Source organism: Eumetopias jubatus, unplaced genomic scaffold (genome assembly GCF_037043125.1).
Source record: "Eumetopias jubatus isolate StellerSeaLion01/CBP00866 unplaced genomic scaffold, mEumJub1_p1.0 scaffold_11, whole genome shotgun sequence".
Taxonomy (NCBI): Eukaryota; Metazoa; Chordata; class Mammalia; order Carnivora; family Otariidae; genus Eumetopias; species Eumetopias jubatus.
Window position 1 is genome coordinate 845,410 of NW_028274817.1, and position 71,928 is coordinate 917,337.

The 71,928-nt window shown below is 43.8% G+C and overlaps 2 protein-coding genes across 3 annotated transcripts; one reads left to right on the forward strand and one right to left on the reverse strand.

The window, feature by feature from the left end:
• Positions 1–10,544: 10,544 nt before the first annotated feature.
• On the reverse strand, positions 10,545–41,338 carry NSDHL (NAD(P) dependent 3-beta-hydroxysteroid dehydrogenase NSDHL). Of its 2 annotated transcripts, none has more exons than XM_028091983.2 (9): positions 41,236–41,338; positions 33,847–33,887; positions 31,645–31,756; positions 28,153–28,311; positions 20,086–20,232; positions 16,372–16,500; positions 14,448–14,590; positions 13,316–13,418; positions 10,545–12,251 (listed from the first exon to the last, which is right to left on the reverse strand). In XM_028091983.2, exons 3-9 carry the CDS (start codon positions 31,714–31,716, stop codon positions 11,919–11,921), a joined length of 1,086 nt encoding a protein of 361 aa, XP_027947784.1. In that variant the 5' UTR covers positions 31,717–31,756; positions 33,847–33,887; positions 41,236–41,338; the 3' UTR covers positions 10,545–11,918. The 2 variants fall into 2 exon arrangements, with proteins under 2 accessions (XP_027947784.1, XP_027947785.1); XM_028091984.2 differs by lacking the exon at positions 41,236–41,338 and adding an exon at positions 40,899–41,213.
• Positions 41,339–41,547: 209 nt separating this feature from the next.
• Positions 41,548–45,657, forward strand: CETN2 (centrin 2). Its single transcript, XM_028091957.2, has 5 exons — positions 41,548–41,646; positions 42,557–42,715; positions 43,042–43,170; positions 44,505–44,642; positions 45,097–45,657. Exons 1-5 carry the CDS (start codon positions 41,548–41,550, stop codon positions 45,184–45,186), a joined length of 615 nt encoding a protein of 204 aa, XP_027947758.1. The 3' UTR covers positions 45,187–45,657.
• The last annotated feature ends 26,271 nt before the right edge of the window (positions 45,658–71,928 follow it).

Sequence of the window (71,928 nt, forward strand, 5' to 3'; positions counted from 1 at the left end):
TATATTTAAATAAAAGGCAAAGTTTATATTGCTATTGCAAATAGAAAACTAGTCATTTGTCATAAATCGAAGGTAGCCATAAAAAGACACATTACAATAAAAAGAGAATAATATGACACATTACCTAAAATATTGTAGTTCTATGAATGCTTCAGGGCTGAGACCTGCTCTCTTATTGTGAAAGTAGAAGATTTATCAAGTGTTGGAGAACCTAATGGGCCCAGCACGCTACCGCTGCGCGACTCTGCTGTTGGAGAACCTAATGAAATGCTAGCACCACTTTTCTTGTCATTTTGCAATCATGTTATAGATAATGTTTATTGGAAAGTCCATCCTCTTCTTGTATCCTGCTCTCTTATTGTGAAAATAGAAGATTTATCAAGTTGTTAAAAACACTTTTCTTGTCATTTTGCAATCATCACGGCAAAAATCATCAATGGATGCTGAATCTAAGGGGAGGGGGCAAGTTTTGTGAAAATTATTTGCATGGAGGGGAAATGTAACTACGCAGGGGAGAACTTGACTATCACTTTGACTGGATGATCAAAATTAACATCATCTAGATGATACCTTTTTTTTTTAAGATTTTATTTATTTACTTGACAGAGAGAGAGAGACAGCGAGAGAGGGAACACCAGCAGGGGGAGTGGGAGAGGGAGGAGCAGGCTTCCCGCTGAGCGGGGAGCCCGAGGCGGGGCTCGATCCCAGGACCCTGGGACCAGGACCTGAGCCGAAGGCAGACGCCCAACGACTGAGCCACCCAGGCGCCCCTAGATGATACCTTTACAAGGACACAACATCACTTCACTGGGTACTCATATGGAAAAAAAATGTCCATGGATCCTGCCATATATCATACAAAAAATCAGTTGCAGGCAGATTGCAGATCTGAATGTGAAAGGCAAAACCACAAAGCTTTTATTTTGTTTGTTTGTTTGTTTATTTACTTAAATGGGCTCCATGCCCAGTGTGGAGCCCAGTGTGGGGCTTGAACCTGAGATGAGATCAAGAGTTGGACGTTCAACTTCAACCGACTGAGCCACCCAGGTGCTCCAAACAACAAAGCTTTTAAAAGATAAACGGTAGGTTGGTGGGGAGATGGGGTAAGTGCGTGATGGGCATTAAGGAGGGCGCTTTAAGTGAAGAATACTGGGTGTTGTATGCAACTGATGAATCACTAAATTCTACCTCTGAAACTAAAAATTAAAATAAAATAAAGATGTTAGTAGAAAGATGCTTTCTAAAAAAGAAAGAAAGAAAGAAAGAAAAACAGGAGAATATCTTTGTGAACTTAGAGTGGTCAAAGATTTCTTAACCATGACCCAAAAAGTGATAAATATAAAATAAAAATTTGATAAACTGACCTACATGAAAACGAAGAACTTCTGTTCTTGAAAACACACTGTTGAAATGCAAGGCCACCCCAAATATGAGAGGAAATCTTCACAATACAGAAATCCAACAGAATGCTCATCCAGAATACATCAAACAGACAAACAAAATAAACAACCACTATAAATCAACACAAAGGATAGGCAAGCCAATAGGAAAGCAGGCAAAAGATCTGAACAGGTGCTCAGTATTAGTAGTTCTCAGGAAAATGCACATTACAGGCATAAGATCTAACATTTAAAAGACAGAGAATATCAAGTGCTGGAAAGGCTAGGGGGCAACTAGAACACTCACACATTGCCAGGGAGAGGGTAAGTTGGTACAACCGCTTTGGAAGAGTGTTCTTATCTATTAAAGCTAAATATACGTGTTCTCTGACCTAGCAATCCCACTTACAGGTATTATTATGAGTTGAATTGTGTCCCTCCAGAATTCATATACTGAAGTCTCCACCCCTGCCCTGTATCTCACAATGTGACTGTACTTGGAGCTAGGGTCTTTACAAAGGTAATCAAGTAAAAATGCAGTCATTAGAGTGGGCCTTAGGACAGTATGACTTTTTGTAAGGAGAGGAGATTAGGGCACAGACACCCATGGAGGGAAGACCATGTGAGTCCACAGAAGAAACGGAACCTGCTGACATCTTGATCTTGGACTTCTAGTCTCCAGAACTGTGAGAAGCTAAATTTCTGTTGTTTAAGCCGCCCGGTCGATGGCACTTTGTCATGGGAGCCCGAGCAAACTAAAACAGGTATATACTCAATACAATTGCATTTATATGTTCAACAAAAGGCATACACAAGGAATATCCATAGCAGCACTATTTTTAATAGCCAAAAGCAACCCCAGCGCCCATGATAGTAGAAAGAACAAGTCATGGTATCGCCAGTCTGGAGGAAGAGAAGCCAGACATGTAAGAGCAGATAATGTGTGGTTACATTTACGTAAAATATAAATCTACATTTCTTGATCTGGGTGCTTTTACACAGACATGTTCTCTTTGTGAGCTGTGTTCAAGCTGTACACTTTTGTATGACATGCATATTCTTTTTCGTGTCTATTTTGCTTCACCAAAGTTTAAAAACATACGAGCACCAGACCTGGAGGGTCCCACCCCCCAATAATCTGCAGTATTCAAAGAGAATTAAACAGGAATGGCCTGCCTTTATTTGTTGTTAAGTACCATCGATAATGTTCCAGACTACTTGCTGGGACACAGAAGGTGAGGGCAATGGGCAACCTTTGAGAGATGGCAAGAGCAGACTGTCTGGCTCATGGAGCCCCTGGATGCTGGGTAGAGGACAAAGGGGAGCCCGAGTAGAGTCAGGGAGACCTGGGACGAGGCTGTTAATATCATCCAGGTTAATCAGTGGCACAGCTAAAGGCAGGCTCCAACCCGTTCCCCTGATTCTGTATATCACAGCATACCCGCTGTCTATCCATGGGGGACCCTGGTGTGGTGGGGACAGCCCCAGCCCTGCCCCTCCGCACCATGCCTTGCAGGCCTTGGTCCGAAACTCTCTCCACTCTGACTTGGAACGGGCTCCTGTCTCCAGGCCTTGCAAGCAGCTACTTGCCCAGCTCAAGTACGGCTCATCTCCTGCGGTCCTGAACATAAAGGGTAAGGGGATTCTTCTCCTTGGTTCTAGAAGGAAGGGGGTACACAGGCCCCATAGGGTTATTTTGTGGAATATCTGCAGATACATCTGAGTTTTTGTAGGCTTTTGTTTAGAACTTCCATTAAGAGCACTTCGGTTACGTGGGACAGTGCCGGGGTGTGTAGTTCAGACACAGACACCCACACCCACACACACAATCACAGAAGCCATTTGTGTCACATGGTCATTTTCTGACGCCCATGGAGCTGAGGAGGGTAGAGGGCCCTCCCTGATCAGTGTTCTGTGGGACAGCTGTAAAAGGCATAACATGTTACCACAAGATGAGGCTCACAGCCCAGCAGTCACCAGACTGCCTGTGGCTAGATCTGGGCACAGAATGGAAATGATGTCACTAGAGCTCCACATTATTTCATCCAATTAACTGAGAGTTAATTAGTATGTCCAAAGCGCTTTGAAGCTGAGGAGTACTGTTTCTTCACGATTGGGGTGAGAGCGGCAAGCTCAGAAGCAGCACAAGGAGTACTGACATTGGAATGGGAAGATGGGCAAGGCTTCTGCTTCTGTCTTGCTGTGAGGAGGTAGGAGACATTTGTGCCAGTGTCTGTAGGAGTGTCCGGGGCTGTCACAATCAAGTGCCACACACTGGTGGTGGTGGAGGGACTAAGACAACAGACATTTATCCTCTCATGGCTCTGGAGGCCAGGAGTCTGAAATCAAGGGGCCGGCAGGGCCATGCTCCCTCCAGGGGGCGATCCTTCCTACCTCTTCCAGCTTCCAGCCTCCAGTGTTGCCCCAGGCATTCATTCCTTGGCTCATGGTCACATCATTCCAGTCTCTGCCTCTGTAGTCCACATAGCTGTCCATTCCCTGTGTCTGCGTCCCTATTTCCTCTTCCCATAAGGGCACCATCATATTGCTTTAGGGCCCACCTGAATGACCCCATATTAATGTAAATGATAAAATTCAATTTGAGAATAGTCGCACACCTAGAATCTTCTGTCCAGCTCCTTCTGGAAGCTTTTGGCTCTCTCAGTCACCCCTAGGTTCCTGTGCTGAGGAAAAAGTTTAGAGGGAAACTCACAGGCATGAAGCACTCATTGGCCACTAGAGATCAGATGGGCACTGTTATGGGTTGCATTATGTCCCCCCAAAAGATATGTTGATGTCCTAATTCCCAGTGCCTGTGAATGTGACCTGATTTGAAAATGGGTCATTACTGTTTTCTCACTGTTGCAGGGTTCTCTCTGGTTCTGTGGAGCACTTCTGCTGGGGTGGGGACAGGTCGGCTCCAGGGTGCCAATGCCTGTGCTGGCTCTGCAGGGGTCACAGGGAGGTCCCAAGCAGGCACTGCCTTGGAGGACTCCTTAGTGTGGAGGGAGGCAGGTACGAGAACCAGGAACCTTGTGCTACTGTCATCGGTGGAAGAAGCCCCGGGCGGGTACCAGCAGGAGCTTCACCTGGCCTGGCTGCCCGCCCAGTAGAGACTTGTAGTAGACAGCCAGGCAAAGAGGGCAGGAGGCATTCCAAGGAGAGGCCCTCACGCGCTGCTATTAGCAATGGGCTTCTCAGTCCCATGCGAGTCCCTTTAAAGCTCCTGAGCTGACTGCCTGTGAGGCCCCTGGCCCAGAGGGGCCATAGGTGTCAAAGGTTATCTTGGGCCCCTCCACACTGAAAGCAGCTTCTTAGCATTCAGTGGTCTGGCCAGAACTGACTTCGGAGAGGAGAGCAATCAGACAATCAACTGTTAACAGGACAAGGACCTCAGGACCCTTGGTTCTGCAGTAGCATGGTATGCCCACTCCTGTACAGCCTACAGTGACTTGGGGCCTTGCACCTAGTCTCTGCCTCTCTTGCAGAGCCTAATCTCTGCAGGCTTGGTCTCAGCACCACCTGGGCCCATGTTGGGAGCCCCTTTGATTGGCTATGGCTAGATGATCTTTGTGTGGCCTTAGCTTAGTTTCTGAGCTTCACTTCCCTAAACACTAATCCCAGCCCCAAATACAGCACAAAGAGGCATGTCTAAATCCTACTTCCTCTCCTACCAGGAAATGAGACCCAGTCCCAGGCCTGGAGGCAGTGCTGGGACTTAACACTTGCTCACCTGGGCCACTGGATTCTCAGGCCTTTTTAAACCTGCCCTGCAGATCCACCCACATTTCTCAGCACCTTCTAAGCCAGCACCATCCTATTAGTGACCTCTGTAGAGGTTTTGCAATCGTCAGTTGGTGCCAAACTAGCCCAGTGAATTATCTGAATAGTATTTGGCAGACAGGGCTGCAGGGATCCAGCAGTCGGCTTGAAGCCCTGGGCCTGTCAGAGATAGGTTGGAGCACTGGCACTTTACCCAGGGGCCTGCCTCTGCCTGCCAGCTTGGTGAGGGGATGCCCCTCCCTAGATTCATGACTGTTGAGCCTGTTGGGACTTGCCTGTCCTCTGGCCCCCTTCCAGCTGGAGGCCTGCCTTATACCCAGGCCCTAATACCTTCCATGCAGACTTCAGAACAGAACTGTATCTGGCCAATGCCTTGGCTAGTCATCTCACTACCCTGTACTTGGGTTTGGATAGAACCTCATACCTCACTGGTTTTGCTAGGCAAACCTTAGAAGACCAGGAAACTCCTGCCCTGCTGAAAAGCCCAGAGCGGGGCTTTTCTAGACCTCATGTACCTTATTAGCCACTGTGGTAGACTGAGTAATTTTTCCCCAAAATGTCCACTTCTGGAGGAGATGTGTTGATGGAAGTGGAGACTGGAGTGATGCACCCTGAAGATGGAGGAAGGGGCCACAAGCCACGGTTTAATAGTGGTGCCTGCCTCTGGTCCTTCTCCTTGAACTCTTTCCACCATCCAAACACAAATGCCACCATGTCACTCTTCAGAGGGAAGAGGGCCATCAAGTCCAAGCTCCCTGACCCCTGCAACCTCATTTCCTACCATTTCCAGTCACAGGCCATGGTGGTTCCCTTGGCCTGGAAGCTGGAATGCCATTCCTTAACTTCTCAAGCTGGCCAAATTGGACTTACCCTGTTTTATTTATTCATTTGTTTTTTGAAAGTAGCCATCCTCATGGGTGTGAGGTAGTATATGATTTTGATGTCTATTTCCCTGATGGTGAGCGATGTTGAGCATCTTTTCATGTGCCTGCTGGCCTTTTTTTCTTTTCCAAGTTTTTTTTTTTTTTAAAGATTTCATTTATTTATTTGACAGAGAGAGACACAGCGAGAGAGGGAACACAAGCAGGGGGAGGGGGAGAGGGAGAAGCGGGCTTCCCGCCGAGCAGGGAGCCCGACGCCGCGGGGCTCGATCATCAGGACCTGAGCCGAAGGCAGACGCTTAACGACTGAGCCACCCAGGCGCCCCCTATCGGTTACTCTTAAGCAGAGGTCAGCAAACTTTTTCTATAAGGGGGAAGGTAGTAACTATTTTAGGCTTTGTGGGTTACAAGATCTCTGTTCATAACTGGTCAACTCTGCCATTGTAGCATGGATGTAGCCATTGACAATACGTAAACCAATGGGTGTGGCTATATGCCAATAACATTTTATTGACCAAAGCACAGGCAAATAGGATTTGACCCCAAGTTCAGTCTGTGGACCTTTGCTCTTAAGGCAGAGCACTTGGGTTATTACTTTCTCTGTGGGACTCTCTGAGGGTAAGTGCTCTACCTTGGTGACTTCTGCATCCCTTTGGACTTAGCAGGTGCTCAGTTAATATTTTCTGAACTGATGGTCCCCCCCAGAGAATAAAGCCAATGGTGTGTGTGTCTCTCCGTAATTACTAGAGAAAGTGTCTTGAGTTGCAGTACAGGGAAAGGCTAAGAGGCCTTCACCCTCTTCTCCCCTTTTCTCTCCTACCCAGCTCACTCAAGAAAGTTTTCTGGGCTGAAGGAGCTAATGTGAACACACCTCCTGGGGGCCGAGTGGGTGAAAGACAGACCTGAGAAAGGGAAGGCTCTAATTTGGGTCCACTATCATTTGGAGTCTTCCATAATTGACAACTAGGCAGTGCTGGGGGAAAGAGGTGTATGCTGCTGATGGAAGGGTTCTAGTGTCTCTCCACATGCCTCTTTTCTGTCTCCATTCCTACCTCTTCTTTGTGCCCTTTCAGCCCTTCATGTTGCAAAGTCTCAGATTAGAGTCTGTGTCCCTTCCCAGATGAGCACCTTTGCTGTGTTAGCTGCATGAATCTAGATGGGTAATGTGGGATGCACTGGCTTGGGGATCAGGAGCTTGTGGTTTAGCCCGGGCTCTGCTAATTGCCTGAGTACCCTTGGTCATGACTTCTTCTCTCTGGGGTTCCCCCAGTTGTTCAATGTAGGTGTTAGTAGCTTTGTCCTCCTTTTTTTTTTTTAAGATTTTATTTATTTATTTGAGAGAGAGAATGAGCGAGAGAGAGAGAGAGAGAGAGAGAGAGCGCACATGAGGGGGGGAGGGTCAGAGGGAGAAGCGGACTCCCTGCTGAGCAGGGAGCCCGATGCGGGACTCGATCCTGGGACTCCGGGATCATGACCTGAGCTGAAGGCAGTCGCTTAACCGACTGAGCCACCCAGGCGCCCGCATAGCTTTGTCCTCTTAATGCCCTTTCAGTCTGGTCACACTTACTGAGCAGAGAAACAAATCAAAAGCCCCTGGCCCTTGAGGAATGTAGTGGCTTGTTGGAGATCTGGACAGCTAAGCCAATGACTGATGGCAATGCAGGGTGGGCTCTGTAGGAAGCCAGAAGAGAGACCACGGGGAGGAAGCTGTGAGGACTGAATGATGTTGGAGATGACGTTTGAAAGAAAAGGAGGCTGCAGGCCCAGCAGGACTAGATACCCTGAGGTGAGATGTGCAGAGAATGCCACTGAGGAGCCAGAGGAACTTATAGACTAGCCTGCTGGGGTTAGGTGGAGGGAGGGAGGAAGACAAAGACCTGCTCTGCCTGTACAGAACAGCTGGCCACAGCCACCCTGTGGTCCATGACCACATGCAGATGAAGATGCTAACGAAGCCTGGGATCCCTACTCTGGCCTCGTCACCCTCAGCTTGTCTCTCTTGGACCCTTCCCCAAAAGCAGGCTTCCCTACAGCGGCTGCCCTGCCCCCCCCCCCCCGGCTTGAATTTTGTAGCGGGCCGCAGTCATCTTTGAAAAGCTAATCCCAGCTCTGTGCCCTCTCCCGACAAAACACACTCAGATGCCCCCAAGGCTATGTCCAATTCCTGGGGTTCACAGACCTCCCAAGTCCACACACGAGTGCCAGGCCTGGAACCTCTGCTCCAACCAGTCCCACTGGCTCTTTCCTTTTGTTGCTGCTGTTACCCTAGGATTGCAAGCCAGGCACGTGGTTACCCACATTTCTTGAGCACCCACTCTATGGGGACACTGGTTGGCTCTGCCGGCAAGGAGCTCCTGGCCTGGTAGGGGTGGGAGAAAGTACACCGAGGGAACACACTAAATAAAGCAAAGACTGAGAGCTACAGCCTGGGAGCCCAGAACAAATAGATGATCTCCAATTGGGAAGATCAGAGTAGACTTTTGTGGGGAAAGGGATCTGGCCATTCTGTATTAGGGGACATAACGAGGAGAGGGCGTGGCAGGCAGCCAGGGCAACCTGAGTAAGGGGATGTCTGACGGGTCAGACCAGCAGTATGGCTGGCGCACAAGTGTGAAGCCCAGTGGAAGAAGCTGGAAAGGTGGGCTGAGAACAGGTTGTGATAAACTGGCCACAGAAGGTGTTCAAGAGAAAGTTGGGACCCACTGAAGTGTTTTTGACAGAGGAGGGACAGATCTAGGTCTCTTTTAGGAAGGACAACCTGGAGATACATAAAGGCCGGATCAGGGGAGGCAGACAGATCAGCTTGGCTGTTCCAGTACACCTGACCCGGGTGCAGACAGGGCCAGCTGCTGAACTAGGTCAGTATCAATGGGGAGGGAAGAGGGACTGAAATGAGAGACCTCCCCAATGAACATGCAGAACTGAACATGGACTTCCAGCTGTCCTTAAGCTGGCAGACAACTGCCTTCCCTCTAGCCTGATTCTACAGACGGATGTGCCATGGAGGAGGGTAGTGGAGGGAGGTGCAGGCCTAGGTCGGTTATCCAGGATGTCATTTTAGGGAAGTGTGCTGCAGAGTTATCAGCCTTCAGAAAAGGGATGGGTTGGAGTGGCCTGGGGATTTAGGCTGGTGAGTGGGACAAGTTCAGTCTTGCAATGGCTGAGGCAAGGTTCTAGCTGGACTTGGTGACCTGGTGGGAGTCCACTTTGGTGGTTCGGAACCATGGGTGGGGCCTGTAAACACAGCAGCAGGCCCACTGAGTCTCCACTCAGCAGGTCTGAGGCGGGGCCCCATCATTTCTAACGAGCTCCTAGGGGGTTGCAGAGGCTATGCTTCCTGGGCAGTCAGACTTTCTCCAAGCAGATGGGGGTGACATAGGTCTGAGTCAGGAATGCAGGGCAGAGCAAGGAGCAGCCATAAAAGCTGTCTGGGGTAGGGAGGGTGTTTCCACTGCAATATCAGCTCTAGGCTGTGCCTGTTTTATTCACCACTGAAGCCCAGGCAGTGCCCAACAAACATGTAGAAAGAATGGGTGAATAAAACAAGTGAGCAGACAAGCGCTTCTCTGAGGAAGTAGAAGATACGAATAGGTTGGACAGTCTGGAGTTCGATGAGGGACATCTTTTGTAGAGGCAGCTGCTAGCATTTTCCCAAGAGAGCTGGAAGGACAAAGCTGAGGGCACTTTGGTCTGCCAGCCTCACTCTTTAGGGCATGAGAGTCTCCTCCTAGCAGTTCTGAAAGCAGAGTCTATCAGTCCTACGCCCTGGCCTCCTCCTCCCTCCCACTTCTCATAGGAAATCAAGCTGCAAGCTCTGAGGTCTTTCCAGGTGCTTCAGCTAAAGCTTCATTTGTATTTCCATGGCTGCATCATTGCCCAGACCTTTGCCACTTCCTATCTGATCTCCCAGGCTCCGCCCAGCGTGGCGACATAAGTTTCTTGATTTTTGCCCTCCACTGCGTAAACTGTCAGTGGTTTCCCATGCCCATAGGAGAGAGTTTAGCTCTCTTGGCTTGGCATCCTCAGCCCTGCTTACCTCTTCAGCCAACCCAACTTCCCACTACTCCACGCCCCCAACCCCAAGCCATGCTGGTCACTCCTGTACTTCACTGAACCCAAGAAAGACAACACACTGCTAATGAGATTATAAAAAGCCACTGACTCTGAACCCGACCTTTCAGCCTGAAGTGGCACCTACGGGCCTGTACCTACTGACTATTCATTCTTCAAGTCCAATTCAGTGCTGTTACCTCCTCACTGGAAGCCTCTTTGATGGTCTTGCCTGGAAGCCATGTCTCCCCTCCTTGAACTTACACCACCTTGTCACCGGTGCATCATTTTTTGTCTGGTATTACAGGGGCTTGTGAACGTATCTTGAGCTCCTCTATTCTAAGTACCTTAAGGGCAAAGACCTTGTCTTCTGCTTGTGCTCCCTTGCCCCATCAACATAGCACAGTCTCCCCTCAGGTGGGTGTGGTGTTCCTATCACACAAACCTCATGGCATGTACAATATCTTCACTTTATTCCAGTGTCCCCGGCTGCCTCTCCACCCCTGGACAAAGGCAGAGAAGAAAACAGAAGTCTTTAACATTACATTTTGATTAGTCTGGGAAGAAATCAGGTTCTGTAAGCAGAACATCACCAGAAAACAGAGAACACTGAATCCTATGTGCTTTGCCTTTTGGAAACTGGCCTGTGGGGTTCTATGAGCGTGAGCTGCAGAGAAATAGTCCTTTCTGCATAATCTCACGGAGTTTCTGCCCAAACTCCAAGCAGATAAAGAATGCTCTTCTCTTTGACCTTTTCAATGGCTTACTGTCAACCAGCTCCATGTCCCATGTTAGAAGAGCTACACAGCTGAAATGGCAGGCCACTGGGGCACACTACCACCTTGTAACTAAAAAGGACAATGGGGCTCCGCTGATAAAGAGAGACATGTCAGGACACCTGGGTGGCTCAGTCGGTTAAGTGTCTGCCTTCGGCTCGGGTCATGGTCCCAGGGTCCCGGGATGGAGCCCTGCATCGGGCTCCCTGCTCAGCGGGGAGCCTGCTTCTCCCTCTGTCTGCCACTCTCCCTGCTTGTGCTCTCTCTCTCTCTCTCTCTCTCACACACACGCGTTCTCTGGCCAATACATGGATAAACTCTTAAAAAAAAAAAAGAGAGAGAGAGAGAGAGAGAGAGACATGTCCATGAAAGAATGTTTTATGAAAAAACAATGCAGGCAGGCACACCAGCTGTACCGGAGAGAGAACATGGAAGCATATATGGAGGTGACCAACCAGCAGTCTTTTCCCTCTAGAGACTGATGGGGAGAGGGGTAATAATTATTTAAGCTTTTAAAAAGTTTTTGCTTTAAATTCTGCATCTGTTTGAGATTTCACCATGTGTTTAAAACTTCTGCTTTTCTCCTAGGATATGTGTAATATGTGGCTCCTTGAACAGCCTGTGGCTTCTACTCTAGTACTGGTTTGCATGGAAGTAAATCTAGTTTCCCATCATCCATTAGCAAATGGATTGTTTTTTCCCTACAGCTTCCTTGATTATGTAGAAGGATGCTGGAATGATAAGTAACCCGGGAGAGAGGAGGGGTGGGGGTGGGAGGGGTAGGGGAGAGGGAGAGGAGAACACAAAACAGTAGAATATGAAGCTGCCTGCTTTAAGAAATTCAAATCCAATCCGACAAATGGGAGAAATGCCTCCCATTTCCTCCACCCTTGTGGTCATGGAACAGCTTGGTGTGCTCTCATCTAACTGGCAGGAGGAGACCTACCTAAGCTCAGAAGAAAGTCACTTGAAGGAGGTTAGTTTGTTGGTCCACAGGGGAGAGTTAGTAGCCGGGGAAGGCACTGTGAGGGCCCAGTCTCCGGGCTGCATCACTTGACTTTCCGCAGGTAATAAAAACTCCGCACGGTCCTTTCTATAGCGTCATCCATGGTGACCAGTGGCCGGTAGCCCAGGACCTTTTGGGCTCTCTCACAGCTGTAATAGTGGAATGTGCCAGCCAGGGCAACACGCATCGGTGTGAAAGTGGGTTGGAGCTGGATGACAGGACTGACCACCAGCACCAGGAGGGACAGCAGGAGGGCCAGGTAGTAGGCCACCCAGTAGGGGATGTGGTACTTGGGGGCCTCGTAGTTGAGGCCTGTCAGGATGCGGGACAGGAATGTCCAGAAGGGGATGGGTTCGTCATTGGTGATGTGAAATGCCTGGAGAGAGAACAAGAAGTTAGAAAATGCTCCCCAGCTGGCAGGCCACACTTGGAACTTGGAGCTCAGGCATAAGCTGTTGGCTCAGCCGGGGACCAATATTTTGGGAAGCCAGCGGCCTCTGCCGGCCTGCCCACCCAGCATCTCCAATCTGCAAATGTCAGCCAGTGGCAGAGATGCTTTTTTGATTTGGGCCGACTTAAGGTACAGACAGGGGAGGTAAGTTTTACCTATGGGCCAGGATTTTTAGGTGAAGCTTAGATTACACTCAGGAAGGTATGTTTGTTAATTTAATTTATGTTAATCATGGTAAAACTCCTTATCTTCATATGCAACAACAGGTCACATGCCATTTCTCAAATGTGCTGTATTTGGTCTAAAACAAAAGCCATACACCCACCCAACCTCCACCACCCTCAGTGTTACAGGAGTGGGAAAACAGCAGAGGTCCAGGAGAAAAACGAGATCCAAAGAGGGGGTTCCAAAGGGAGTAGTGAGAAACAAGGAAGAGGGGGGCCCTGTGAATGGGAGGAGAGGGTGAGGGGGGCCCTAATGTGCTCTCCCCTCTCTGCATGAGAGCTCACCTCCCTGACATGTCCATCCTGCCCACCAGGTGCCAGATGCCAAGAGACTGAGATACATCCACCCCTCCGGAGGGGTGAGAGGCACGAGCAAGGGTGGGCAATGGGAGAGAAATGAAGACACTTCCAGAATGACTGGGAGGGAAGATGAGTAGCAAGCACCCCACTGAATGTACATGGGACCCTGCTGGGAGCAGTCACGTCCACAATGGGTACCCAGGTCCCGTTACATGGAGAACCAGGTCCTGAATGCTCGGTCAATCCCAGCTCATTGGCTCTGGATTTGGGCGGTCCCGAGGGATGTGGCACTGCAATGTCACCACACTCCCTACCACAGGGGATCAACCTCGGACCAATGGGATCCGAAAACAGATCAGCCAGGACCCAGGATCATGAAGGCAATTTGCCAATGAATCCAATCACAGGGACATGCAGTTCAAAGACAGGCAAACGTGCATGGGGCAGGAGGAGGAGGTGCCTTACCTTCCCACTCACGGCCGCATCTTGGGAGAGGTGCTCTGCAGCCAGGATGTGTCCATGCACCACGTTCTCCACAAAGGTGAAGTCCACCAAGTTCTCCCCATTTCTGTGGGCGTACGGGGCATGGTTCCACTGTTAAAGATGTTAAGGGGCCAGGATACCTGGGGCCCTCAGAGGCAGTGGGACATGTAAGGGCCGAGCAAGGAGTCTGAAAGCCCAGTGCCCTGCCTGCCCCATCCTGGCATGGCCCACACTCAGGGCTAAGAGCTCGCTTTGGCCTCTACGCCTTTCTACCATCTCTTTCTAATCCCTCAAAGCAAGAAGACAGGGCAGCAGGGAGGCAAGGTGGCAATGGAAAAAAAAAAAAAGGAAGGAAGCAAAGGTGTACTGGGGAAACAGCCACATGCTGTCACCACCCACAAAGGCCTCGCCACCTGCACTTTCCTTGAGAAGGAATGTGAACACCTCTACCGGCCTTCCTAGATCCAAGTTGGCCTGGCCCTTGACCCTGTGCCAGTCTTCCCCCTCTCTCCGAGCCTGTTTCCTCAATTTTCAAAAAGGGACACAAATATTTTCCCAGGCTACGTGATGGTATCCTAAGTTGAACAGTGTCCTACCTAAATTCATGTCTCCCTGGAACTTTTGGATGTAACCTCATTTGGAAATAGGGTCTTTGAAGATGTAACCAAGCTAAGATGAGGTCATACTGGGGTAGAGTAGGCCCTAAATCCAATGGCTGGTATCTTTATAAGAGGGAAATTTGGATGCAGATACACAGAAAAGACGCTCACGTGAGGGTGGAGGCAGGGATTAGAGTGACTTGTCTACAAGCCAAGGAACACCAAAGACTGCTGGCCACCACCAGAAGCTGGGACAAAGGCCTGGAACAGATTCTCCCTCAGCTTCCAGAAGGAACCCCCGCTGGCAACACCTTGATTCCAGACTTCTCGCCTCCAGAACTGAGAAAGAATTAATCTCTGTTGTTTTAAGCCCCTCGGTTTGTGGTTATTTGTTGGGGCAGCCCCAGGAAACCAACACAGAGGGCAGCAGAGAAGGCGGCATTAGAAAAGAGCTAACCAAGCAAGACTGATCCTTGTCAGGGGTCAGGGAGAAGACCAACTGTGGGCCAACTTACCCAATCACGAACTTCATCTTGCCTTTCCTGGCTGCCTCAATGAGGATGGGGACCAACTGGGGGTCCCTTGGGCCGAAAATGCCATGAGGGCGAATGGCCATGGTTAAGAAATTCCCCTCAGGATCATTGGCACCCAGGACTGCCTGTAAAAGAGCAGAAGGGGCATGTCAGCAGCACCACTTATGGGGGACACAGAGTATCTGACTTCTGCTCTGGTATAATTTGGGGCTACTTCTCTAGCCCATCCACCCATACCACCCAAATTTGAAAACACAGGAGACACAGCTGGGTCAAAACCAGTATGATCAGGGGCTCCTGGCTGGCTCAGTCGGTGGAGCATGTGACTCTCCATCTCAAGGTTGTGAGTTCAAGCCCCACATTGGGCACGGAGCCTACTTAAAACAACAACAACAATATGATCAAAGAGAAAGGCCTGGGTTTGGGTTCCAAGACTGAACTGCACAAATGCAGCCAGGGGAAGATCTGAGGGTTCCAGGTAATGAGTCAGTCATGAGTCTCCTGCCTCTCCTGCCTTAAGTTCCACAGGCTTGTTTCCACCAGTCCTGAGCTGTTCTGCTCAGTTCTGAGTACCACCTCCTAGGAAGGGACTCTGATGAACCCAAGTGGGCCAGGAAGAAGGGACTGAGAAGGTAAAGGGTCTGGGAGAAATAGGTCAAGTCTTCAGATGTGTTCTGTGTCTGAGCCATGGCTGTCACCTGCAGCTCCTGAGCACAGGAGGTGGGAATGTCAGTGCCTTGGATGAGAGTACACAGGGCCCAGCAAAAGCCTCAGTGCTTCTTGGGTTAAGTCCTAGCAGGTGGCAGCTCTGTGAAGCTCTCTGTGCTCCAAGGAGCAGGGTGGCAGAACTTGGAGACAGGACTCCAGCTTACAAAAGGCCCGGCTTCCACCCCTGGATTGGGTAGGCCCTTGTGTCTTCTTGCAGACGAGTTCTCCTGGAACTTTCTGACCTGGAGTGATAGCAAATGGAGGGGAGGCAGCTGGCTCTCAGGCAGCTCAGTGGAATTCACGCCAATTCAGTCCTAAGCTCTAGTTTGATATGCGCTGGCTGCGAAATGCAACCTCAGTGGGTGTGACAAGCTGCAAACACCTGGGAGAGGTACTCACAGCTTCCCCAGCCAAGGCAAGCTATCTGTGGTCAACGAGCATCCATGGCCTTCAAGTGAGTATGTCCTTATGGTAATATTCTCCTTGGACGTTAGTCCTGGAGCTAGCTGCTGTCAGGGTCCCTGGAGCCCTGGAGTCCAAAGGCTTAGTGCTCGTTACTCAACGCAGACTGCTGTTAAAACCAGGTGCTACCTGGCAAAGTTGGCTTGCCAAGTGGAAACCAGTACCTTACCAAGTACTTTTCCTTGAAATAAAGCAAGATCCTTTCATCGTTTAATTTAAATCAGGGAGGGGGGGCAAGAGTGCCACTAGGAAGGCGTGTTCAAATGAAAACACTTGTGTGTTAAGCCCAAGTTCTGCCTGTGTGCTTGGGATCATCATCAATTGCCTCTGATTTCTACGGCAACTGAGTAACCTCGCGTGGCCTAGAGGTTGAGTGCAGGCTCTGGAGCTAAACTGTGTGGGTTCAGCCACCTACTACTTGCATGACCTCAGGACGAAACTGAATCTCTGTGCATCAACTGTCCTCATCTATAACCTGATGATGATAATAGTATCCACCTTATGGGGTCCTTGTGAAGTTTAAACGAGGTAGTTCCTGTACAATACTCTGAGCAGTGTATGGTCACATTAAGCTATTGTCATTATTTTTAAACTGAATTTCAGCCACAAATTTTACTTCCCAAGTTAGGTATGCAGGCCTGAGAACACTAACTTCATAAATATTTTTCTTAAAAATCTAAGCCATTCAGATGTTCATGGAACTTGCTTGTCACTCAACCAGTTCTCAGGTACATACTCTCTCCTGTAAGATTTTTGTCTCCGTGTAATAGTCAATGGGTTTCACAGCATAAGGGAGGTCTTCGGTTCCATTCTTGATGTTGACACCCTCAAAGATGACACTGGCACTGCTGGTTAAAATGAGTTTCTGGCAGAGGAGAAAGGAAGATTAAAAAAATACAAGTAAGAAATGATCATTACTTAAACAAGCTGATGGTCATACATGAAAGAAAATCAAATGGCACCTGTTCGCAACCCTCATGCAAGCCACCATATAAATGATGTATTGCAATGCTTTGCTTTTCAGGCCTTCTTAAAATAATTCAAAGATCACCATCTTCTTTAGCTACGTGGATTCGAGACACATTCTATTACATTCTAAGACAGTGGATTTCACCTTTTTTCTCTCCTATCACTACTGAGAGATGGAACAGACTTCCATTATTTGTGGTATCTAAGTATGGGAATGATTCCCCAAGGGAGAAGGACAGCCCACAAACTCTGAGGGAGGTATCTGTCTGAAAGAGATGCGTCGTGATTCTGAGACCAACCCTGGCATGTCAGCACATGTACACACGCCCACTTGAGAAATGCTATTTGAAAGGAAATGCTTTCTTACAAGGGTCCCAGCTTCCAGCCCTCTGGTTAAGGGCAGCACATCCAACACTGAACACCATTAGCTCGAATCACAGTTTACCACTTTTATTCAACATTGTACTGGAAGTCCTAGCAGGTGTGGTGGGTTAAGACAAACAAGGAATACTTTAAAAAGAAGAAACAAAACTGGGCGCCTGGGTGGCTCAGATGGTTAAGCGTCTGCCTTCGGCTCAGGTCATGATCCCAGGGTCCTGGGATCGAGTCCTGCATCGGGCTCCCTGCTCCTTGGGAGCCTGCTTCTCCCTCTGCTTCTCTCTCTCTCTCTCCCACTCTGAGTCTCACGAATAAATAAATAAAATCTTTAAAAAAAAAGAGTTAAAAAAAAGAAGAAGAAACAAAACTATCACCATTCACAGATGCTGGAAAAGTCTACATAGAAAACACTATGAACATACAGAAAATTTTACAGTTAGAGTTCAGTGGAACTGGTGAGTACAAAATCAATATACAAAAACCAACTGTGTTTCTATGCATTAGCAATTAAAAATGTAATATGAAAGATATTATTTCAATAACCAAAAACTAGGTACATAGGGATAAACAACAAGATGTGAAAAACCTTTCTAAAGTAAAGGGTAAAAGTACTGAAAGAGAGAGAAAGAGATTATGTGTCTATGGATACAAAGACTCAATATTGGCAAGGTATCCATGCTCTCCCTAATTGCCTTTAAATTTGATGCAATCACAGTAACAATTCCAACAGGAACTCGACAAGCTGATTCTAAGATTTAGATGGATAAGCAAAGGGCTAAGAATAGCCAAGCAGATTCTGAAGAACATGGTTGGGGGGGGTGACTTGTCCTAGCAGTTACTGAGATTCATTGTACGGCTTGCTTAGTGAAGGCAGAGCACAGTGGCATGGGCACAGGCCGAGGCCGCTGGAGCGGAAGAGAGAGCTGGCAACAGACCCGTGCAAGGCACCAACACCTGACATGTGCTGGATGGGGCACTGAACAGAGGGGAAAGGATGGATCACAGAATAAATGGTACTGAACAACAAAAATTCAATTGCTACCTCAGACCATATACAAACATAAAGTCCTGGTGGATTAAAGATTTAAATGTGCAAAGTAACACTTTGAACCTTTGGGGAAAAACCCCACATTAAACAATCTTTTGAGGTCACTGTTATGAAATGTTTCCTAAATACAACATGAAAAGCCATTTTCTTTTTTTTTTTATTCAAGAAAGAGAGGGAGGGATGGATAGAGGGAGCACGAGATGGATGAATCTCAAAAACATAACGTTAGGGGGAAAAAAAGCAAGTTGCAGGAAGATATATTGAATATATCATTTCTATAAAGTTTTTAACATGCAAACTGATAACTTATATTGGCTGTACGTGGAGCATATAGCAATGATAAACCCGAATTCAGAACACTGGTTCCCCATGGGGTGGTGGGGAAGGGCAGCAAAGGCATGGAGAATATGGATACACACAGAACTGTTACTTAAGTAACTGCTACTGTTACTTAAACAGTGTGATGATTACATGGGTGCTATGTCATTCTTGAATCTTTTCTGGATAACTAGGTTATTCCATTTAAAAAAGAGCAGCAGTGAAATTCACTGAGCTCTAGGTATACAAGCATGGTATAGACTAAGGAGTCTGGGATTTGGCATCAGAGTGTCTGATTTGAGTCCCACCTCTTTCATTTACTAGCAAAGAGACATCTCTTAGCCTTCCAAATCTGTTTCCTCACCGGTTAAGTGACATGAGTAGTTCCTGGTTACCTACTGAGGAGCAAATCGGGTGACAACTGCAGGGCAGAGTGTCTTGTCATTTGCAAGGCATAAAGGGGTGGTTTTGACCATGATCCATCCTTTCCAGGGCACTGAGCCCTGAAGAGCTCCTTCCCCACTTGTTCTTGCTGGGCCAGCTGATGATGCCGAGTGCCCCATAAGGGTGATCCTGAGAACCAGCATTTACAACAAAGCATATGTGGAAATTTATATCCCCTCAGGTCTGAGCTATAACAGGTTTCCATTGGTGAAAAGTAAATAGTCTGAAAATAGAGGCAAGGTCTAGAAAATAGTATGGCAGTTCCTTGAAAGGTTAAACATAGGATTACTGTATGATCCAGTAATTCCATTTCCGGGTATTTACCCAAAAGAACTGAAAGCAGAGACTGGAGCAGATATTTATGTGCCTATGTTCCTAACAGCATGATTCACAACACTTTTTCAGAAGTGGAAACAACCCAAGTGTCCATTGACGGATGAGTGGCTAAACAAAATATGGTCTGTCCACAGGATGAAATGTTATTCAGTGGTAAAAAAGGAAATTCAGACACATGCTACAACATGGATGAACCTAGAAGACATTATGCTGAGTGAAAGAAGTTAGACATAAAAGTACAGATACCATATAAGTCCACTTCTTTGATGTCTCTAGATTCATGGAAACAGAACGTAGGATGGTGGGTGCCAGGGGCTTGGAGAGGAGGGGGTGCGGAGCTGGTGCTTAATGGGGATAGAGTTTCAGTCTGGGAAGATGAAAGTTCAGGAGGTGGCTGGTGGGGATGTTTGCACAGCAACATGAATGTACTCGATGCCACTGAACTGTAAATTAAAAAACAGTTAAGGGGCGCCTGGGTGGCTCAGTCGTTAAGTGACTGCCTTCAGCTCAGGTCATGATCCCAGGGTCCTGGGATCGAGCCCCGCATTGGGCTCCCTGCTCGGCGGGGAGCCTTCATCTCCCTCTCCCTCTCCCACTCCCCCTGCCTGTGCTCTCCTGCTCTCTCTCTGTCATAAACAAATAAAATCTTTAAGAAAATGGTTAAAATGGTAAATTGTATGACATTTATTTAACCACAATAAAAAAATATAAGCAACATCGACATTTTATGGCTCTTTAACCAAAGACTAATAAGCCTTAGGGTCCTCAAATGGTCTATTGCGATGCAGCTCAAATTGGCCCAGCAGCAAATAGGACTCAGTTTCTAGGATCTTCACAACACTTTAAGAAGCAAGCCTGGCTAGGCCCAGGAAGAGAATGAGAAAAATCCTGGCTCCCACACACTTAGAAAGGGCCATGACATGCTCCCGAGAGCACTCACTCCAGCTTTCCCCTTACCTGAACTCCAGCCTCTTTGCAAGTTTCAATGACATTCTTGGTGCCAATGTAATTCACTCTATAAAAGAGTTCCTTGTTGTTACTGGATGGTGGGGGTGATGCACAGTGGAAAACTGTGCTTACACCTTTCAGAGCTGGGTACAGATCCTGGAAAAGCAAACAAAGACATAAAAAAAAAAAAATCACTCCCGCTTTAGACAAGTAAACAGCCTCCTCACATTCCCACACTCTAATCTGTGGTATGTAGGTGTCTTGGCCTTTTATAATTCTATAATTAACATGAAAATACATCTCACTGTAAAAGATTCAAACAATACAGATGCACCTAGGACGGAAACCAAGTTGTCCCTTCAACTGCCCCTCCGCATTGACGGGTCCCCAGGAAAAACTGGGTTAGGGCATGAGAAACCTGTGGGATCCAGACAAAAGCAATATCTGTACCACTGTACACCATGGGGGTGGGGGTGTGTGACAATACAGGTAAAACTCCTGGGAAAATGAGCTCACAGATACAAATTATGAATCATTTGAAAAAGTTCCACCCCATGAAAGACAGTGCAAATAGCCAATACACAGGAGTATTCCTTTCTGTGAAAATAGATATAGAACAGCAAACTGAAAGGGAATGAAAAACACGTGTTTAATTTACTGCTAAAAGGAACCAAAACTCCTGGGAGCAATGGCTGACTGCAGATCTGGGGCAGGAAATAGACAAGAAGAGCCAGGAACACCTTGTCAAATCAGAAAGTAAGGAAGCTAGCCAAGACTCCTGGGGTCCTGTTAAAAGGACTCAAGAGTCAACTTGAAGAGGCTCTCACTGTCCAAAGAAGGGACAATTTGATCACCAGGAAGAATAAGAATTTGTTCTGTAAACTAATGAGTACAGGGAAATGGCCAAGCAAAGAACTGAATTAAGAAACAAAGAGAGAATGACAGCATGTCACCATTTTCCGAAACGTTCATTAAGTAATAAGATCTAGGAATGATCATCAATAGATTAACTTAGGCAAAACAAAATAAAGGCAATCATGAATTATGTGCCTAGATTCACTGATTATTAATATTTTGCCATAATTTTCTTGGTGTAGATACACAGACATATGATTTTTTTTTTTCTGAAACCATTCGAGAGTAAGTCGCAGGCAATGCGCCACTTTGCCTCTAAACTCTTTACTACGTATCTTCTAACAACAAAGACATCCTCCTAAATACTGCTAAACAATGATCATACACAAGAAATGTAACAGGATAGGACACTCTTATCCAACAGTCTATATACAAATTTCCCCCACTGTCCCAATAATGTCCTTTAAAGGCATTTTTATATTTGGATCCAGGATCCAATCATAGATCATATTATATTTAGTCCTTATATCTCTTCTGGCTCTTTGAATCTGGAACACTCAGTGATGATTCTTGTCTGGAACCATTATTAACATACTGGTTGCAAAATGGTAAAATCCTAATTCCAGCATTCTTCTTACTTTTATTAGCTGGCATTCCTCTGTAATGTAGACGATCCCCTTTATACTAATTTACATGGATTCTTATTTTATTCAGTGCATTACAATCCACTACTATTGTCTTTTGTGAGGCTCAAAAAAATCCCAAATTTGGCCATGGGGGTTCTTGAGGTTGGTTCCTGTGTCCTTTTGACATGTTCCCATTAGTTTTTGAACCCTTTTTTTTTTTAAGTAGGCTCCATGCTCAGAATGGAGCCCAATGTGGGGCTTGAAATACCTGAGCTGAGATCAAGAGTCAGACGCTTAACGGACTGAGTCACCCAGGTGCCCCTGAGCACTTTTTTATTTTGTCCTAAGAAAATGTCTCAGGCTCACTTGGACTACTCCTGCTCAGAGTCCTGAATGGGAGCCCTGGTTCCTTTTATGGGCAATGGTGTCTAGAAATCAAAATCTGAGCATTAGATATGCTGATTGCTATTGGTGCCCCAGAGAAAACTACTGAACCAGAGTCAGATCCAGCTTTTAGTCCATTAGAAATATAGTAATACAAGGCACAGATATGACTTTAAATTTAGTAGAACCCACATCAAAAAAGTAAAAAGAAACAGATGAAAATAATTGTAATGTATTTTAATATAAGATTATCCAAAGTATTATCACTTCGACATGTAATCAATAGAAAAATCATTAATGAGTTATCTATATTCCCTTTTTCTATTCTAAGTCTGCTTTACTGGACAGTGCAGCCCTAGGTCCTCCAGCTTACAGGAAACACTAGAGAGAGGGACATAGCAAACAAAACCATGGGGACGCAATCTGCAAAATCCAGTCCATGGGAGATGCTATGGGACAATGAATACAGTTTAAAATAAACATCAGTTATTCAACAAACAAAATGTGAAGGGGAACTTATAGAAGAGACTTAACTAGTTCAATCAACTTCAACGTCTTAACCTTTTTGGTTCCTTATTTGGAAAGAAATCTACATAAAAATACTTATTAGACATTCAGGGATATTTGAACACAGGCTGGAAATTAAGGACTTGTCAGTATGTTTTAGGTGTAGTCATGGAATTGTGTTTTTAAAACGGCTCCTTTAAGTCTTACCAAAAAAGGTGGGGGGGGGGCACCTGGGTGGCGCAGTCGGTTAAGCGTCAGGCTCTTGGGTTTGGCTCAGGTCTAATCTCGGGGTCATAAGATCAAGCTCCACGCTGGGCTCCGTGCTCAGCGTGGAGTCTGCTTGAGATTCTCTCCCTCTCCCTCTGCCTCTCCCCCTGCTCATGCTCTCTTTCTCTCAAATTAATAAATAAATCTTTAAAAAGGCTCCTTATCTTTTAGAGACAAATACTGAAATATTTACAGAAAAAATGAAAATGGTGCTAGGATTGGCTTCAAAATAATCTGAGGGTGGGGTGAGGGTATAGGTGAGACTAGACTGTCCGTGAGTGGATATAAAACAGGAAATCTATAAAATATTACAAAGACAGAAAGTGAAAGAACACACAAAGGAGAAACTAACAGACATGTAGATTATAATGAAAGACTCTATTGTATGTCCAATAAGGCTTCCAGAAAGAGAATGGAGGTAGAGTCAATATTTGAAGAATTTTCCAGAAATGAGGAAAGGCATGAGTGCTCAGATTTTAAAGGTCCACTAGGTGTTGAGTAGGTTTTAAATATAAAACTAAAACACAGACCTAGACATACTCTCTACAAAACACACAGGATAAAAAAGAAAATCCTAAAAGGCATGAGAGGGAAACCCAGCTGACCCTCAAAGGAATGATGATCAGACTGAGTGTCAGGAAGAATAATTATGGGCCGAAAATTCCGCCCCCCTCCCAACAAATCAGCATTTATGAGAGACGGTGAAATAAAGACATCCTCAGGCATACAAGGACTCAGAAAGTTTAGTGCCCAGATATTCAGTGAGGGATGCTAAAGGAAATGCTTCAGGAAGAAGAGGAAGGAACCTGGAAGAAAGAAATGGGGAACAAGAAGTACTGATGAATGAATTCAGGAATATGGCACAAAAACTAAGTTGTGACTTACAAACCCATTTCTAAACGTCCTTTGCCCTCTTCATGTCCTCCTTAGCCTGGACTTCATGATCCATCATTGCAATCTTGGCCTCGCCCATGTCTGTCTTTATCAAGTTGGTCTGGCAAACTCCGGCCCTGGTTAAGTGCAACTCTCTCCTTCTCCCTGCCGGTGCCTGAGAACAACACACCATGGTGGCAGGTCTTGCTTTAAGTTTGTGTTTAAAAAATATCTGTAAATTGGGGCACCTGGGTGGCTCAGTCGGTTAAGCGTCTGCCTTTGGCTCAGGTCATGATCCCGGAGTCCCGCGATCCAGCCCCGCATCAGGTTCCCTGCTCAGAGGAGAGTCTGCTTCTCCCTCCCCCCTCACCCAGCTCGCACTTTCTCTCGCTCGCTCTCTCTCAAATAAATAAATAAAATCTAAAAAAAAAATTAAAAATCTCTAAATATATACTAGCAACAATATCTTGGGAGTTAATCGAGAGCTGGGGGCGCAGTCTGGAGAGAAGCTGAAGTTTTCTAAGGAGCCTCATCTCCTTTGAGGGGGACATAGCAGTGATCAAAAGAGACAATATCCCTGCCTTCATGGAGGTTACCTTCTATGGGGGCGGTGGGCAGAGAAACCAGTAGATACAGAGTACATCAGTCAGTAAAGTGTTATACAGAAACCCAGGTAGAATAAAGGCGATCTGGAGGCTTGTTGCTTAGCATAAGTTGGTCAGAGACTTAAACAAATTTAGGGAGCAAGCTCTGTGGTTCACAAAGAGCATTCCTGGCAGAAAGAGCAGTGAGGACAAAGGTCCTGAGGCAGAAACTCAGTTGGTGGGTTTGAGGAGTAGTAAAGAGAGGCCAGCGTGCCTGGAGCAGCGCAATGAGGGAGTACAGGAGAGGGTGAGGCCAGAGAGGTAGTGAGGGCAGGTCATGCAGGGCCTCAGAGGTGATGATAAGGGCCTATACGTTTGCTCTAAACAGAACTGGACCACTGGAGGCTTCTGAACAGAGGGGTATCATGATTCGATTCATGCATTAATAGGGTGGTGGCTTGGACCAGCACAGTAACAAATGAAGGAGTGAGAAGTTGCTGGATTGGGGATCTATTCTGAGAGTGCAGTCAACAAAATCTGCTGATGAATGGGATGGAGGGTACAAGAGAAAGGAATCAAGGGTGAATCTAATGTTTCTGGCCAAAGCAATTGGAAGGACCGAGTGGGCCATTTATTGAGACGGACAGGACTTTAGTAGGTTTGCTGTAGTGGGCGAGGGGACTTGCAGCAGGGAACTAGGAGCTGAATTTTGAGTATGGCAAGTCCAAAATGTCTATCATGTACCCAAATAGCGATGTCCAGCAGGCAGCTGGACAGATATGAGTCTCGCAGAACTACAGGCTGGAGATCTCGAGCTGGGAGCTTGTCAGCCCCTAGACTGTATTTTGCCTGCGAGCCAGGGGAAGGGGGGATTTGATTGGACATTGAGTGTGCTCAGAGAAGAAAAGAGATCCAAGCAATAAGCTCTGGAGCCTGCCACATTTAGAAATTATAGAGATAAGGAGACAGAATGGCAGGAGGAGAAATGGGCAAGTGGGGGTGTCCTAAGCTTGGCCACTGGATCTGGTCGCCTCCGGGTGCCTGGTGGTTGTGACAGGGGCTGTTGGTGACAACCTAGCTGGAGTGCTTGTAAGAGACAACGGAATGAAGCAATCAGAGGCGGCATGAGCCAATGGCTCTTTGAGCTCTCCTGTGATGGCACAGAGAAGTGGGACCTCTCCCATCAGGCCATTTTGCTTTCTTAAGATGGGTGATCCTGCAACATGTCTGTGTGCTGTTGGCTATGACTGGGTAGAGAAGGATCCACGGCTGATGCAGGAGCAAAAGGCCAGCATCCCTAGTGGAAGCACTGAGTAGGAAGAGGGGGGTTCCGGGTGGCACCTGCAGCATTTGCACGGATGAGGCACCCGCAGAACGCAGGTGTGGTCCCAGGCAGGTCTGAGGATATGGTGCCAGGAGATACCATGGGGCCAGCTTGAAGGCCGTGGTCATGAAGAAAGAGGCAAAAACATTGTATTTTCTTCTCCAGCCCCGTTCAGCTGCCCAGAGGCTCCCAGGGAAGAGGAAGAATCAGATTTAAACAGGGCTGGGGTTATACGTACGAAGTACAACCTGATGCACAAGTTTATGTGTCCCTTGGTGAGGCTCCAGTCCCATTATTCCATCAAACACTGGTGTAGGTACTGCTGTAAAGGTATCTTATAGCTGTGGTTAGTGTCTGTAATCAGCTGACTTTAAGGACAGGCGATCATCCTCCGTACTCTGGGTGGGCTTCATCTAATCACTCAAAAGGCCTTAAGAGGAAACCATGAGGTTTCTGTAAGAAGAAATTCTGCCTCAGGACTGCAGCATCACCTCTTGCCTGAGTCTCCAGCCTGCTGGTCTGCCCTGCAAATTTCAGTCTTGCCAGCCCCACAATCACATGAGCCAATTTCTTTCATTAAATCTCATTCTATCCCCCTCTCTCTTTCCCTCTTCCTCTCCATCTACATATACACACACACCTTACCGGTTGTTTCTCTGGAGAACCTGGGCTGATAGAGACCAGAAGAAAGAGGCAAGGCGGGTAAGTGTTATGCAAGAGAGCAAGTCAGTCGTGGACTCAAAGGCAGTGAGGACACAAACGGGGTGAAGGGCAGTGGCAAAGAGCCAGATGTCTGGGTGTGGTTTCAGAATTGGTACAGTGCAGGTATTAGAGGGCCTGAACTAGAAAGGAGTGAATGAGCGGAGGCCAAGGAGAGGGGAGGCGAGGGTACTGGCAGGGTCATGTGTGTGAATACTGAACTCATCAGCAATTATGACAAGGCTGACCTCGGCCAGGAACGAAAATCACTAAGAAATGAGAGGGAGCCACCTGGAAAAGGTAGGGAAGGGAGCAGGTGCCTGTGGAGGACTGTCACAAGGAAGGGCACCGGGGTATACACAGTCCGCCAGCATCCCCTGCACAGGCAGAGGGACCTTCGGGCAGTGACGAAGCGGCAATGACCAACAAGGAAGACTTCTACCCCATCTCCAGGCTCAGAGGCCTGGGCGGTGTCGGAGAGAAAACAGCCTGCATGGGCAGTGTGGGAAGCAGTGTCCTTAAAATTCAAAGTAACAAAACTACAGCAAATGATGCCAAAGCTGAGAATAAGAACCCACTGACAGGCTGAGGGAAGCTATCCGTGATACAGCATTCCAGACAGAAAGGAATCACAGATCCATAAGAAAAACAAGGTAAGCCAAACACAATGGACAAAGGTCACCGCCAGGCAACTTCACAGAGGATCGACAGAGAGCACAGAGCCTGGCATCCTGAAGACAGAGGGCACATGACTGTAAGCCTCACCAAGGTACCATTCCACCACCTTCAGAATGGCGATCCCGAAAAGTCTAACTACATCAGGTACTGGCAAAGACGTACAACAGCGGCGATCCTAACCCCGCCGTCGGTGTGAATGGAAAACTGACAGAGCAACTTTGTTGAGCAATCTGGCAACATCTAATGAAATTCAAAATGTTAATACCCTTATGACACAGGTAAAGCTTGCAAACATGACGCTCAGTGAAAGAAGCCAGTCACAGCATGATCCCACTTAGAGAGGCACATCCAGAGAGACAGGAGATGAGGGGTTGCCAATGGCTGGGAGGGTAGTAGAGGAAAAGCGGAACAACTGCTAATGGGCCTAGGCTTTTCTTCTGGGGATGACAAAAATGTTCTGGAATGAGACAGAGGTGATGGTCACATAACTTTGGGAATATACTAACAACCAGTGAATTGTATATTTTAAAAATGTTAAATTTACAGAATGTGAAGCATATCTCAAGAAAACAGACACCTGAAACCCAGCAATTGCACTCTTGGGTATACAGGTGACCCTTGAACAACATGGGTTTAAACTGCATGGGTCCACTTGTATGTGGTTTTTACATAAATACCGTACAGTACCATGAATGTATTTTCTTTTCCTTATGGTTTTCTTTTTCAAGTTTTTGTTTAAATTCCATTCCTTATGGTTTTCTTAATAACATTTTCTTTTCTGTAGTTTACTTTATTCTAAGAATATAGCATATAATACATACAACATACAAAACGTGTGTTAATTGACTGTTTATGTTATCAGTAAGGTTTCTGGTCGACATTAGGCTATTGGGGACTTTTTGGGGAGTCAAAAGTTGTACACAGATTTTCAGCTGTATGGGGGTCCATGCCCCTGACCCATGTCATTCCAAGGTCAACTGACTACTCTAGAACAGTAGTGGGCACACTATAGCCCGTGGACAACTTTGTTTGTAAATGAAGTTTTATTAGCACACGGCCACACCCATTCATTTATGTGCGGACCACAGCTGCTTTCACACTACCATGGCAGAGTGGAGCTGTACTGACCGAATGTGGGTTAAGTTCTTTCCTGTAACTTTAAAATTTTTCAAAAACATTTTTTTTTGGAAACAATGTGGCTGACCTCTGAGCGGGGGAAGCCTGGTAGTTTCCTTTTGGGGGGCCTGTGGAAAACTGGCAAGGCTGGGTGGTCCGTTACCTGTTGGCTGCAGAGGTCTCCCAGAAAGAACTGCACCCGGGGATTGTCAAACGCTTGCCGCATATCAAATACATTGACAGTGTAGCCCCTTGCCAGCAACTGCTCCACCATGTGCTGTCCCAGGAATCCAGAACCTCCGATCACTGTGCACTTATTGGCCTGAAGAAAAAAGGGGTGGTAGGTGGGACGTGAGAACTGGAAGCTATAAAGAGCCTGGACTCACATGTTCATGAGCCATCGTAATGGCACCTCCATCTGTTTGAAATTCTTCTTGCATCCAGTTGGAAGCTTTATATAATTCTGGTGTTCTATCGCCAGTGGCACCCTTGTCTCCTGGATCAGTTAAGGAGGAAAGAGAGACAGCAAATGAGTCTGATAGATTTTGGCTGGATTGGATGATCTTATACCAATGATCAAAACTGAACAATACAAAAAACCCAACCTTTTTGCTTCTAATAACTGATCCCTGGGCACTTCTAAGGCAAAACAAACAGAAACAAAACAAAACACAACACAATATGCCACCCACTCAATGGACAATGTCCACTTAAACTATCATAGAGAAGAAAGCAAAGTCTCTATACTCGCAGAAGAAAGTAAGCCCCTTTTCCTCCCCAACCATTACAGGGCTGGGCTCTGTGACTTTAGGCTTGTCACCTACCCCCTTCCTGCCTTAGTGTATCCAAGACTGCTGCTGTCTGATGGGATCTCCTGAGGGGTTGCAGGGAGGATCCGTAAACTGCTAATCAGACAGGCCTAGGGCTTTGCTTTTCCTTCTCTGAGCTCTGAGCAAGTTGAGGTATCAGGGAATAGCCACAGTGTTTACACTTCAGCTTTTACAGCATGTGCACTTTCTTGGCTAAATTCCAATTCTGCTAACTGGGGGTAATAGAAGGACAGAGCACCAGATGCGGGCACTTCAGTATCCTGACGCCAGGGAGGCAATGCAAAACTGTGTCTGCTGCATCCTGAAGATGACAAAGCCCCATTCTCCCTAAGCTCATGTATAGTCCATCAAAGTTGGGAGTATGGAAACTAAAGATGTTAAAGAAATTCTGCTCCTGGGGCACCTGGGTGGCTCAGTCGTTAAGCGTCTGCCTTCGGCTCAGGTCATGATCCCGGGGTCCTGGGATCGAGCCCCGCATCGGGCTCCCTGCTCGGCGGGAAGCCTGCTTCTCCTTCTCCCACTCCCCCTGCTTCTGTTCCCTCTCTCGCTGTGTCTCTCTCTGTCAAATAAATAAAATCTTTAAAAAAAAAAAAAAAGAAATTCTGCTCCTGATTCGAAAACAAACACTAACCCCCCTATTTAGTCCTTAAATACCTATACAATTGAGATACGCAGGAGACTCAACAGGTTCCAGGGCCCCTTCTACAGATTCACCCCTTCAACGTGGTGTCTCGTCTAGACTGGCATTTTTCCTGGAGTCTGCTGGGCCACCTGGAGATGGCTCTGGAGCTTTGGCATTTGTTCAGGCATATGCATAATCTACTGACATAATCAGCCTCGCCATTCCTTGCCCTCCCGCCAGCCAAATGATCTCTTCAACCCATTTCTGTCTAGGTTTTGTTTTGATTACTCTCATATACATGTAGTCATACCATGCTAAATAATTTGCACTTTGACTGAAACTTCTAAGACATTCCCAGGACACAGGCAAATTAAATTACGCAAATTCCATTTGATCCTCATTTGGGCTAGCCCTTCTCCTTTCCTCAAGTCAGCTGTACAGGAAAATGCAGTTTTTTAGAATAACTCCAAGCTTCCCTGCTCCCCAAACTGATTTTTCATGGGTTGCTAAAAGTTTGCCCGAATCCAAAGAGGTTCAGACTAGACATGTTTTGATAGTATCCCGAAGGGTTTCAGGTTCTCTTGGTTATATTATCTGGCATCTCTAGTTACAGTTGTTTCAAAGTCTGATAGTCTAATTTTTTTTTTAAATCAAATAACCTTTCTGTTCTGTCCACTATAATTTCATTTCATGATTTTAAATGTGAGCAATCCTTTTTTAAAAAAGATTTATTTACTTATTTATTTGAGAGAGAGAGGGAGAGAGCACGTGTATGCAAATGGGGCGGGGCAGAAGGAGAGAGAGAGAAAATCCCCAAGTAGACTCCCCACTGAGAGCAGAGCCCGACTCAGGGCTTGATCCCAGGACCCTGAGATCATGACCTGAGCTGAAATCAAGAGTCGGACGCTTAACCGACTGAGCCACCCAGGTGCCCGAAATTGGGGCAATCCTTAATTCTTCCCTTTGACAGAATGGTATGGATTTTTTTGTTATATTGAAATGTGGCACCAATATTGCTTGGAACAAGCGAGCCAATGGCTATCCCTCAGAGATTTATGAGAACTGGCATTTACCCCAGAGAAGTCAGGTATGTGATGGGACAATGTCTTTAATCACACCTACAAATACTACATGGTTAGAGATCATGTGAAATAACTACTTGCTTTTTATGGCCATGAAAGATGATGCAGAGGAAGTGGGCACAGCGGACAAGAAGGAATATTAACAGTAGTATTAGAAAGTACTAACAAGAATAAAACTGCAAATTGAAAACAGGTAGTGAGACTCAAGAATGGGTTACCGTGGGGAGTTATAAAATCAACATCTTGGAGAGAGTTTTAAGAATAGAAAAGAAAGCCATCCACATGATTTCAATTGCACTATGATCTTGAACTAAGAGAATAGTCTAGGGCCTGGGTTTCTTTTAACCTATTCTGTTTTCCTTTGTCTCTAGCAGTGGGCCTCTTTTCAGAGAACTCTTACACAGAACATATTATAAGGTAAGATGAAAGTGTTCTTTTTATTTCAGTAGTTTAAATGTATAACTTATACTTCTTATAAAGTCAACCAATGAGAACACCACTGATACACCCATTGAAATCTACATTTTTTTTGGCAACTAGACTCTCACATTAACCTTCAACTACAGAGGCACATCAGAGGCTTTATTCTGAGCTACACACGAAAACCAGGATGATCTGGTGGTCCAGGGAATCTCCTGGGCATCTATAATTTACTAACATTTGATATAAACACATTTTACCGTGGTGTGATTTCATTTCCGAAGTGTCAGCGTTCATTAAAAGTGAATCAAAGAATCAAACCCAACATATGCAGATCTACACAAACAACCTTGTGAGACTGTGTGGAACAAACACCTCAGGGGGTCCCCACGACTGCAGGTGAGGCCAGACGAAATCAGCCAAGGACCCCCAAGCCAGGCCCAACCTGAATCACAGAATTATGAGCAAAGAAATGGATGTTGTTTTAAACCACTATGTTCTGACATTGTTACACAGGAAGAAGTAACTGATACCTTAAATAAATGTATGTACCCTATATAAAAAGTCAACTTTGATCGATTTAATAAATGTACCCAATACAATTTTTGACCCACAGCTGGTATCAATGGTTTGCTGGTATATGTGTGCTTGACTTTCCCCTTATCTGGTTTTGGTTAACTTTTTTTTGTGTCAGTACTTACATTTGGAATGTCTTCTGTCAAACGTGTCCGTGTGACCTGGTCTCTCACTGGCTCATCAAATACTTGTTCCATTTCAGCTCCAAATACGGTTATGCTTGTGATGAAGTTTTCTCTTTATAAGGACATATTTAGAGACAGACATTTATGTTACATAAACTAAAACATCTTTTAGGTGTTCGTGTTTTTGTGTGGATGCCATTCCCGTCGAGTTTTCACAGAGCCGAACTATAGCTGTTAAATGAAGCCCTCTGCTGAATGCCCCTGTGACAGGCTTCTCTCTGACACAAGGGTATAACTGGGCCCATAACTCACCACACACTTGGATTAGAGGCAGAGTGGCAAGCGAGTTAAATGACCTCATTCTCCATTTACAACAAAAGGAGTATCTGTGGCACTGTAGCTTTTTCCATGGCGCTCACATGCTCCAATTGTCCTGTTTCTCTGTGTTGATCACTGCATTGCGGTAGCACAGTGGGAAAATGCACAGACCTTGGGAGTCCCGGGTTCTGGTGCCAGCCCTACTACAAACTAGGTAAATCTGCTCAAGTCCTGTCTCTTTGCTGCAGCTGAGTTTCCCTTAAATGGACTAAGTGCTCATCCCGATGATGCTAGGGCAGGGGCTGCTGGCAGCGAAGAGTGTAATAGGAGACAGAGCTCTTCTTCTTGCTGAAATTAAAGCCACCCTAACTATATGCAGAAGAACTCAGTGTCTGGGGCCATCAGAAGCCCTTGGGAAGTGGTCCCAGTATGGTGGGGACAGAGCACTTCACAACTGGGAGACAACGTCAAACAGAAGAATAGTTTATAAGAGAAGCTTTTGTGACAGCTCTTAGGATATGCTCCTCTCTTCATTCACCCATAATACTGACTCGCAAACAAAAAGCAGTGTTCAGTTTTGGGTTAGATGTATTTGGTCTCATATCTGTTTTCTTCATAGTGGTCAATGTACTTAAGTCATGGATCTCCTAACATCTGGAGATGGTAAAATCTGTGACAAAGAAAACAGTCTAACTGCTCGCAAAAAGCTAGATTCAGAGAACACTCATTGGTGAGAAGATGGCTGCCATGCAGCCAACCTGGGAATCTCAAAGACCACGACTGCTCCAATCCAATTCCACGCCTCTACTTATGCGAGTGCGCGTGTGCACACACACACACGTCCTTGTAGGAAATGATTTTGTGGGTGGATGAAATGGCCTTGTAACTGATATTAGGAACCTCTATGTCCCATGGGAGCCATTTTAGGGAAACATATCTCTGAAATCACAATGGAAGTTATCAGGAAAATGTATTTCAAAACTTCACTTATCATAACCTTTGTGTATATGAATACGCAAAGCTGATCTGTACTTCTATGCCTATCTCATCCCTCCCTCCATCTCATAATCCTCTTTATGTTGGCAAGGGGCTCCGTCACCTGTTCACTCTAAACAGATGTGACTGCTGAGCTTTAACTCATTTAGTTCAATGTGTATCAGATGGGGAATGAGGATTTGGGCACTTTGGGGTACTTGCACCAAGGCCTAGCAAACAGCTCTCAGAATTCTGTCTGTCTTGCTCACCGCTATATATTGGCGTGAAGTGCAGGGCCTGGTACAAAGTGGGCACTCGCATATCCGCTGGACTCATGAGTACACGCCCATGCAGACCACCTTCTGCTCTCTACCACACAGACACCCATCTAAAATGCAGGAGCTTCACTGAGGGCCAGTGGGTTTATTTTATTTTGGCAGTGCTACGCTCACAAATACCCACTGCTGGCTTCTTACTCTATTTCCCAGATACTTGAAGCAGCATGAGGAAATGAGAGGGCAGACGGTATTTGGAGTGATACGGCCATGAGCCAATGAACACCTGGAGCCATCAGAAGCTGGATGAGGCAAGGAAGTTTCCTCCCTTAGTGCCTTCAGAGGGAGCATGGCTCTATAGACACCTTCATTTCAGACTTCTGGCCTCCAGAACCGGGAGAGAAGAAATTTCTGCTGTTTTAAGCCAAGTCTGTGGTTGGTTGTTAGAGCAGCCACAGGAAATCAAAACAAGTATTCTTTGCAGTTCTGAAATCCAAATAGCACAGCTGCCAATTCCATAGCCCCCTGTACTATTAGAAAAGCAAGAAGCCTTTAAGCCTGTTCCCCACTTGATCTCTAGGGGAAGATCTGGGAGGTGAAAGAAGAAACCCATTTTGCTGCCATTGATCCATACCGTTCAAACAGCACTCACTCAATCCTCAGCAAACCAGCTTCCTGTAGAAACAAAAACAAAATCAAATCTACTTTGTCTCAAATTACATACAGATTATTTTAAAGTCTGTAAGTACTATGAGCCCGTTCAGAATGTTGGTGATACTTAGTTGTCTCTAGGGACTAGGGTACCCAAGACTAGTTCAGGAAATGAGTCAGATTCCACTGGTAACCCTCCCCAAGCTAAATCCCCCATATGATATACACTCAGATTAAAATGAACACCAAGAATAGCTCTGATTGAATAGACACTTCTACAAAAAAGATACACTTTACAGATGGCCAATGAACAGATGAAAAGATGCTCTATATCACTAATGATTAGGGAAATGCAAATCGAGACTACAATGAGATACCACCTCATACCCATTAGGATGGCTAGAAAGAACCCAGAAAACAGAAAATGACAAGTGTTGATGAAGCTGTGGAGAAACTGGAAGTCTTGGGCACTGCTGCTGGACTGTGAGAGACAGCATGTGGTTCTTCAAAAAATGAAACATAGAGTCACCATAGGATAAAGGAATTCCATGTCTGAGTATATAGCCCAAAAAACTGAAAGCAGGAATTTGAACAGATATTTGTACACCCCTGTTCACTGGCACCACTATTCACAATAGCCAAAAGGTAGAAGTAACCCAAGTGTCCATCAGTGGATGAATAGATAAACAAAACGCAGTATTTTTCTGCCTTAAAAAGGAAGGAAATTCTGGCAACTATGGAATGGGAGAAAACATTTGTAAACCATATATCTAATAAGGGTTTTTAAAAAATGGGCTAAGGACATGAATAGACATTTCTCCAAAGAAGACATACAAATGGCCAACAGGTACATGAAAAAATGCTCAATGTCACTAATCCTTAGGGAAATGCAAGTCAAAACCACAATGAGATATCACTTCACTCCTGTCAGGATGGCTGTTATCAAAAAGCCAAAAGATAAGTGTGGGTGAGGATGTGGAGAAATTGGAAGCCTTGCATACTGTTAGATGGAATGCAAAATAGTACAGCTCCTATGGAAAATGGTATAAAAGATCCTCAAAAAATTAAAAATAGAACTACCATATAATAGAGTAATTCTACTCCTGGGTATATATCCAAAAGAATTGAAACCAGGATCTCGAAGAGATGAACATTAGCCGTCCGATGCTCATTATAGTACTATTCACAACGGCCAAGATGGAAACAACCTAAATATTAATTGACAGATGAATGGATAAAGGAAATGTAGTCTAACCATACAATGGAATATTATTCAGCCTTAAAAAGAAAGGAAATCCTATAATATGCAACAACGTGGATGAACTTTGAAGACATTATGCTAAGTGAAATAAGCCAGTCAGAGAAAGACAAATACTGCATATTCTACTTATATGAGGTACCTAAAATAGTCAAATTCAAAGATTCAAAGAGGAGAATGGTGGTCGCCAGGGGTTGGGGAAGGGGGGCAGTGGGGAGTTACTCATCCATGGGCATAAAGTTTTAGTTTAGCAAGATGAGCAAGCTCTAGAGATCCCCTGCACAACACTGTACCTATAGTCAACAATAATGTATTGTACGCTTAAAACATTTGCTAAGAGGGCAGATCTCATGTGCAGCGCTCTTACCACAGTAAAATAAAAATGAAAAAAAGGTAGGGAATTCTGACATGCTATGACATGGATGAACCTTGAAGATAGTATGCTAAATGAAATCAGCCAGTCACAAAAGGACAAATGCTGTATGATTCCACTTATATGAGGTATTTATAGTAGTCAAATTCATACACATAGAAAGTAGAATGGTAGGTGCCAGGGGCTGGGAGGAGGGGGGAATTAGGGAGTTAGTATTTGGTAGATACAGTTTCAGTTCTACAAGATGAAAAGCTCTGGAGATGGGTGGTGATGACGGTTGCACAACGATGTGAAATGTACTTGATGCCACCCACTATCCTCCTGAAAATGGGCTCAGAATAGCTCTGAATGGGAAAAATAGGACCCCAAAGAGCAACACTCATGGGGCTGGGATTGTTAAGGTTCACATATCAGAAGTCTCACGTCTTTCTCCTTTACAAAGTTATGTCTTTGAATCCATTAAAAACCAGTATGTATGCCCTCCATACATACTGGGACAAAGCCTTAAACTAAAACAACAACAACAACAACAACAACAACAACAACAACAACAAAACCTAGGAAGAGACCAAGTGAGCCCAATCTCCTCCTTCCTGCTGGGGCAAGTCCCCAACAACTAAGTCCTGGAGGCAAAAAGAAAGGACAGTCTGTCCACTTCAAACCAGATAGAAAGACAAGTGTTTTCTCCTTTGAAAACATGGGAGATTGGCTTCTTTGTAAAGATGAAATGCAGAGCAATTCAGAGGGGTGTGTTAGGGTATGTGGGGGTGGTCGGGGCCCTGCCTGTTGTCTTCCATGGAGTCAGTGCTAGAAACTAAGGTGTGGCTAACCACAAGTTCATCACTCTAGTCTGTGGACAGATAACGCCTGTGTGCACAAGAAAACTGCAAACAGGAATCAAGGCAAAATGCACTTCCCTAAAGGACTCAATCAGCTCAGTCTTGTCCTTTCATAGATCTAAGGTATCTGATTGTTTCTGTCATTCATTCGTCTCTCTGCTTGTCTATCTTTAGGACACAGAAAGGTCCTGGCTTTGAATTTGTTGTGGCCCCTGAGAAAACCCATCAGCATGCCTGCAAGCTTTAGCTTATGTTGTTCCCTCCACCTGGAGTATCTTCCCTCTTCTTGGTGAGTTCCTCAAACAAGTCCCAAGGGTAAAGGGGACCTGCAACTTGTAAAAGAGCACCCGGGTATCGGCTCACTCACCGAATGCTGGCCACTGCCAAGCAGAACTTGCACAGGACACAGCACCAGCCTCCAGGGAGCCCACCATGTAGTATGGGAGACAGACGTTAGCAGGGAACTGTGGAAGTGCTTCTGGGCTCTGAGGAAGGTAAACCCGGAGCAGGGAGGCTGGCCCGAGGTGATCCCTGAGCCAAGTTCTCAAGGCCACAGAGGAGTGAGTCAAGCACAGGGGTTGTGTGTCCTGAAAGACATTCCATGGCCAGGGATGGGAAGGACAAGGTGATGACACAGAGCCAGCATGTTCTGGCAACTGTGACAAACTGTGTCACAGCGAGTGTGAAGCAAGACTGGGAGCAAAGTTCAGAATAGGAAGGGGCTGTGTGCCAGGTTAAGGGGTTACACTAAGAGGAGATGGGGGAGCCCCAGGAAGTTGTAAGCAGGGTGAGTGTTAAGATCGGAAGCGACACTCTGGCTGCAGTGTGGAGAAGGGATTTTACCCAAGTCTAAGGCTTTGGGCATGCTGGGGAGGGGAAAGAGCAAATCGAAGAAAAGAAATAATATTGCCTGAAAAGATGCTAAATGTCAAGTCCTTTTATATCTAAATATATGATACCATTAAGATCCCCAAAGCGCTCAGTTAGGTCCCATTCAACAAAGGAGAAACCCAGGTTCAGAGAGGTCAACTGACTTGCCGCAAGTCACACAGATGTTACACAGCCAAGGCAGCCAAGGTTGTTCTTCCTACTCTGCCAGGCTGCCACCCTGCACGCTGGCTGGGAAATAGGGTGTGGAGAGACACGATGTATAAGGACTAGCAGAGGCAAAACTGGACAGGAGGCTCAGATGCCAGGTTGAGTCTGGACTTTACTCAATAGTCACACGAAAAAAGGGCATAAGGTCAGCAAACACTTTCACTTAATGGATGTTAATATATTTCATGCCTTTCTCAGCCTGAGAAACTTATGCTCTGTCCCCTGCCTCCCTAAATACTGCCCCAATGCTCAGAGGGGAAGCAGGTAAGGGCCAAGAACCCTTTTACACTGGGCTAGCTGCAGAGGGCAGATCCTGGATCTCCAGCTCCACTGCTTCAGCCCATACCTTTGCACACCCCCCTTGTAATTCTCCAAGCATGCATGAAACCAGGAGCTGGTTCTTTGAAAAGATCAACAAAATCGATAAACTTCTGGCAAGACTTGTAAAAAAAAAGAGCGGACCCAAATAAGCAAAATAACTCATGAAAGAGGAGAAATAACAACCAACACCAGAGAAATACAAACAATTGTAACAGAATATTATGAAAAAATATATGCCAAAAAATTGAACAACTCAGAAGAAATGGGTAAATTCCTAGAAACATATAACCTACCAAAACTAAGCAGGAAGAATTAGAAAATTGGAACAGACGAATTACCAGCAACGAAATTGAATCAGCAGTCAAAAAACTCTGAACAAGCAAAAGTTCGGGACGAGACAGCGTCACAGGTAAATTCTACCTATTGTTCTCAAGTTATTCCAAAAAATACAAGAGGAAGGAATACTCCCAAATTCATTCTATGAGGTCAGTGTCATCCTGATACCAAAACCAGTTAAAGACACCACAGAAAAAGAGAACCACAGGCCAATATCTCTCACGAATATAGATGCAAAAAAATCCTACACAAAAACTTAGCAAACCTAACTGAACAATACAGTAAAAAAAATCATACACCACTATCAAGTGGGATTTATTTCTGGGATGCAAGGGTGGTTCCATATTTGCAAATCAATCAACATGATATATCACATGAATAAGAGAAAGGATAAAAACCATATGATTATTTCAATAGATGCAGAAAAAGCATTTGACAAAGTACAACCCCCATTCATGATAAAAACTCTCAACAAAGTAGGTCTAGAGGAAACATGCCTCAATATAATAAGGGCCTTATACGGAAAACCCACAGCTAACATCATACTCAATGGGGAAAAATAGGAGAAAAGCTTTTCTCCTAAGGCCAAGAACAAGAAGACAAGGATGTCCACTCACCACTTTATTCAACATACTACTATAAGTCCTAGCCACAGCAATAAGACAACATAAAGAAATAAAGGCATCCAGACTGGAAGGAAGAAGTGTAACTCGTGTTATTTGCATTTGACATGATATTATAAATAGAAAACCCTAAAGAGTCCACCAAAAAACTATGAGAACTGATAAATGAATTCAGTGAAGTTGCAGGATATAATATCAATGTACAGAAATCTTTTGCATTCTTATACACCAATAATGAAGCAGCAGAAAGTGAAATTAAAAAACACTCCCATTTACAATTGCACCAAAACAATAAAATATCTAGGAATATACTTAACCAAAAAGGTGAAAGATCTGTACTCTGAGAACTATAAAAAGTGAGGAAAGAAATTCAAGATGATGAAAAGAATGGGTGGGAAGAACAATATTTGTCCATACTACACAAAAGCAATCTACACATTTAATGCCATCCCTATCAAAGTACCAACAGTATTTTTCACAGAAGTAGAACAAACAATTCTAAAATTTGTATGGAACCATGGAAGATCTCGAATAGCCAAAGCAATCTTGAAAAAAAAAAAAAACAAAAAACAAAACTGGAGGTATCATAATCCCAGATTTCAAGTTATATTACAAAGTGGCAGTAATTGAAACAGTATGGTACTGGCATTAAAACAGACCACACAGATCCATAAAACAGAATAGAAAGCCCAGAAATAAACTCACAACTATGTGGTCAATTAATCTCCGATAAAGCAGGAAAGCATATCCAATGGGAAAAAGACAGTTTCTTCAACAAATGGTGTTGGGAAACCTGAACAGCCACATGCAGAAGAATGAAACTGGACCATTTCCTTACACCACACACAAAAATAAACTCAAACTTTGGATTAAAGACGTAAATGTGAGACCTGAAACCCTAAAAATCCTTGAAGAGAGCACAGGCAGTAATCTTTCTGACATCGCCTATAGCAACACTTTTCTGGATATGTCTCCTGAGGCAAGGGAAATAAAAGCAAAAATGAACTATTGGGACTACATCAAAATAAAAAGGTTCTGACCAGCAAAGGAAACAATCAACAAAACTAAAAGGCGACCTATGGAATGGGAGAAGATATTTGCAAATGACATATCTGATAAAGGGTTCGTATCCAAATATATAAAGAACTGATACAACCCAACCTCCAAAAAACAAATAATCTAATTAAAAAGTGGGCCAAAGACATGAACAGACATTTCTCCAAAGAAGACATTCAGATGGCCTACAGACACATGAAAAGATGCTCATCATCGCTTACCATCAGGGAAATGCAAATCAAAACTACAATAAGGTATCACCTCAGCTGCCAGAATGGCTAAAATCAACAACACAGGTAACAACAAGTATTGGCGAGGATGTGGAGAAAGGGGAACCCTCTTACACTGTTGGTGGGAATGCAAACTGGTGCAGCCACTCTGGAAAACAGTATGGAGGTTCCTCAAAAAATTAAAAATAGAACTCTCTTATGAGCCAATAATTGCACTACTGGGTATTTACCCAAAGAACAAAAATAAAAATTCAAAGGGATACATGCACACTGATGTTTATAGCAGCATTATTTACAATAGCCAAGATACTGAAACGGTCCAAGTGTCCATCCACAGATGAATGGACAAGAAAGATGTGGTATATATACACAATGGAATATTACTCAACCACCAGAAAGAATTAAATCTTGCCATTTGCAATTACATGGATGGAGCCAGAGAATATTTTGCTAAGCAAAATAAATGAGAGAAAGACAAATACCATATGATTTCACTCATATGTGCGATTTAAGAAACAAAATAAATGAACATGGGAGGGGGTTAAAAAGAGAGGCATACCAAGAAACAGACTCTTAACTATAGAGAACACACTGATGGTCACCAGAGGGGAAGTAGGCGAGGGGATGAGTTACATAGGTGATGGGGAGTAAAGACTGCACTTATCATGATGGGAAAAAAAAAAAACCAAATAATTTTTAAAAAAGAAATTAAAAACAAAACAACAAAAACAGTCTCCAAGCACCCCTCACACTTCCAAAACTCTTGCGTGACTTTGCTCACGACAATGTCTAGGCCTGAGTGTTTGGGTGTCAAAAAGAGTATATTTTGATGACCTCTCCCTCATGCTCGCTCATATCTCTTTCACTCCCTTGAAAGTCCGTTCCCAAGCCCCCACCTCACCTTCCTGGGCTGCTTTTAGCCAGAAGAGATCCTCTCTTAAAATCTGTTCGGGGAAGAGGGCGGTGCTCTACAATGGACACCCTCAAAGGAAGAGCCTCAGCTGGGTTCGGTTTCTAAGTACCAGTCGTCCAAACCTCTGTGACATTCCCGTTCCCTTCTCTGGGTCTCAGCTGCCCCTTGAGTACAGTGTCCGTTCTGACACGAAAGGTCACGGTCTTCTCTGGCCCCTCTGGCCCTAATTCAGGAAGGCCCCTACCGAAGGCCCCACCTAGCCCTCCACCCTCACGCCTAGTAGCCGATAGAACGCAGCCTCCAAGGGCGAGGTCGTGATCCTCACCCGTCCGTAGGTGATCCCCTGGCCAGCCTCAGCGCGCCTTCAGCTTGCACCCAAAGACCCACAACCCCGGGGGCCACCCTTTTCTGCCTGCCCGCATGAGCAGAGGATCTGCCGAGACGCCTCCGCCAAGAGGATTGGCTCAGCTCGGCGCTAGCTCAGCCAATCGGCGCTCATAACATGATTCTGCCCAATGAAGCCAGGTCTCGGCTGTGAGCGCACAGCCCCCAAGCCCTGGGCTTGGCTTTTGTCCGGTTAGCCCCACCCACCACAGCTCTACACCAATGGGGAGCAGCGGCGGCAAGCGGGCCGCCAATGGTGAGCAGCGCTGCGCGCGCGGGGCGGTGGGAACGGCGCCGAATCTGTATGTACGTCGGTTGCCGTAACAACGGGCAGCGGAGTCCATCGGCAATGGTGAGTGGGGGCTGCCCTTTGGTGCCCCGCGCCCAGAGGCCAAGCTCTTCCCAGGCCTCATCTGGCCCTGCCAGCTCTCCTGCCCCGTTCTCGGCTTTGGAGTAACCCCACTTCCTCTGAGCTCTTTCCCGGAAGGGTAGGGTAGAGACGCCGGCCGCGCAGCTGGGCCTGTGATTCTCCGCTGCCTCCCCGTCATCCCTCGGACTCCCCTGGCCTTCCCCTGCTAGACCCCTCGGTGACCGCCCTTGGTCGGAGAAAACTCGGGTTACCCGCATGCCCTGACCCTTTAGACCCTGGCCACCTTGCGCTACCCAAGTTTACCCACAGAAACGGGGGAGGTTTATTATGTTTGTTAACGTGCATTCTAAATAAGTACAGGGACATTCGGGAGACGTTTTGAGCTTCTTGACGGAGGCACAGAGGTGTCGAGTGGATTGAGTTTTATTATTCGGTATTGGCAGAATATACACCTTAGCTACGTAGTAACATTTAGCCAAATGTAGAAGTAATCACAAAGTCGGAGTACATAGAGGGAAGAGGAGTACTGGGAGCAGGTGTTGTAAGGACATTTCTAGAATTAGGATCCCCAAATTCAAGGACAGCTGATTATCTGTACAGTTATCCACAGTCAGCTCCTTGGCTAGATCTCTTTGGGGATGATTTTCAGTAAGAGATGTCCAAAGGAGCAAGGGGTCTCCTTGCTTCTAGAAACAATAGGAAAGAAGAGGGAGGGATAGAGGTGCATGGAAAAAATTCGTTGTTCTTTTCAGTAAAGCATATTCTTTCTTGTTAAACAAAGCTTTGGAATTGCTTGGTGTAAATATTTTTTAAAATACTTTGTAACTATTTTATGTAAAATATGGATTGTATTACATAATATTGTGCTTCTGTGTTTGTAAAATATCCAAAGGCCTCTAACTTTAAGAAGGCAAGCATGGCATCATCTGCCCAGAGAAAAAGGATGAGTCCTAAGCCAGAGCTTACTGAAGAGCAGAAACAGGAAATCCGGGAAGCTTTTGATCTCTTTGATGCTGATGGAACTGGGACCATAGATGTTAAGGAACTTAAGGCAAGCCCTTTACATTCCCACTGTGCTGTCTTGCCTTTCCTCTACTTCTTTGTCTTCTTTCCCTGTCACTGCTCTACCCCTTTTGCCCTCTTCTCCTTGCAAAACGTAACAGCAGAGTTTGTACTATGCTCTGTTTTCCTGTCTTTATTTACCTCAACTGTTATAAAATAAAATTGAGCACAGATATCAATCTGCATAATGCTATAGTGTTTCCCAGTCATTTCAACGTGATTGTGTCAGATGCTGGCTTAATGCTCTCAATGCTGTCATTTTTGTTCCTGCTAGGTTTAGATGTGCATATTGAGAGGATCCTGTTTTCATTGTAGGTGGCAATGAGGGCACTGGGCTTTGAACCCAAGAAAGAAGAGATCAAGAAAATGATAAGCGAAATCGATAAGGAAGGGACAGGAAAAATGAACTTTAGTGACTTTTTGACTGTGATGACTCAGAAAATGGTAAGTTAGCTGGGATAACCAGCATATTTTCCACGCATAATAGTGAAGAAATTTGAATCTAGATATAAAAATGTCTTCACTGAAGAAAAGTTAATACAAACTGGAGGGTTCAGCTGACAAAGGATGGTATTTGTGACTGACAGTTAGGATGTTTAGGTTCTACTTGGCTTTCTCCAAGGCCACAGAATCACAGGAAAAGTCAGTTTACCCTCTGTAAACTCATAAAAGTACTACCGCTGTCATTCTTGTGATTATTTTTCTCCAACTGATATGTCACTGTGATAGCCACAAGCAGTAAAACCTGTAAACACCAGCAATATTGCACTGACTGACAAGATGAAATGCCTATCCTTTAAAGGTCAAAATTCTTTTCTCTCTCATTTCTTATTCTGGGCAGCTTTAGCCTGAGGGCAGGTTACTTCAACAGCTGTTTTTCACTGCACCGAATTTGGCCTTTCAGCACTTTCAAGGTTGAAGTCACCCATTGTCTAGTCCCACAGGTGTCACCATTTTACAGGATCCAGAGGGCCAAGACTCTGTCACCCGAACAATCCACCTCACTGCCCTGCATGCCATCCCACCTAGGATGTATGTTTATGTTCCCCTTGGGCCATTGCTCTTTCATTGGCTTTCTGGCTCCTCTTTTGTGTGGCTCATCTATGCTCGACTGGCGTGTGGAAAAGTAACTCCATGTATGTCTCAGGTCACGGGTCTGTTCCTACTCTGATAATTCTGTTGCTTTGAAAACATCTAATCATACCTATATTTTTTGTGTGTCTACTAATTTAAGAGATCAGGAAGCTTACTGTTCTGTAACTACCTAGTAAAGCTGTCCCACATTGAGCATTGGTTCCCAAATTGCTCTTATTAGAGGGGTGCTCTCTATCTTTAGCTACCTTTCAGGAATTTCTGGAGTTTGAGTTCTTGGAGGTTTTCCTTTCTTCCTCTTTTAAAGTCCTTGGGATCCCAATAACTCTCCATGATCCCATAACAAGTTAAATAGCCCTCTCTGTCCTCCCTGCATCTCCCTACTCCCGCCAAGAAGATCCCTCTTCCACCAGCTTAAGCAGTATATTTCCCCTAGCTTTAACTGTACCTTCTACTCCTATTTCTCTTTGGTTTGTACAGAAAGAATGTTTTATATTTCCTTTTTAGCCTCTGTGTTTATAATAATGTCACTGAGTTTGTCCTCTTCTACCCTGGATGATGTTTGATCTCCTGTGAGCTAGGACTTATGTCATGAAGGCCATCATCAACACCATGTAAAGGGGTTAGGTGCTAGTGGGGCTGCTGCACAAGTAATTGCTCCTGTGTTTTCTGTTTTACTTGTTAAGTCCGAGAAAGATACCAAAGAAGAAATTCTGAAAGCTTTCAAGCTCTTTGATGATGATGAAACTGGGAAGATATCATTCAAAAATCTAAAGCGTGTGGCCAAGGAGTTGGGTGAGAACCTCACTGATGAGGAGCTACAGGTTTGTAAGGCATCAGACTGGAGTTCAGTTCCTGCTTGGAGCCCCTGTGTGACTTCTCTGAGTTTCATTTTCTCTGATGTGAGCCCCACTGTGAAGGAAAAGTAGTGTTCTCTTGTCCCTCTGTTGACCACTTAATTTCTCCTTTGATAGCGTGACAAATCTATGGGCCCTGCTCCCAGAAAAATGCACACATGTACAATTTTACTTACTATTTTAGGTTTTAGGAATTCCCCTGGACAGGATGATCTTCAAGTTCCCTTCTAGATGATATGTGTGACAAAGTATTGCTTGATTTTTAAATAATTTTTTGGGAACCAAGCTGTTATAAAAAGTATATATTTGCATTGGGTGGACCACAACTGTCTATTTATGTAACATTATAAAGACCTATTGCTCAGTCATATTTTAGTTTCATTTATGAATTAATCTAAGCTGAGTCTTCATTATCCTGCAGGAAATGATCGATGAGGCTGATCGAGATGGAGATGGAGAAGTCAATGAGCAGGAGTTCCTGCGCATCATGAAAAAGACCAGCCTTTACTAAAATCAGTCTCTTCTTTTCATATTGTGTGAAACCTGGGTTTTGAGAACATAAACTGTTTTCTCCTACTGACCTACCTGTACAACTTTAGTAACAATCTTGAATCTCTTTTAGGTATTTGAAAGTGTTCTTTGACATTTAAGTTCTCTTTAAGGTGACCTGCTGATTGCTTCAGTTCCCCAGAGCAAAACAAAAGCACATTAGGGTGGTGAAAAGGGGCTTAAAGCTTTCACCCACCGGCATTTCTGCCTTGTATCACCTCACTTTTGTCATGCATTTCCACACTGATGCCACCCCAGAATGACTTCTTAGACAAGCACATGTTGTATCCATGCCACCAGAATCAGGGGGCATCTTCTTGATGTTTCTAGTTATAACTGACACCCGAGTGCCGCTTTCTCTTTTATAAAACCCAGTGAACTTACTCATGTGCATTTGGATGTGTGTTTGTGCTATTTGTTTTGTCTTAAAAATAAAGCCTTTCTTATTTTAAGCTTTTGTTCTCTAGGGATGAGTTCTTTGGCCTTGACTATGAGTTCATCTTCTAAACCACTGTGTTGAAGGCAGCCTGGTAGATCCCCAACTCCTTCCCAGCCCATGGACAGAAAATGAAATCATCCTTTACTATTGACTTGAATTGTTTCTTGCCTTGGGAATCTGTCAGGGTTAAAACTAGCAGAATTTCCATTTCACCTACACCTAAATGCTGCTTTAAAAATAGTTTGGGCAAAGTGTAAGGCTGAGAGTCCTATTGGTAATTTGTGCTTGGACAAATTGGGGGCAGGCAAGTTACTATGACAGTAGGTTGAATTTAACCAACCTCTGGTCGGTGTCTCAGAACTCAATGTTAGATTGGGCTGAGTGACCTTGTCCAGCCCCCTCTTGGCCCTACGTGGGATGACCTATAAGAGAAGCCCTGGCAGACAAAATTAAAGTCTCTGCCCCAGGCTGAGGGTGGGGAACAAGAAGGGCCAAGGGGAAATGGAAGACCTGGAGATGGAGAGAATAGATTTCAAACTTCTGGAGACATCCTAATCCCAGGATAGGGTTGCCTGGTTTAGATAGCAAAGAGAACACCTAAGGCAATTTGAATTTCAGATCAATTTTTTTTAGTATAAGTATATCCCATTTGGACTTTTTGTTATTTATCCATCGTTGATCTGAAATTTACCTTTATTTGGATTTCCTGTATTTCAAGTGGTACCCCTATATGGGAAGCAGGTAAAGGGGCATGACCCTGGGCCTCATCCCTGGACACTGGCATCCTAAAGGACTTGGGAACCCTCCAGACAAGTCTCCTGCAGAGGGATCATTCCCTGAGAAACACTGGGGTGTGGTGGGGAGAGCCCAGAGTAGCCTCAGACCCGGGTTCTCTCATGGGCTCCACCACTTTCTGGCTGGGTAATTGGGGACAAGCTCCTTCTCCAAGTGCCTCGGTTTCCTTGTCTGCATAGTGGGGAGAAGAGTTGTGCTTAAGTCAGAGTCCCTGAGGACCCAAGGCAGAGTCACACAACGGGCCAAGAAGGCATTTCAGAAGTGTTTGTTCTCGATCTCATTTCCTTGGTGTGATTGTCACAGCTTTGTTTTTAGATGTGGGTCTGTGAAGTTTTTATGTTTACTGTCCCCCAAAGCTGAGTTGATAGCATTTACCGGGAGGGTTTGACCTTTGTCATACTACTGTTTTCTAATAAGAGGCATATGATCTGATAAAAGACATACAATATTGGAAAGGAAAGAGAAGCCTGGGCCCTACTTCCTATTTTACTGTTAACCGTCACCCTGGAAACATTCTTATCTCCTCCTTCTTAATGTTCTTATAAATGAAATAGAGTCAGGAATATTGGGGGAAGGGAGAGCGATAAGTAACATGTTATCGTTAAGGATAAAAACAAGCATAAGGTACTCATATTGGTGCCTGCCAGCCATTTTAAAATAGGTTTGCCGTTGCTCAGTGGGAGGGATGGGGACGGGAGGGAGCAGCACAGATCAATGGGTGTGGGACTGGAAGAGAGTCACATGGGGGGGCAAGGATAGGGGGACAGAGAAGCAGCTGGGACTGCTTCATGTGGAGGCAGAAAAGAGCTGCAAGGGGTGGCGGAATGTGGATGGAGAGAGGGCTGGGGTCAGTTTATGAAGGGCTGGACCAGGTAGTTGAAGGGAATGGAGGGGATGGGGAAGAAATGGTAGGAGAGGTCAGTGCAGGTGCAGATGATGTAGAGAGTTGTAGAGCGGGTGGAGGGTAATGCGGAGGGAGGGGGCAGAGTCAGCTCAGGTGGGGATGGACCAAGAGGTGTAAGGGAGATGGCAGGGCGTGGGGACAGAGAAGTAGAAGTTTCTGTGAGGCTGGACCAGGGAAGTGTAGGAGTAGTTAGGTAAGATGTGGAGGGTGGAGGGAAGGGTGGATAGGAAGGGAGAGACAGACTACCCTGCCCACTCAGTTCACGGGGAGGATCTACAGAGCTGGAGGGGAATGGAGGACGAGGGGAAGGGAGAAAGAGGGAACAGGAGTCTCCTAGAGAGACGTATGGAGAGTAGGGTAGGATGGAGTGAGGGAGGTAGGAGAGGTCAGTTCAACTGGGGAAGAATTAGATCCTGGAGAGTGAGAAGGGGTTGGGAAGTAGCGGGCCCAAGGCCAGTCCACTAGGGCAGGAAAGAGTGATTTTGGGGGTGGAGAGAAAGGGGAGAGAAAGGGAGCAAGGGTTAGTTTCTATATAGATGGCCCAGCGCTGTAGGTGCTTGGAGGGGGGTGATGGGGAGGTTGGGGGAGCAGAGGTGGGTTCACGTGGGACTGGATCAGGGAGCTGTAGGGGAGTGGGGTGGGATTTGACATAGAGAGCACAGAGATTGGTTCATGAGATTGAGGGGGAAGGGAGGAAGAGATTCCTTCATGTGGAGTTGAGGGGAATAAGAGCAGAGGTTAGTTCACATGCGGGTGGAGTAGAGAAGTGTAGGGGTGTGGTAGGTTGGAGAGCAAGAGACAGCATTCCATGTCGAGCTGGATATTGGGAAGGAGAGGCAGCTGAAGTTGGCTGATGTGCCATGGACCGGATAGAGTCATAGGGAGGTGGCAGGGAAGTGGATAAAGAGGAAGCAGAAGTGCCTTCATATGGAGCTGGGACAGAGAGGTGTAGGGGGTGGAGGGGTGGGGATGGGGAAGGGAGCTGTGGTCACTTCCTATGAGGTTGCAGCAGAGAGATCCAGGGAAATGATGGGAATGGGGGCTTTAGGGGAAGGATGGAAAAGGAGAAGTTGGTTCCTGTTGGGCCTTGTGGGCCTCCTTGGTAACTCAGGGATATAGTGAACTTCCTTGAAAGAACTCTCCAGTGGAATAGTCTTTTTCTTTGCCCCAAAGTGTTCCAACTGCTAGGAAGAGCTGCTTTAATCGATAGCCATACTTAGCCTTGATATAAGTAAAATCTGTCTCAGAAAGTTGTTTAAAGAAAGGAGGTAGCTCAATCCCTGTCTTTCAGACATGGAATTGATGCTGGACCCAGGATGTTGAGAGGGCATTAAAGGGCAGAAATGTACATTGACTGCCCTGGGGTGTCTCTTGGGTTCTGTTCACCTTCTATCAGATTTTATTTTATTTTTTAAGATTTATTTGTCAGAGAGAGAGAGAGAGTGAGAGAGCGCACAAGCAGGGGGAGTAACAGACAGAGGGAGAAGCGGGCTTCCCACTGAACAAGGAGCCCCCAGTCGGGGCTTGATGCGGGGCTTGATCCCAGAACCCTGAGATCATGACCTGAGCCAAAGGCAGATGCTTAACCCATTGAGCCACTCAGGTACCCCTTCTATCAGATTTTAAATGCTTGTTTTTGTCACACTTTCAAATACTGAGAGTTTTGGCAGCACGCTCAAAGGGAGTAATACACTCAAAGCAGCATTTTACCAACAATTACATCTGCACAGTCATCTCACTACACACTGAAATGTCCCTTTGACTAGAACTTCTTGCTCCCTCATGAAGCCAAGTTCCTCCACAGTCCAGGTACTACCTTTTTTGTTGAGCCCTCTATGGCCACGGTGGTGTCGTGTAGCATGTGGCTCCCTCCTCCGCTCCATATCTCAAGACCTGCTCAGCTCAACACCCTATATTCTAGAGGTCACTGGAGCATTGCACATCTTCAGCTGTAGCAAAAGTAGTCAGTCTGTATTGATCACAGCTGTGAAGCAGTAACACTATTCTAGTGGGCCATGCGGTGACATAGTAGACGCATTTAGTGACCCAAATGTCCACCAGGGGCCGCTAAAACTCTCACAGAGGCTCCATCACCACCAGAACTTGTCTTCTCTAGCTTTTCCCTGCTGACCCCCCAGTCTTCCCTTCTAAGCCTCCCGGTAACCACTGCCTTTCTCCTTTTGCTTTCAGATTGCTACCATTTAGAGGCTTGTAATTTTCGTTTCTTTTATCCTCTTTGCCCTGAACATCTAGTAATGTCACCAAGATTACCCTACAGTAGTCACTCTGATCCACCCCTTCCTTTTTCATTTCTGAAGCTACCACCTCAACCCAAATTTGGATTGGTGTGATGTCCTTCCTTCCCTGCCATCATGGGACCTGGGATCTCTACAATGCTGTGTCTGCCCCTGTCTAGACTTCCTGGCAACTATTCACTCCTTGGAGCCCCTGGGATCCAACAACCTCGCCACTCGCCCGGATTTCCTGCCATCTCGCCTCTCTTCCCTCCAGCCTTTTTGAGCTTGAAAATCAATCCTCTTGAAGGAATATGCCAACAAAAGAGGATTTATTTTCTTTCAGAAAGTTGCTCTTTTTCTTCCTTGCACTGACTAAAAGGCTTTTTACTTATCTGTCTTCAGCAGTTTTTGAAAGCTTCAATCCATTTTCAGCTTTAGCCTCCCTGAGATTTTTCTTTGCAATCCACATCATTGCTTTTTTTTAAAAAAAATGCATTGTTAGATGTGTTCACTCCTTCTAACTTTTACATTTATTTATTTATTCATTCATTCAACAAATACTTAACAAGCACCCAGGCCTTGACCCCAGGCCCCGAAGTGAAAGAAATACGCAGTTCCTAGCTTCATGGGATTTATAGTCTAGTGAACCTGTGAGGGGGTGCTGTTTTAGACAGGTGGTGAGGGAAGATCTCTCTGTGGAGATGACATTCTAGCAAACACCTGAAGCCAGTGGGGATCTGGAGAAAGAGTACCAGGCGGAGAAAATACCAAGTGCAAAGTCCCTGAGGCAGCAGAGAGCTTAGTGTGAGTGAGGAACAATGAGGAGGCTCATGACGCTGCAGCAAAGTAAGCAAAGTGCAAAACAGCAAGTTGCAGAAGGAGGCAGGGGTTGGTTAAGTTAAGGACTTGTAAACTCCAAAAGTAGGGGTTATGTTGTGTGGGTGATGGGGAGTATATATCTTTTCACACTATTAGCTCATTTAGAGGGCTCCCTGCATAGCTACATGGCTGACTTAGAATTTTTTTTAAAGACCTTACTTATTTGTCAGAGAGAGAGAGAGCACAAGCAGGGGGAGTGGCAGGCAGAGGGAGAAGCAGGCTCCCTGCTGAGCAAGGAGCCCAGTGCAGGACTCGATCCCAGGACACTGGGCTCATGACCCGAGCCGAAGGCAGATGCTTAACTGACTGAGCCACCCAGGTGTTCCATGACTTAGAATTTTTTTTTTTTAAATTTGGATTAGTTGAGATTGAGAAATTTCTGGGACAACTCTGAAATGTGAAGCGATAGAGGCAGATTTCTCCTTTTAAGAATCCCCATCTTCCGGCAGCCACATTCCCTTCTAGAGTCTCTAGCAGTGGGATCACAAATTATGCTCTGTGCTATTTTACTTCCTGCCTTTTTCCCAGGTCCTCAAAATGTCATTATTATTTTTTCCCAAGTTCTAGTTATTTTCTTGCCCCACAGCCAGTTATCTCTTGCTGGTCAGGTTTAATAGTTCATTCTAGGAACAGTGGCTTATTGACTCCCAGACCTAGCGTTTCCCAAACTCTTTGTGATTTAGAAAGGACTTGATCCTTGCATTATGAGTGTTGGGCATGGATAATTATTACCCTATTTTGCATATAAAGCAACTGAGGCTCAGGAAGGTTAAGCATGAAAGCCAAGACTCAAGCTCAGAGTTTCTGACTCTAAAGCTCATGTTCTTTCTACTCTAGCCCTCTTCTAAGTAAGACAATTTGCTTCTTATTTCAATGAGTTCAAATACTTTTAAGTGGAAACTGGTTGGTTTATCCTATTCTCTTTCTCTCTGGTTTGGCTTACATGATTTCTATCTTAATTTTTCACTTAAACTTTTGATTGTCTACAACACCCATCAGGATAATTACTTAAATGCACCACGGCTTCCTGCTATGGGTTTAGGCCCCCAAAGTGGTTCACGTGACCAGTGCAATGATTAAGTTTATGTATCAACTTGACTGGGTTACACGGTGTCAAACATTATTTTAGGCATTTCTCTGATGGTGTTTTGGATGAGAGTAACATTTAAATCTATAGAGTGAGGAAAGTAGATTGCTCTTCCTAATGTGGGTGGGCCTCATCCAATCAGTAGAAGGTATGCATTTTACAAAAAGGTTGACCCTTCCCCCAGTATCAGAGAAAGAATTCCTCCTTTGAACTGGAACATTGGCTTTTTCCTGCCTTCTAACTCAAACTGAAACATCAGCCCTTCTTTGCTCCAGCCTTCAGACTGGAACTGCACCATTGGTTCTGCTGGTTCTTAGACCTTCACACTCAGACTGAGACTTACACCATTGGCTTTCTTGGGCCTCCAACTTGATGATTTACCCTGCAGATCTCTATAATTGTGTGAGCCAATTCCTTATAATCCATCCATCCATCCACCTCTGTCTCTCTCTGTCTCTGGATAGATAAATAGACATATATATACGTATAATCTATTGGTTCTGTTTCTCTGGAGAACCCCAACTAATACAGCCAGCAGAGGGCAATCTCCTATCAAACATTGCTTGTTTCCCATTTGGAACTCTTAGACCATTGTTCTCTTCAAAGCGGAGAAAATCTTTCTAATTCTTTTTTCCCCCTCCAGACAAAAGAAGGTAACTTCGGAGAGAGAAAGGAGCATAAAGAGCTGTTGGTATATGTAATAGGAAAAGGTCATCCCCAGAACAGATCTGAAATGCGTTCTGCATGAAATAGACACCAAAGTTCTGCTGGAAATCAAAGACCACATTATAATCAGTCAGATAAGGTATAGGGCAAGATTTCACAGACGGAACTTCTCTAACAGAAAGAACAATGGAATGAGTGGGAAGAAGGATGGAAACTGACATTACTGACATTATGTGTATACATTATGTATAATCTTACATTCATACCCTACGTAAGAATATAAATGCAGAAAACGAGGTCTGGAAGGAGGCACACCAAACTTTCAATAGTGGTTTTCTCTGGAGAGAGGAAGGTGTTTGGAGGGGGCTAGAGTGAAGTGGATTTCTTCCTTTTATTCTGTTCTGAGTTTGAATTTCTTCAAGATTGTATTGATGTATGACTTATATTTTTAAGATGTTATTAAATAACACTTCACACATATTAGGGTGGCCATACCAAAAAAAAAAAAAAAAAAAAGCCAGAAAATAACAAGTGTTGGTGAGGATGTAGAGACATGGGAACCCTGACACATTGCTGGTGGGATTGTAACATGGTGCAGTCACTTTGGGAAACAGTTTGGTGGTTTCTTAGGTTAAACATTGAACTATCATACGACCCAACAATTTCACTCTTAGATACATTACCAAAAGAATTATAAGTAGGGGCTTGAAAAGATATTTGCACACCCATGTTCATAATAACATTATTCATAGTGGTCAAAAGGTCAAGTGTCCATACACAGATGAATTGATAAACACAACGTGGTATATGTACACAATGGAATAGTATTTGGTTATAAAGAAGAATTAAATTTTTATATGTGCTGGGCCTCCTGGGTGGCTCAGTTGGTTAAGCGTCTGCCTTCAGCTCAGGTCATAATCTCAGGGTCCTGGGATCGAGCCCCATATAAGGCTCTCTGCTCAGCGGTGAGTCTGCTTCTCCCTCTCCCTCTCCCTCTGTGATCTCTCTTGCTCTCACTCTCTCTCAAATTAATAAATAAAATCTTTAAAAAAATTTTTATATATGCTATAGCATGGGTGGATCCTGGAAACATTATACTTAGTGAAAAAGCCCAGACACAGAAGGACAAATACTATATAGTTCCATTTATATGATATACTTAGAATAAGCAATTTTACAGAGACAGAAAGTAAAGATTACCAGGGGTTGGAGGAAGGGGGAAAGAGGAGCTGTTTATAGAGTACAGAGCTTTGCTGAGGATGATGAAAAATTTAAGTATAGATAGTGGTAATGGCTATACAACAGTGTGAATATATTTAATGTCACTGAGTTGTACACTTATGATTGGTTAAATAATAAGTATTATATTATGCATATTTTAACCACAATTAAAACCTGAACAATACTTTTTCTTTTTAAAAACCTTTAATTTATTTTAATTTTTAAAAAGATTTTATTTATTTACTTGACAGAGAGAGACACAGCGAGAGAGGGAGCACAAGCAGGGGGAGTGGGAGAGGGAGAAGCAGGCTCCCCACTGAGCAGAAAGTCTGATGTGGGGCTCGATTCCAGGATCCTGAGATCATGACCTGAGTCGAAGGCAGACGCTTAAGCAACTGAGCCACCCAGGTGCCCCTATTTTATCTTATTTCAATTAATTAACAATTAATTTTTTATTTTATTTTATATTTAAATTCAATTAACATATAGTGTATTATTAGTTTCAGAGGTAGAGTTCAGTGATTCATCAGTTGCATACAACACCCAGTGCTCATTTCATCACATGCCCTCCTTAATGCCCGTCACCCAATTATCCGCCCCCTCTCACCCACCACCCCTCCCTCAACCCTCAGTTTGTTTCCTAGAGTTAAGAGTCTCTTATCAAACCTGAACAATTCTTAAAAGAAAGGGGAGTTGCACCATCTAGATCCAGTTGTACCCCTTCACAAAGGAGATAAGAGTGGCTTCTAGGGACTGCAGAGGGGTGGCCTCAGTTTTATGGATGATGTATTTGGGTGAAGCAGCAAGTGCTGAGGAAGTTTATGCCAGTTGGAATATAATAAAGATATGTGAGAATTCACTGTCATCCACTTAACGCTGAACTCCATGAGAGTGAGGACTGGATTTATCTTTGCTCATCATTGCAACCTTAGAGCCTAGCACAGTGTTTGGTGCACCATAGACACTCAATAAATATGTGTTGAATAAATGAATGAATTTCTGTGACTTGCTAATAATCTACTTTAAAAAACAATTTCTATCCTATCATTTTGGGCACCACAGGAAATTATTTGATGCACGATGAGAAGTACAAGCCTGGAATTCACATGCTTGGTTGTCATTAGCATAGAAATAGTGTATTAGTTGGGGAATGCTAACTGCTGTATCAAACAATCTCTGTATCTCAGTGAGCTGACTCAAAAAAGGATTATTTTTCACTTATGTTGTAGTTCAAAATCAGTGGGGGTGGGTTGGAGTGGGGGTTGGGCCCTACTCCACACGAACTATTGGGGATCTAGTTTCCTTCTGTCTAGAATCTCCACAGGCCCTAAGCACTCCAAGACTGCCACTGGCTTCTTTGCACCTGGCTGGCAGAGGACTGAAGACAGAGATCTTGGAGGACCGTGTGTGAGGTTTGAGTGGCCAGACCTGCAAATGTCATATATCTCTTTTTCCTATACCCATTGGTCAGAATTCAGTCACATGACTGCACTGAACACAAGGGATTCTAGGAAATGTGGTCTAGCTCCAAGTAAAGGAGGAAAAATAAATGGTGTTTTATGAAAATGTAGCATCACTTATGTCATAAATAATATAGATGTGGAGAGCACTCCTGGGGTAACTGTATATCATGCATGCCAAGGAAAATTTGCCCAGGACCAGAGTCTCAGGGGCTTCAGTGTTTAAAAAATGGGAAGAGGAGGGGAGGCAAAGCAAAAAGACTGAAAATAAGGAAAGTGACTGCAAGAATGTCACTAAGCGAGGGGAAAGTGTGTCAAGAGACATATCTTAGAAAGAGAAATGTCTGTGGAAATCAGACTGTGGTGGCTTAGGAGTTGAATGTGGGTGAGAAAGTAGAGACTACTATAAAAGAGTAAGAAGAGAAGGGTAGTAGCTAGTGGTCATGCAGAAGAATTGTTTTGCTTTGTTTTGTTTTTTAGTGGGAGAGACTTGAGAATGTTTGAATGTTTAAAGGGAAGGAAGCTCAGCAAGTAAAGACAGTGTGGTATAGGGAAAGGAACAAATATATGACTATTGGAACAGAAGAAATGGTCTCAAATCAGACTTCAGTGTATATGGTGTTTTGATTTATGTCAGGAAAGGTGTGAAATGACAGACTATCTCTGATGTACCTATGTATGTGGTCATCTATGTGTATACTTTAATTTTTTCAAGAAAGGACTTAAGGCAGCTTGAAAAGATACATTCCGGTGACAAAATAAAACAAATGTTTAAGGAGGAAGAAAATGACATGTTGGGACAATGACGTGAAACATGCATTTAGGTTTTATAACTGAACATCTCTTTAATACTGACTGCTTTAAATATCAGTGCTAAGCTGATTTGAGATGACTTGATCAATTTATGCTGTGAACCATTAGATAATTCCATTTATGTAACTTGCTCTGCAATGTCACATTTCAGGCAGAGACTCAAATTTATTCTGGATGTTGCTAAGAGAATCACGCAATCCCTGCTCTTTGCCCCACGTATTGTGCAACAGCCTTTGACCACAAGCAATAAAACCTGACATGAACGTTAGACAGGCACTGACTGTTCTGGCCTCAGGAAAAGCTTCTAAGTCAGACAAGAAGCTCGTTTTCATTTTTCTATAATCATATCTTGTTCTTGATTCCCGTGGCACCCTATAAGCCACCCCATTTATTCTGAACTCTTTCTCCTAAGCTGTTTGATACTGCTAAGACGTCAGCCATCCTTTTGTCTACAATGTCCTCTTATTTCTCCTCACCCCGCAGCAGACTAACTCTTAGCCTACAAGATCCAGCTTACCTGTCACATGCTTTAGGGGAATTTTTCATGACTGACCTGGGCTGGATCTGTACTCCCCTCAGTGCTCCCCCAGCCCCTGTCCTCTCTGTCATAGCTCTGGTCCTGCTAGATTAGCAAGATCACCCACTCCACTGACCTTGTGCTTCAACTCTACATCCTTCGGGCCCAATACCTAGCATGGTCAGAGCTGGCATACTATGTATGGGGAGACATTGTAGCAGAGAGGTAGGGATTTCTATTTAAAATCACAACTACCATTTTGACCTTGGTGATGCTTACATGGGAGTGTACCCTTGTCAAATTTCTCATCAAGTTTTACACTTATGATCTGTGCAGTTTACTGGGTATAAATTATACCTTGATAAAACACTGTTAACCTAGAAAATTTTTTAGAGATTTTATTTATTAATTTGACAGAGAGAGAAAGAGAGAGAGCACGCATGAGCACAAGCAGAGGGAGTAGCAGGCAGAGGCAGAGGGAGAAGCAGGATCCCTGCTGAGCAAGGAGCCTGATGTGATGGGGGACTCAATCCCAGGACCCCGGGATCATGACCTGAGCCGAAGGCAGATGCTTAACCGACTGAGCCACCCAGGTACCCCTAGAAATTTTTTTTTTTAAAGAAAAAAGAAGAAAAATTTCCTTAACTACCTGCATTTGCTTTTCCTTTCCAGGGGAGTGACACAGTTTTCTCTGAGTAGATAGTTCTTTGCTTAGAGAGATACTTGGCTGCCTTGGGCATGAAAGGAGAAAGTCAAAGACAGCTTAATTGCTCCCCACATGAAGGCAGCAGAATATGGGAGTTCCTGGTGCAGCCACTTTAACACTAAAGAAAGGAGTACCCCTGGTGCTGAAGGGCTTAGGGACTTTGCTTCATGACACCTATCAAAGGTCTTGCATATCCACTTTTGTTTGGTCTTCAGGACCAATGTCAATATGGCTTCAGAGTTTTTCTGTGAAAGAAACCAACCAGGGTGATCATCTCAGCCTGGGACATGGGTGCCAACCACCAAGAAGCTTTGAGACATTGAAACTCTAGGCAGAAATATAATGGTCACAGGCACCAGGGCAGGAGAACTGTGCCAGAAGTCCCTGAGCCCACAAGAGAGCAGAGGGACAGACATGCCCTGAAATGCTCCAGATGATCAGAATTGGGTGAGCTGGGATGCAGTTCATCCAGTCTGGCTGAGCTGTAAACACAGGTTTGGGGGAAGATGAAGCTAAATTGGAGTCCTGGCATGGATACCTGGTAGCTTGTGAAACTCTGAACAAGATACTAACCTCCGAGTTTTGGGTCTCTTCTCTGTAAGATAGTCATAGTCCTTACCTCACAGGACTGGAAGCACTGAAGGATATTGTATTAGTCTGGTTGGGCTGTCATAACCAAGTACCACAGACTGGATGCTTAGACACAGAAACATATTGTCTCCCAGTTTTGGAGGCTGTAAATCTGAGATCCAAGTGTCAGCAGAGTTGGTTCCTTCTGAGGGCTTTGTCCTTGGCTTGTAGATGATCCTCTTCTCTCTGTGTCTTCACATACTCTTCTTTCTGTATGTATTTGTCTTAATCTCCTCTTCTTATAAGGACACCATCAGATTTGATTAGGGCCCACCCATAAGACCTCATTTAATTTTAATTGCCCCTTTAAAGATCCTGTATCTAAATATAGTCACATTCTGAGGTAACGTTGTTGAGACTTCAAGATAAATTTTGGGGGGATACAATTCATCTGTGCACAGATATCATCCCAGAGTCTGGTATGCAGGAAGTCTCACTAAATATGTGTATAATTTTGCATGGGAATTCTCATGTTGCCATAGAATTAGTGCCTCGAGGACAAAGAGATGGGACAAGTCCACTCTCTAAAGAATCCAGGGCAATAGGAAGCAGATATACTCTTCAGGGCTTTCTAAGACACAAGCAGAACCAGTACTGCTACCCCTTCCCACAGACTTGCCACCACCTCAACCCTTATTCCAATTGTATCTCTTTAATGCTGGCAGTCTCCTCTACTAGACTGGACCTCCCCAAAGCTCTGCTTTCTCCAGTTCTCTGTTCAACCCCCAGAACCCAACTGAGGGGACCATGACTCTGGCCATTCCTATCTTCCTGCCAAGTAGATCTCAGGCCATACTGAAGGCCTTTTTGGGTTAAGTACCTCCAGCTGCTAGTGTCCGAAAGCAGCTAAGGACAGATACAGTGGCCCCTGAGGTGTGCTTTCTGACAAATGAACTTGGGCTCATTATATCTGCTCCCTATTGGTCAATTTTCTCCTTTATAAAATGAGGGTTATAATTATGACTGGCTACATAATTTGTGGAGCCCAGTACAAAATAAAAATCCAGGATTTCTTGTTCAACAGTTGAATTTCAAGGTGACGACAGAGCATTATATCAACCATTCAGAGCCCTTCTAAGCATGGGGCTCTGTGGGATTGCCTAGATTACACACCCATGAGGGAGGCTGGTATTGGTTCTAACCTTGGGCTTTCTCTTAAAGAGTGCTGTTTGTAAAGCACTTTCCCTAGGACTATCATGAAGCATGATAATCCTAGGGAAAGTGCTTTACAAACAGCCAAGTGCTGGACTTGAAGACGGAAAATCTTCCCAAAGCCCAGCGTCTTCCACTTCCTGACATCTGTTGGGCTCATTTGGACTTTTCTAATTAGTTTGCTTACTGCACAGCACTCCCTTCTTATCCCCTTCTTAAGACCTCTCACCCAGTGTGCATCCCCCTTTCACCTGGCAATGGGCCAGGATGACCTAAAATTATTAGAATCAAGGGAGACCATCCATTCCTTAAGATTCAGATCCACAGTTGTTCTCACACTTCTGCCCTCGGTCTAGAGAAGTCTTGCTTATGGGGCAGCCTAGGAAATCCCAGCGTTCCCTAGCAACAAGGCCGAACCAGAGCTGTTGCTAGGGAAACCCTGGGATTTCCATAGCTACCAAGAGCTCAGTGAGCATCTCTGCTTCCACAGCTGAATATATCTGGTGTCAGCAGAAGAGGGGGAAGGGGAGTTAATGTTCTGCTGCCAAGAGAGGCAGGGCTGGTTCCTCTGAATTTCATTATCTGCACAAAAGGAGGCGAACAGGTCACAAAGGGCAGGACCTCCTCAAGGCTGACAAGTGGATGGTCTCTCCTAATACAAAGAGACCTCTGAGAAATGGCTGGTCAACTTTTGTGTAGAGTTGTGCAGTCTGCTCGGCTTCCACAATGCCTAGTGCCCCTGGCACAGAAATCACCATACTATGTTGTATCTACACATTTGTGTACCCTCCTAATCCCAGCATCTGAGATCTTTCCAAGGCTGTGTCGTGGGCTACTGTGTCCCCAGTGGCCAACACAGGGCAGGGTTTCCTAACCTCCTTGCTCACCTGGGGAAGTCTGTGGGGCTCCTCTCAGAATGTTTTTTAATGCATGAAACAAAATAGGTAGGATTACAAAGTAAAGCAATTTTATTGAAATACAGTTATTAAAACACCTTTTAAATCACAGTCATGATATTATAAAATATATATGCATCTTCACTGATGCATTAAATAATAAGATTGAATGGCAGGTCTAATAATTACTGTAATCTGAAAGTAGTGACAAGTGTAAAGGATATTTGAAGAGACCTGCTGCCACAGTAACATGATATGAAAATATCAGGGATTTCTCTTGGTGACAGTCAGAGGTACTGCTAATCTTCCTGTGGTTGGTTGCCTGCATTCATTATCCATAATGCTAAATTTCAGTGAGAGGTTAATAAAAATAAAGAATATTCTTCCTCCTTCTAAGTTCTATATAGGTTGTGGGCTCTGTGTTTGGACACTGCACACTCTATGAATGAATGGGAAATGAATGAATGAATGAATGATGAAAGAACAGAAGCTGAATAAATAGCCCAGGTTCCTTAAGCAAGTTAGTATCTCATCAAGAGGAAGGGCCTTGTTCAGTCACCCTATTCCTTGTCGCTTCTTTCTTTAAGAGCTGAGGAATTTCAACAAGTGGTCTTGTAACAAGCGGGTATCTATATACAAAAGAATGAAATTGGACCCTCATCTTACACCATATACAAAAATTAACTCAAAATGTATCAAAGACCTAAACATATATGCTTAAAGCATAAAAGCTTTTGAAGATAACATAGGGGAGAAACTTCATGATATTGTATGTGAGAACGATTTCTTGGATATGACACCAAAAGCACAGGCAACAAAAGGACAAGTAGATAAGTTGGACCACATCAAAATTAAAAACTTCCATGCATCAAAGGACACAACCAACATAGTGAAAAGGCAACTCATTGAATGGGAGAGAACATATTTGTAAATCATATATCTGAATAGGGGTTAATATTCAGAATATATAAAGAACTTTTATAACCAAACAACAATAAAAAGAAACAACCTGGTTAAAAAATGGGCATAGGACTTGAATAGACTTTTCTCCAAGGCAGATATAGAAATGCCCAATAAACACATGAAAAGGTGCTTAGAATCACTAATGATTAGGGAAATGCAAACCAAAACCACAATACCACCTCACACCCATTAGGATGGCTTCTATAAAAAAATAAACATTGGAGGGGGAGATGAACCATGAGAGACGATGGACTCTGAAAAACAAACTGAGGGTTCTAGAGGGGAGGGGAGTGGGGGGATGGGTTAGCCTGGTGATGGGTATTAAAGAGGGCACGTTCTGCATGGAGCACTGGGTTTTATGCACAACAATGAATCATGGAACACTACATCAAAAACTAATGATGTAATGTATGGCGATTAACATAACAATAAAAAAGGAAAAAAATAAACGCTCAAAAAAAAAAAAAACGTGTTGGTGATAATGTAGAGAACTATCATATTGATCCAGCAATTACACATCAAGTATATACCCCAAAGATTTGAAAGTAGGGTCTTGAAGAGATATTTGCCCACCCATGTTCTTAGCACTATTCACAATAGCCAAGAGGTGAAAACAAACCAAATGTCCATTGATGGATGAATGGATAAACAAAACGTGATATATACATATACAATGGAATATTATTCAGTCTCAAAAAAAGAAGGGAATTCTGACACATGCTACAGCATGAGGACATTATGATAAGTGAAATAAATCAGTCATAGGAAGACAAATACTCTATGATTCCACTTACATGAGGTCCTTAGAGGAGTCAAATTTATTTACTTATTTATTTTTAAAGAATTCTTTTTTTAATTTAATTTTATTATATTAGTTAGTCACCATACAATACATCATTAGTTTTTGATGTAGTGATCCACAACTCATTGTTTTCATATAACACCCAGTGCTCCATGCAGAACGTGGCCTCCTTAATACCCATCACCAGGCTAACCCATCCCCCCATTCCCCTCCCATCTAGAACCCTCAGTTTGTTTCTCAGAGTCCATAGTCTCTCATGGTTCGTCTCCTCCTCCAATTTCCCCCCCTTCATTTTTCCTTGCAACTACTGAGGCACAGTGGTGAGAGGCTGGGCCTGCTGTCCTCTTCTTAGGTTGGCTTTGCTAGTGCTCCTGAATTTGGAAGTTGAGACTTTGGGTCCAGGCACCAGTTGCAAACTAGTAAAGTTAGTGAGGGCAAGGGGCTCCCACTGGGCTTGGGGAAGCAGGGGCAGATGGAGGTTTGGTTGGGAAAGCAGTCAGCAAGTGTTTCTCTTTGGGATTCCCTCCTTGGCTAGACTGCAGGAGGCAATCAGGACTCTAAAAGTGTGGAAGTGGCAGTGGCAGTGGCAGTAATTCTCTCTGCTAAATTGGCTTCACTCTCAGGTAAAGGGTCCCTCTTTCTAGGACTTTTGTGTCATGTATCTTCCCAGGCTCCACTGCCAGAAACCCTGTTTCCTACTTCCAGCACTGCAGGTTCAAATCATGGGGCAAATTGTGCATTCTATGGACACAATCTGCCAAATTTGGTGATTTTGATTTCCAACCATCAACGTTGTCACATTCTGCAGAGTTATCCAATGAGGAAAAGACTGCAAACTAGCCACTGTATTTAGCAACACAGAGACAGTGGAGGCTGAAGTTACATTCGTTCATTTATTCAATTAAATGTATTGGACATCTACTATGTTACATGTACTGTGTTAAGGGAAACAGAAAATAAAGAATAACAACAACAACAAAACCAGGAAGGATCCAGGTTTCAAAGAAAAGAGAAAGCCCAGGCCCAAACCTGTGTCCCTTCTGCCTTCTCAATTCCACCAGAAGCTCTGGTGGCCATAAACTCTACCAACAGGCCCATATGACCCAATCTACAAACCTTCTTACTGGTAGGCTTGGCCAGGTGGCAGGACCCTAGGAGACCATGGGCCCCAGCAGGCTGAGACAGGAGCTGGGTGGAGGGATGTTCTCCTACCTCTTTTTGCTGGCAGGAGTGTGGGTAGGATTTGAGGCAACTTCAGAGATGAGACCCCATAGCCTGGCCTTTCTATCACAGATACCTGCAGAGCATGCCGCAGTGTCCAGGGATCTTGACCTGGGATTTATAGCACTAGAAGATGATAGACTAGGGCTGGGGTGGCATAGGCTTTGCCCAGGGAGAAACCCCTGCTTCCTGCTTTCCTTCTGTTTCCATTTATTGTAATTATTGTTATATTTGGACTTATTTCTACTATCATATTTTGTGCTTTCTGTTTCTATGCTTCTTTCTTCTCCTTCCCTGCCATGCAATACATTAATCAAGTTTTGTTTTGTTTTGTTTTTAGATTGAAGTCTTTTCCCTTCTACTGGTTTGGAAGGTTATATATTCTATTTAGAATACTTTGAGTATTCTATATGCACAATTGACTAAATGAGTCTAAAAGTAACCACTGTATCTACAGTCCTCTCAAACTGCACAATGATCTTAGAACATTTTAATTTTTGCTGCCCTTTTGCATCTTATATGTTATTATTGTCCAGTTATTTTTCCTTGTTTCTATTCTCAAATTTAGCATTTTCTTAATCATCATCATTGTCATCTTCACTGTCCCTATTGTTTTATATATATAGAATAAATTATATACAAATCTAATATTTTATTTAATTTATAATAAGAATGAGGTGTGTAAGCTTATAAATATAATTTATAAGTGTAATTTATAGCAATATAAATTTATAAATATATAAGCAGCTTTGGTGAACCTATCATCACTGCTGTGTGAGGAATTTCAGGTGGTGGCAGTAGTGAAAAGCTGCCCCCGCCTGGCTTCCCTGGACTTGGAAGTGCACAGTGGTGGCAGATATAGTAAAGGAAGAACATACTTTGTGTTCCAGGCGAAGCATAGGTGAGGGACTTGCTTGGGAGCTCCTGTGCTACCACACTCTGGAAATTCCAGAGATCCCTGGGTGAAGCTTTGATGTTACTGACAAGTTTATATTACCTGTTAGAGGCCAGTTAAGGGCATGGACTCAATGTAACATATCTCTGTGGTCAGATTCTGTATGTCTTGAAATATTTACCAAAAATTTTATGTTATGTATAACCCAAGTCCATCACCTCACAAAAAAAAAAAAAAAAAAGGCCCAGAAATGGGCAGTGGTCTGACTAGAATCACACCAGAAATTCAGGACTTTAACCCAGTTTTGCTGCCTTTTACCTCCATGCTCTTTCCACTACAACATGCCATTCTTCTCCAGTCATTTGTAGCTTCCAATTCTGCTCTGCCTCCAATGTTCTGTATCTCTGTTATTGACATCACCAACCACCGAATGGCCCAAATCAGAAATCTGAGACTTCATCCATGACACATCCCTCTCTTCAGTCCCCACACCCTGTCTATTGCTAGGTCTTAGAACTTCCTCAAATCAATTCACTTCTCTCTACCTTCAATACCTTCACCCTAGTCAATGAACAAATATTTATTGAGGACTTACTCTTCTGAGGCACCATTCTGGATATTAGGACCCAGCAAGTAAATAAGACAAAATCCCTGTCCACAAGGATCTTACATTCTAGGGTGTGTTTCTGTGTGTGTGTGTGTGTGTGTGTGTGTGTGTGTGTGCATGAGAGACAGAGAGGTACACAGAGAGAAAGACATACACACACAGGCAGAGGAGTGATGGATAACTAACAGGTAAATAAATACATGACTAAAAACATTGAATTGCACAGTTAAATGGATGAATTATATGACATGTGAACTATAGCTAATTAAAGCTGTTTTAAAATGTATATGGACCATTTGTGCTTCTTTTTCTGTGAAACTCGTTTATTTTGCCCTTTTTTATAGTGCATTGTTTTTTGCTTGTTAGTTTGTAGAAATTCCTTGTATATTCTGAATATCATTCCTTTGTCAAATATATTTGTTTTAAATATATTTTTATAAGCGGGGCACCTGGGTGGCTCAGTTGGTTGAGTGTCTGACTCTTGATTTCTGTTCAGGTCATGATCTCAGGGTTGTGAGATCGAGCCCCGTGTTGGGCTCTACTGTGCACTGGGCGTGGAGCCTGCTTAGGACTGTCTCTCTCCCTCTGTCCCTCCCCACCCCTGCTCTCTCTCTCTTTCTCAAATATATATATATATATATATATATATATATATTATAAGTGTGAAATATACATACAGAAAACTGCATATACATACAGTTTAGTAGTGATTATGAAGCTAATACCCATATAATCACCATACAAGTCTAGATATAGAATATCACCAGCAATGCAGAAGTCCCCCCACAATGTGAATCATAACCAACCGCCTCCACACTAAAGACAGGGTTATGATAATCATTTCCTTTTTTCTTTCAGTTTTACCAACTTCCAATACATTTATTAACAACATTGTTTAGTTTCAACTGAATTTTAAACATTTTATTCACTTTTAATTTCAAAAATAATTTGCATATGTTAAGTTCACAGTTATATGAGTTTTGACAAGTGCATATGCTCATGTGTCCACCACCAAAATTAAGACATAGAACTTTTCCATGACCTCAGAAAGTCCCTCCATTCCATTTCCCATTCAATTTTCCCTCATCCAAGGCAACTGCTATTCTGATTTCCATCACTATTTTTAGTTTTGCATGTTCTCAAACTTTATATAATTGGAATCATATAGTATGTATACTCCTGTGTCAGAATCCCGTCCCTCAACGTAATGTTTTTAAGACTCACTCATTGTGTTGCATGTATCAGTACTGTATTCATTTTTATTGCTAAATTCCATTGTAAGGATATATCAAAATTTGTTTAACCATTTACCTGCTAAAAGACATTTGGATTGTTCCCATTTGGTGCTGTTATGACTCTATTATGAACATTCCTAAATATTCTTATTCACATACTTCTTTAGACATATAGCTTCAGTTATTTTGGAGAAAATATCCAGAAATAGAATTTCTGGAACATAGCTTGGTGTGTCTATAACCATTTAAAAACTGCCTGTTTGGTCAGAGTCTCAATAGATTTGTATGCAGGAAGATTATTGGAAATACATTCAGGGAAGGAGTTAATACACCTGGGAGGGAGTAAAGAAAGTAGGGAGGGAGAAGTAGCAGAGGGAGAGTTGAGTTGTGACTCAGTCACAATACAAACTATCCAATCCCTTGAGGAACTCTGGAGCTGGCCAAAAAGCCTTCTTTATACATCTGCACTGATGAGTCGTTGGATGCAGTTTTCTCCTGGGGAAACTACATAACCTTTGGTTACATTAAATCCTCCATCTATTTAGGGTGCACAATTTGATGGTTTGAGACACATACATTATAAAATATTCAAGCTAATTAATATATCCTTTGCCTCACACAATTACCATTTTGTTTCCTATGGTAAGAACATTTAAATGTACCCTTGTAGCAAATTCCAAGTATACAATACAATATTGTTAATGATATAGTCACATTGCTGTACATTATATCTCCAGAATTTATTTATCTTGCATAACTGAAATAAACCATCTAAGATTCTACTTCATGAAATGAGAAAAAAAAAAGCAAATTAAAACCAATGTAAACTGGAAAACAGGAAAAAAAAAACAGTAGAAAAAAGCAGTGACACTAAAAGCTGGGTCTTTAAAAAGATCAATAAACTTCTAACCAAAACTCTTAGAACAAAATGAGAGAAGACACACATTATCAATATCAGCAATGAGATAAGTAATGTAATCACAGACCCTATAGCTATTAAAAAGAATATTATGAACAAGCTTCTGTCAATAAATTCAGCAACTTACAAGAAATGGGCAAATTTCTTATAAGACAAACTACCAAGAAGGTAATAAATAATATGAACAGTCCTGTACTTATTTTTTTTTAAAGATTTTATTTATTTATTTGAGAGAGAGAGAGAATGAGAGATAGAAAGCACGAGAGGGAAGAGGGTCAGAGGGAGAAGCAGACTCCCCGTTGAGCAGGGAGCCCAATGTGGGACTCGATCCCGGGACTCCAGGATCATGACCTGAGCCGAAGGCAGTCGCTTAACCAACTGAGCGACCCAGGCGCCCCAGTCCTGTACTTATTAAAGAAATTGAATTACTGGTTAAAATCTCCCCATCAATAAAGCTTTAGGATTAGATGGCCTCACAGGTGAATCCTACCACATTTTTAAGGAAAGAATAATATAATTCCACAAAAACTTTCCCAGGAAATTGAAGATGAGCAAATACATCCCAACTTATTTTTTTAATTTCATTTTATTATGTTATGTTAATCACCATACATTACATCATTAGTCTTAGATGCAGTGTTCCATGATTCATTGTTTGCCTATAACACCCAGTGCTCCTTTCAATATGTGCCCTCTTTAATACCCATCACCAGGCTAACCCATTCCCCCACCCCTTCCCCTCTAGAACCCTCAGTTTGTTTCTCAGAGTCCATAGTCTCTCATGGTTTGTTTCCCCCTCTGATTCCCCCCCCCTTCGTCTTTCCTTTCCTACTATCTTTTTTTTTTTTTTTAATAACGTATACTGTATTATTTGTTTCAGAGGTACAGGTCTGTGATTCATCAGTCTTACACAATTCATTGCACTCACCATAGCACATACCCTCCCCAAAGTCTAGCACCCAGCCACCCCATCCCTCCCACCCCCCACCACTCCAGCAACCCTCAGTTTGTTTCCTGAGATTAAGAATTCCTCATATCAGTGAGATCATATGATACATGTCTTTCTCTGATTGACTTATTTCGCTCAGCATAACACCCTCTAGTTCCGTCCACATCGTTGCAAATGGCAAGATTTCATTTTATTGTTGGCTGCATAATATTCCATTGTAGATATATACCACATCTTCTTTATCCACTCATCTGTTGATGGACATCCTGGCTCTTTCCATAGTTTGGCTACTGTGGACATTGCTGCTATAAATATCGGGGTGCACGTACCCCTTTGGATCCCTACATTTGTATCTTTGGGGTAAATACCCAGTAGTGCCATTGCTGGGTCCTACTATAGCTCTATTTTCAACTTTTTGAGGAACCTCCATACAGTTTTCCAGAGTGGCTGTACCAGCTTGCATTCCCACCAACAGTGTAGGAGGGTTCCTCTTTTTTGGCATCCTTGCCAACATCTGTGTTTCCTGACTTGTTAATTTTAGCCATTCTGACTGGTGTGAGGTGATATCTCATTGAGGTTTTGATTTGGATTTCCCTGATGCCGAGCGATGCTGAGCACTTTTTCATGTGTCTGTTGGCCATTTGGATGTCTTCTTTGCAGAAATGTCTGTTCATGTCTTCTGCCCATTTCTCGATTGGATTATTTGTTCTTTGGGTGTTGAGTTTGATAAGTTCTTTATAGATTTTGGATACTAGCCCTTTATCTGATATGTCATTTGCAAATATCTTCTCCCATTCTGTCGGTTGTCTTTTGGTTTTGTTGACTGTTTCCTTTGCTGTGCAAAAGCTTTTTATCTTGATGAAGTCCCAATAGTTCATTTTTGCCCTTGCTTCCCTTGCCTTTGGCGATGTTTCCAGGAAGAAGTTGCTGCGGCTGAGGTCGAAGAGGTTGCTGCCTGTGTTCTCCTTTAGGATTTTGATGGACTCCTGTCTCACATTGAGGTCTTTCAACCATTTGGAGTCTATTTTTGTGTGTGGTGTAAGGAAATGGTCCAGTTTCATTCTTCTGCATGTGGCTGTCCAATTTTCCCAACACCATTTGTTGAAGAGACTGTCTTTTTTCCATTGGACATTCTTTCCTGCTTTGTCGAAGATGAGTTGACCATAGAGTTGAGGGTCCATTTCTGGGCGCTCTCTTCTGTCCCATTGATCTATGTGTCTGTTTTTGTGCCAGTACCATACTGTCTTGATGATGACAGCTTTGTAATAGAGCTTGAAGCCTGGAATTGTGATGCCACCAGCTTTTCTTTTCTTTTTCTACATTCCTCTGGCTATTCGGGGTCTTTTCTGGTTCCATACAAATTGTAGGATTATTTGTTCCATTTCTTTGAAAAAAGTGGATGGTATTTTGATAGGGATTGCATTAAATGTGTAGATTGCTCTAGGTAGCTTAGACATCTTCACAATATTTGTTCTTCCAATCCATGAGCAGGGAATGTTTTTCCATTCCTTTGTGTCTTCCTCAAGTTCTTTCATGAATATTCTATAGTTTTCTGAGTACAGATTCTTTGCCTCTTCGGTTAGATTTATTCCTAGGTATCTTACGGTTTTGGGTGCAATTGTAAATGGGATCAACTCCTTAATTTCTCTTTCTTCTGTCTTGTTTTTGGTGTATAAAAATGCCACTGATTTCTGTGCATTGATTTTATATCGTGCCACTTTACTGAATTCCTTTATGAGTTTAGCCATTTTGGGGTGGAGTCTTTTGGGTTTTCCACATAAAGTATCATATCATCTGCAAAGAGTGAGAGCTTGACTTCTTCTTTGCCGATTTGGATGCCTTTTATTTCTTTTTGTTGTCCGATTTCTGTGGCTAGGACTTCTAGTACTATGTTGAATAGCAGTGGTGATAGTGGACATCCCTGCCATGCTCCTGACCTTAGGGGGAAAGCGCTCAGTTTTTCCCCATTGAGAATGATATTTGCTGTGGGTTTTTCATAGATGGCTTTTATGATATTGAGGTGTGTACCCTCTATCCCTATACTCTGAAGAGTTTTAATTAAGAAAGGATGCTGTACTTTGTCAAATGCTTTTTCTGCATCTATTGAGAGGATCATATGGTTCTTGTTCTTTCTTTTATTAATGTATTGTATCACATTGATTGATTTGCGGATGTTGAACCAACCTTGCAGCCCAGGGTAAATAAATAAAATGTCTTTGGGGTAAATACCCAGGAGTGCAATTGCTGGGTCATAGGGTAGCTCTATTTTTAATTTTTTGAGGCACTTCCACACTGTTTTCCAAAGTGGCTGTACCAACTTGCATTCCCACCAACAGTGTAAGAGGGTTCCCCTGTCTCCACAACTTCTCCAACATTTGTTGTTTCTTGCCTTGTCAATTTTTGCCATTCTAACTGGTGTAAGGTGGTATCTCAGTGTGGTTTTGATTTGAATTTCCTCGATGGCTAATGATGATGAACATTATTTCATGTGTCTGCTAGCCATTTGTATGTCTTCTTTTGAGAAATGTCTGTTCATGTCTTCTGCCAAATGGCATTTATCCCAGGTATGGCTGGTTCAACATTCCAAAATCAATTAATGTACTCTACCACATTAATAGGTTAAACAAGAATAATCACATGACCATATCCTAAATACAGAAAAACCATTTGACAAAATCCAATACCCATTCATGATTTGAAAAAAAAAAAACTCTCAGTAAAGTGGGGAACTTCCTTCCTCACCTTGATAAAAAAATCTACAAAAACCCTGGAGCTCACATCATACAAAATGGTGAGAAACTCACAGCTTTCCCACTAAGATCAGGAACAAGGCAAGGATGTACCCTTTCAACATTGCTTTTCAATATTGTACTGGAAATTCCAGTTAATGCAATAAGACAAAAAAGGGGAAGTAAAAGAGATACAGATTGGGAAAGAAGAAATAAAACTGTCTTTGTTCACGGATGACATGATCTCTATGTATAAAATATTAACAATTCTGGAATAAGCAGTTTTAGCAAGGTTGCAGGATACAAGTTAGTATACAAAAGTTAATTGCTTTCCTATATACCAGCAGTGAAAAAAATGGAGTTAGAAATTTAAAACACAATACAATTCACATTAGTACCACCCAAAATGAAATAGGTAGAAGTCCAAAAAAATGCTTACAAAGTTTATATGAGGAAAACTACAAAACTCTGATGAACAAAAATAAAGAAAAACTAAATTAATGGAGAAATATTTCATGTTCATGGACAGGAAGACTCAATATTGTCAAGATGTCAATTCTTCCCAAATTGATCTATAGATTTGATGCAATCCCAATCAAAATCCCACAAAGTTATTTTGTGGATATGACAAAAACTGTTTTTAAAGTTTAAATCGAAAGAAAAAAGACCCAGAATAGTCAACACAATATTGAAGGAAAAGCACAAAGTTTGAGACCTGACACTACCGGACTTCAAAAGTTATAGAGCTACAGGGGCACCTAGGTGGCTCAGCCAATTAGGTATTTGCCTTCTGCTCAGGTCATGATCTCAGGATTCTGGGATGGAACCTCACCTCAGGCTCCCTGCTCAGAGGGGAGTCTGCTTCTCCCTCTCCGTCTGCCCCTCCCCCCTCCTTGAGCCCTCTCTCTCTCAAATAAATAAAATCTTTTAAGGAAAGTTATAGAGCTACAATAATCAAAGCAGTTTAGTATTAGTGAGAAAATAGACAAATAGATAAATGGCACACAACGAAGAGCTCTACATAAATATAGTCAACTGATTTTTGACACAGGATCAAAATCAATATAATGAAAAAAAGCAATCTTTTCAATAAATGGTGATGGCAAATTGGACATGCACATACAAAAATGAATCTAGACACAGACCTTACACATTTCACCATAATTAACTCAAAGTGGATTATAGACCAAAATGTAAAGCACAAGAACATAGAACTTCTAGAAGATAATACAGGAGAAAATCTAGATGACCTTAAGTTTGGAGATGACTCTTTAGATACAACACCAAGGGCACCATCCATGAAAGAAATAATTGATAAGCTGGACTTCACTAAAATAAAAAAAAATTGCTCTACAAAAGATATTGCCAAGAGAATGGAAAGACAAGCCATAGATTGGAAGAAAATCTTTGCAAAGACATTACCTGATAAAATACTGTTATCCAAAATATACAAAGAACTCTTAAAATTCAACAATAAGAAAAGAAAGAACCTGATTAAAAATGTTTCAAAGATCTAAACAGAGCACTCAGCAACAAAGATATGTGGAGGGCCAATAAGCATATGAAAAGATGCTCCACATCATAAGTCCTCAGAGAAATGCAAATTAAAACAACGAGATACTACTGCACACCTATTAGAATAGTCAAAATCGAAAACACTGACAACACCAAGTGTTGATATATGCAACAATTTGTATGACCTAAAGGGTATTATTCATAATGAAAACATCCAATCTCCAAAGGTCTCATACTGTATAATTCCATGATAAACTTTCTTGAAATAATAAAGCTATAGAAATGGAGAACAGACGGTTGGTTTTCATGGGCTAAGAATTGTGAGGGGAGAGGGATGAGTATGATTATGGAGAGACTGAGGTAGCACAAGGGAAGTCTTTGTAATGATGGAATAATTCTGTATCATGATTGTGGTGGTGGATGCACAAATCTATAGTTGTGCTACATTGATAGAACTATACTAATAC

Bases quoted from the DNA above. Each gene is read 5' to 3' on its own strand.
- CETN2 (XM_028091957.2), top strand. From the start codon at position 41,548: ATGGTGAGCAGCGCTGCGCGCGCGGGGCGGTGGGAACGGCGCCGAATC. The intron at 41,647-42,556 runs GTGAGTGGGGGC...AAATATCCAAAG, and splicing joins AGCGGAGTCCATCGGCAATG to GCCTCTAACTTTAAGAAGGC. The intron at 43,171-44,504 runs GTAAGTTAGCTG...TTACTTGTTAAG, and splicing joins CTGTGATGACTCAGAAAATG to TCCGAGAAAGATACCAAAGA.
- NSDHL (XM_028091983.2), bottom strand. From the start codon at position 31,716: ATGGAACAAGTATTTGATGAGCCAGTGAGAGACCAGGTCACACGGACA. The intron at 14,591-16,371 runs GTATGTACCTGA...GCTCTTTTACAG, and splicing joins CAAAAATCTTACAGGAGAGA to GCAGTCCTGGGTGCCAATGA. The intron at 12,252-13,315 runs GTAAGGCACCTC...TTCTCTCTCCAG, and splicing joins ATGCGGCCGTGAGTGGGAAG to GCATTTCACATCACCAATGA.